This window comes from Engystomops pustulosus, chromosome 3 (genome assembly GCF_040894005.1).
Source record: "Engystomops pustulosus chromosome 3, aEngPut4.maternal, whole genome shotgun sequence".
In the NCBI taxonomy this organism is placed as follows: Eukaryota; Metazoa; Chordata; class Amphibia; order Anura; family Leptodactylidae; genus Engystomops; species Engystomops pustulosus.
Window position 1 is genome coordinate 136,520,882 of NC_092413.1, and position 68,890 is coordinate 136,589,771.

General features: G+C 39.2%; 1 protein-coding gene across 3 annotated transcripts; it reads left to right on the plus strand.

Annotated features, from left to right (window-relative positions):
- The first annotated feature begins 23,538 nt into the window (after positions 1-23,538).
- LOC140121973 (uncharacterized) lies at positions 23,539-60,696 on the plus strand. 3 transcript variants are annotated; one of them, XM_072142256.1, is made up of 28 exons: positions 23,539-23,676; positions 24,541-24,608; positions 24,990-25,087; positions 29,227-29,350; positions 31,436-31,826; positions 33,582-33,659; positions 33,971-34,069; positions 34,152-34,205; positions 35,403-35,456; positions 35,546-35,599; positions 37,829-37,882; positions 38,356-38,409; positions 42,603-42,656; positions 43,552-43,605; positions 45,251-45,304; positions 46,511-46,555; positions 47,089-47,142; positions 47,993-48,046; positions 48,183-48,236; positions 50,636-50,707; positions 50,853-50,888; positions 51,089-51,133; positions 54,205-54,237; positions 54,331-54,477; positions 56,524-56,700; positions 59,119-59,209; positions 59,484-59,561; positions 59,668-60,696. In XM_072142256.1, exons 3-28 carry the CDS (start codon positions 25,015-25,017, stop codon positions 59,823-59,825), a joined length of 2,241 nt encoding a protein of 746 aa, XP_071998357.1. In that variant the 5' UTR covers positions 23,539-23,676; positions 24,541-24,608; positions 24,990-25,014; the 3' UTR covers positions 59,826-60,696. The 3 variants fall into 3 exon arrangements, with proteins under 3 accessions (XP_071998357.1, XP_071998356.1, XP_071998358.1); XM_072142255.1 differs by lacking the exon at positions 24,541-24,608; XM_072142257.1 differs by lacking the exon at positions 24,541-24,608 and having other exon boundaries at positions 23,543-23,667.
- Positions 60,697-68,890: the final 8,194 nt, after the last annotated feature.

Here is a 68,890-nt window from a genome sequence, read left to right on the forward strand (position 1 = left end):
CCGGTAAGACCTTATATGGAAACTATTCAGATTAGAACAGATAGATACGGCAGGAATCTACTGACTCTACAATGGGAAATCCTGGGGGCCAGTCATGGGGCAGCAAAGGGCAATTGGTGTATTTCGTGGCACTGGGGACAGAAATTTAACACTACCAATGTACTGATTCTGCTGTCCCAAGAGTTTGTCACCATAAATCAAAGGGGATAGATCAGCTCAAGGTCTTTCCTATAACTCAGACCACATCAGAATTTCCAAACATATAGGACCAGGGGAGATACAACTGAAACCATGATACACGTGCTATTACATAGTCAACAGTTTACTGGAGGAGCTTCACTATAAATTAACTTCATCACTAGATTCAACATTTTAATGAGTGTCTTCAAATAACAGGTACATACTCACAAATAAAAATGATAAAATGTCTAAAAATTACAAATGTCAGGACAATAGCATGCAGTTTTCTAAGTAAATTTTCTAAGTAAATGTATTTCTAAAGGTCCCATTGATGTGAAATGATCCCCAGATGTTGGTAAAAAAAAACATCCAAACCACCATGGCAAAGAAATCAAGTCCTAGATGTCCATATGTATAATAATGAGCAAGATAAAAAGTATTGGACACATGAAGAAGCAGAGGTGCAAAAAAAAAAACCATAGAAAGTCATGACACCAGTTGAATTTTAAGGGTAATTAGAAAGCAATCCTGACACTTTGTAAAAAAATATATAAGTCATTCAACTGATGGCCTATAAAGAGGTACAACAAAAAGAACATCTTATGATGAGTAAAACCACTGAGCTGTCTCAAGACCTTCTCAGTCTAATTGCAAAAAAGGGCATTGGTTACCAAAGAATTTCTAAACTACTAAAGGTTCCAGTGATCCCTGTCGGGGGCCATAATGCTAAAGTGGAAAGAATATAATTTCACTGTAAAACCGCCACGACCAGATGCTCTGCTCAGGATTGGAGAGAAAAAAATTATTTGAGTTGTTTTCCAAGTTCCAAGAACCACAGAAATACCTAGAATCAACAGGTAGATTTATTTGTAAGAAAAAATAAATAATGCATTCTGCCACCATGACCTGTTTGCATGCTAACCACACAAGACTCAGTCTAAAACATATATAGACAAATGTAGATATAATATATACATTTATTTATTGGGTACAATATATATTATTATGAGGGGATCTCGGTTTCTATTAGGGAAAATATTTATTATCATCATTATAAATTATTGGGTTTTATCTTAGTATGCGGGGAATATATGTTGTAATTCCTTATGGAGTGAATAACTCTACTTTTAATTTATCATGTATATGTGCTATAAAATTATCAATATTGGGGACCACACTTTCATTTCATTTTATTTGCAACTTAAATATGTGGATTCCATGAATTCCTTAGCCTCACCATTGGAGAGACGAGTTCTGACAGCATGGCTTACTATTACCCGCCCTGGCCGGAGCCCCACTGATGGAAAATGGGCCATTACTATATCATTCTAAATAACAATGTTTAACAAGAAATCAAAAACATAATATGATTCTGGATTATGAAGACTTCTATACACTTTCCTATTGTACAAATACTAAATCAGTAACATGTGGCTATATTTTGGCTGCATTACTTACTATGTGGAATACTGTGCATGATTAATATTGTAGGAATGACTGGTGTGTAAGTTTTCCCTTACAAGATGATCTAAACCTGTTCCACAATGTAGTTACCTGCATACATGGCTTTGATTTTCCATTTTCTCTGCTTGAACAATCATACCTACATTCTTTAAGTCAAGTTCTTACTTCTCAGCTAATAGTAGGACGTCTGGGAATCTTCGTTGCAATGATGCCCTCTGGTGTGCAAGCAAGTATACAAGCAAGGTGAATGCATGTACATTTTAGGACTCTTTTCCATGAAAAGAAGGTGTCATCTGCAGACAGAATGTTATAGAGCAGAAGGAGCTGAGCTTATTGTAATATAGTTTATGAGAAAGCATTCAATATAGCTTGTCATTCATGTATTTACTTACATTGTTTTCTAATGTGGGAAGTCAGGGAGGAACTAGAAGTAATAGCCCCCATTTATGACATACAGACAGTCCCTGGGTTACATACAATATAGTTTCCATAGGTTTGTTCTTAAGTTGAATTTGTATGCAAGTCGGAACTGTATATTTTATAATTGTAGATCCAGACAAATTTTTTTGCCCCAGTGACGATTGGAGTTTCACAATTTTTTGCTGTAATTGGACCAAGGATTATCAATAAAGCTTCATTACAGACACCTTACAGATGATCATTGCAGCCTGAGAGTAAAGTAACATCCAGAGAACTTTACCAGAGGTCACAACAACTAGGGGTTGTTTGTAAGTCGGGTGTCCTTAAGTAGGGGACTGCCTGTATAATGATATCTATCATGACTAAAAGACAAGTTATTCTGATGTTTTCCCACAAAACTATATTTACTTCTGCTCATCTCCTCTCCTCTGCTCTATAACTTGCTGCTCACAAAGATTACTGCATTTATTATGTGACCATTTTTAGTTAGCAGGCACCCCTTGGTATAACTAAATTCATTTCATACTTTCAGAGGTTCCTTTGACATTTGCAATTTTTGTTTAGCATTTTTGCAACCCAAAATATTGAACAATAGTTTCTTTCTCATTTCCAATTCTCTAATTTTTACTTTGTTTAGCCGCTTGCTGTGATAAAATAGGGCAGTGTCAGGATCAGAGGTAGTGGATCCTCTGTACCACTGTGGACAATGACTTAAGCCGACACCTGGGACCGGAGTATAAATGGTACCCGGTTTTCACCAGAGCCCGCCGCAAAGCAGGCTGGACTTACTGTGGGGTGGTACCACCAGGTTGTTCCACAGGTGCGACTTTGTCCATGGTGGCAGCCAAGGCGAAGTACATAATCATAAAGCAAACTCATAGGCAGGAGGTCAAGACAGGCAGCACAGGATCAGAGTTGGGGACGTAGCGGAAGGTCAGGACGGGCAGCACAGGAACAAAATCAGGAACAGAATTGAGTTCACAACGGGAAATCAGGATAATCACAAAGGGCATCAGACAAGCTTTAACTAAGGCTACGAGGGAAAGATTTGTTAGGGAACACAGGAAGGGGCTGGGAAATTATCAGGCAAGGTGGCTTGCCGGCGGCAATTGTTTTCGTGCTGGTGCTTTAAATTTTACAAGCCTCGGGAGACACCGCTGAAACCTGGGGAAGTGAGTGCCACAGCGAGAGCAGCTGGTGACACGGAGGTACACGGGTGCGCCTGTGACCCGAGACATGGGTTGCAGGAGCACAGGTGACAGGTAGTACAAAGTGACTTCCCGCATAGCACCATATTATTAAAGAGAGACTATGGCACCAGCAAGAGAGCTGAGCCATTGCTGTGGTTGAAGATAATTAACACTAAGCATGCCAACTTAAAGCAGACATATGGTAAATAGTTAAAAAGTATAACATTAAGAATTCTGAATTCTTATTTCTCACGGAAGTACAATGCACAAGATGTCTTAAAAGAGTCTGAAAATTCTGGTTGCTCATGAGAAACCAACAAGAGCTTAGCCTTCATTTTATAAACTGCAAAACTCTTCTAGTTGCTCATGGCAGCCTATCAGAGCTCATATTACGGCACTGTGCGCCATGTATCTCTATGGAGAGGGGAGGGGTCAGTCCTCCTCCTCTCCAGTGGGCATACGTTAGTGTAAATGTAGCCTAAAGAGAGAGTCAGGAATACAGCTTTTTTGTACCCCCGACAGTTTATAAATAAGGCACAGGCCTTCCAACCACCAACTATGAACCCAAGTCCTGCCAAATAACTGGCATAAAGACAATAATGAATTCCCCAGAAAGCGTCTAGCACTTCGTCTGCCTTTGAGAAATAGATAACACTGATTCCAAGCTTAAATTATGAATCTTATAATGATGCCTTACATACTTCTCTATACAAATCTCTATTGGCCACCAACAAGCTAAATCAAATGTGTTTTCTTCACCAATGCAATCTGACTATGGGTTGATTACATAGAATGGGTAGGAAGCAGAACCCTAGTTGTCTTAGATGCACATCAGAGTATGCTCACTTTTGACATATGGTTTGGACTGGTATGATAATTCATTTCTTTTGGTAGAATGTGGTGTCCACATTATAGGTATTCCCATTCCACTAACTGAGAAATGCTTGCTAGGGGTTCTAGATAAGGAGTCATGGTTATATTACATGCATATTCTCTTTATGGAAGCTCTCTTTCTTGCCAGGAAATCTGTAGCTCTATGCTGGATGGCTTCACTCCATCCTTCTCGATGTGGACGAAACTAGTGAATTCCGTTCTTCCTTTCCATGACTTTATATATAATGGCAGTAGTTCTTCAGATAAATTAAATCAAAATTAATAAATTAAAACAAAATGTGGGAAGTCTAATGTGATTTTTCTGTTAGCCTATATTCTGCTCTTTTGTTTCTCAGCTCACTTCAAATTCAAAATAGCTTTATTGGCAGGACCAAATAGAAGTTAGCATTGCCAAAACATTTACAAAATATGGGAACGTGGGGGATGGTGTGGGCTGTGCAGTAATGGAGAACAGAATAAAGGACATGGGGTGGGGGCGGTTACAATAGTCTCAGTCCATTGTATATCACATGTCTCTTTCAACCTATGGCCGGCAGTGGCATATTGTGCCTCTATGTCCATTGTGGTCTCTTCTTCCCCCAGCAGGGTGGGGATCTTCTCTTTCTCCTCCATTGAATAAATTCCAGGAGGAGATCTGAGTGTCTTATGAAGTGAGTTTCCATTACTGCTGAGTATTTGGAGCAGTGAAGCAAGAAGTGGAACTCATCCTCAGTGGCCTCCTGGACCTGGCACTGCTGGCACAGTCTGCTCACTTTGTACATGTATGTCTGGACTGGATTCCATGGCCAGGTTGTGAGCACTCAGTCTGTAGGGGATTTGCCAGCTTCTGGGGTCTGCTAGTGTCTATAGGCATGGGGCCAGCCTGTAGTTTCTCTGTAGACTCTGGTACTACTCTATGGTAGTACTCCAGTCACTGGGCCTTTGTAGAGATCCTTAAAGTATTGATGTCAGATGTTGCCATTCTGGATAAGGAGGTTGCTTTCCATGTGGTGCTGGGTGAGCTTGGTGGAGATGTGGTCGTATTTCTTTTCGGAGTATGGAGTTGAATTTAGGTTGTATGCTATGGTAGCTTTTACCTCAGGCTGCCTTTGTTGGAGTCTTTGTGATTCTTGTTGTAGGCCGTTTTGAGGACCTTCCATAGAAGTTATGGAGCTTTTCCCTGAGTTCTGGACTTTTTACAGTGTCTTTATACTTGATAGACAATAGGACACATTCACTAAGAGTGATGCAAACTGCACTAAAGTGGGTTTGCCTGTATATAATGCATGATGTGCCAGAAATCATGAATCTGGCCCGACAAAATTCACCAACTTTTTTACGTTGCACCTTTAACATATGGTTTGTGACACACTTGTGCCACTTATGCATAATAAATCTGGTGAACAGTCGGGATGAGCTACGGAATGCCACCTAATTTGTGTTGGAAGATGCATAGGGCAGAGTGCGCCACAATTGTGTCACGTGCGCCAGAACTATGTCTCAGGCACATCGTAAATACATGTGCAAGCAGTTTGCACTGAAAAGGACATGCAAAGTCAGACAGAAAACTGCTGCAAGAAACTTAGTAAATGTGGGCATATTTACTTACAAGGTCACTCGAGCTCACTAAAAGTGCATTATCCGTCTATAATGCTGAGTGCGGTAATTCACTAAGATTGTGCGTCAGAAATCATGAATCTGTGGCTTCTCTGTACTGGTCCAATAGAGTCCACCATCTTTTTTGTGGAGTACCTTTAACATAGGGAGTGCGACACAATTTGAAAGTGAAATACGGTGCTCGGTCTAAATCAGTTGGACTGTCTGACGGTACGCCCCCTAATTTGTGTTGCATGGAAGCCAGTGCAGCTTCACCACAAAAGAGTTGCATGCAACATAATAGGGGCGCAGGTACTTCTTAAATACCTGTGAAAGCCGTATTAGCCTGTATTACACGACCAGGTTTTTCCAAGTTTTGTCTTTCAAGTATAACTGTAAAGTTTTGATGCTTTTACAACATTCTCATATGTGATTCCACCTTTGAAAACAAACAGAACAATATTGTGCTGCTTAGCCTTTCCTTTCCAAAGTTATAGCAATCGATTTCAGGCTCAACCAATGTTTGATCACTAATTCATTTTATTCACAAAGTAATGAACAATGCGTTTCGGGAGCAGATCGCTCCCTTCGTCAGGTTCTTAAATATTCATGATCTAGTGGTATCATCTGCAGTGGGTTGTTTTATTGGCTTGTTTATATGTAGCATTGTGGTGAGTTGTTTGATGCTTTTCTGTGTCCAGTGTTGGTGTCACACACATTCATCAGTTCATATACCCCACATGTACACTCTTATAAATGGGACACCGAGTGATTTCTATTTAGTTGGTTCATAATCAGTTATAATGCTGCTTTAGGGAATGGCTTGGATGGACTGGAAGGCCAGAAAAAGACAGAGGACCCTGAGACTAAGCCTCCTTCCCATCTGTCCCTGCCTAATTTCACAGCCTACCCTAAGAAGTTGGAGACAACTGATTGATACTCTCTTGCTGGGCTATAATCCAAAAACAGAAATAAAGACAAAACAATACAAAGAGAGAAGGATAGTCCCAAGATACAGGTCACTATTCAGAGGACAATGTGCTAGGCAAATGGATATGCAAAGAATCAAAATATGAGGTACAGAAGACAGAAATGTCAGCTAGTTAGAATAAGCCTATACCAAGCAAAGATGAAGCACTGAGCAAAGCTTGTATGAGATCTCATAGTCTCAGCCTAGAGGATGATTGGATCAGATCTTTGACAACCACACCAGTTAGAAATGTGAGTGGAGGTCAAGTGAGAAGACAGACAAGTATGGTGGAAATCAATGAAGGCTGCTAGAAAAGGAGAGGGCCACTTATCAGCGAATCCTCAGCTGATAGACAAATGATGACAAAGCCATGGATGTAACATCCATATATATACAAATATACAAATATATACAAAATATATAAAAAACTACAAATATATATATCCATACAGGTATATATATATATATATATATATATATATATATATATAAATGCTGATTCTTAGAATACTATCCTGTTGAATTTCTTTCTTCCAATGCAGTTTGTGCAATGCCAGACAGTAATTTCCCTATCACATATGACATAGGAGACGAATGTGGAAGATTGATGGGGTTACATTATGCTGATATGCAGAACCTTTTTAGCATTTACACAAGAGCAATGTTATGTTAGCTATGTAAACCAGATTGCCTAAATAGTTTCATGCCTAATGATTGTTTTGGCCTTTCCTCTAATTACTGGTTGCCAAGCATAATAACCCAAGTAACGTGTTTAGTATTCTCCAGAATAATCACAATTAAATTATTTATTTTTCCTGTATTTGCCATTTTCACAATTTTACAATCTTTTGTACTCAGAACAACCTGAATTTTTTTCATAAAATCTGGTCAACCTGTTATACAACATCATGTAATAAGAAAGACCACAACTAAATATGAAGTATAAAAGTGTTCTTTATGTTTGTTGTTCCGGGTGCATGACTTTATTGAAGCCAATATTCTTTAACCCACTAAGGCCTATTTTAGGAGCTGTTTGCGGCTGAGGTGGAAATAACTATTATTTTTTGATTGTTATTCTATTGCAAAAACCAGGAGTGTTTTTGCCAGGTCAGGGGAGGGCTAAGGGTAGTTGGGCCCTGATACTGGGACCTGCTGTCCCTGTCTACTTGATGACTACACTGAATATTGTGAAGACTATAGACTATAGACAAAATAGTCAGCAATTCTATTCAAAACCGACAGTTGAGAGTTGCAAACAGAGATAAGTCAAGGTTAGTAATGAGAGGAACCATTGAAATTCGCCTCTGGCTGCGTTCTGGCTGTTTAAATGCCACTGACAAGGTCACATTTCTTTGGTAAAAATATATTTGCTTTGAAGGTCTTAATAATGAGACTCATGAGTATTTTATTGTTGACAGTTGGCTTGATATGGGTTTATATGATCAGCATCACCACATAAAAAATAGGTTTTGAATTTTATGGATACAGCTAATTAAAACATTATATATATTTTACATACCAGTTAAAAGTTTGGACACACCTTTGTTTTTTTCTTAGTTTATTAATAAATTTGGATTAAAAATATGAAGGAACACAAATGGAATTCAATAGTGAAGAAATGAGAATATATTTTAGATTTGAGCTTCTTGAACACCTTAGAGACAAAAAAATGTTTTGCATTTTGTTTTTTTTAGTCCGCTGCCTTCCGAAATCCCATATTTTTTTATTTTTTTTGTCATTAACAGACCCATATTAGGGCTCGTTTTCTATGGGACAAATTGTACTTCTTTGATCAAATGTGTCTTGTTTTTATGGCTTTTACTGTGTGGTCAAATACATACAATGATTGTCAGGATTCAGGATGTGTGAATCCACTGGACCACCGGGGGAGGTGCTGACACCTGGGACCGGAGTTTAAGTGGCACCTGGTCTTCACCAGAGCCCGCCGCAAATCGGGATGGTACCACCAGGTCGTTCCACAGGTGCAACTTACCCGCGGTGGCAGCCGAGGTCGAGGTACCTTAGCGGAAGTCTTGTGGTCAGGTCCAGGCACAGGGTCACGGCAGGTGGCAGAGATGCAATGTCAAGTCCAATCTGGGGTCAGCAATGGGAGGTCCAGGCTGATGGGAACATGAACACATGCACACAGGCCACAGGAACACAGCCACGCAGAAACACAGCAATACGGAGAAACTCTGAGCACCTGTCCACTGACGGAAGAGATAGCCAGCAGCTTCTCTAGGCAGACCACAGGAAGGTGATACTGGGAGACCAAGGCAGCATCCACGAGCTTTATCCACCTGCACGGGTTCCTCAGCATCAGACCTGGAGGGCGGCAGTGGCGGACTTTGAAAGACAGGAGCCCAACGAGGCAGACGGTGGACCTTGGGTTGCACTTGTTCAAGACGCTTTATCCACCTGCACGGGTTCCTCAGCATCAGACCCGGAGGGCAGCAGTGGCGGACTTTGAAAGACAGGAGCCAAGCAAGGCAGACGGCGGACCTTGGGTTGCACTTGTTCAAGACGCTGCTCCTCAAAACGCTCAGTAAACCAGATGTCGATCTGATTGGCCAGAGAGATGAGATCACTTAACTTAGACTGTGGGTTATGTGCAGACAGTGCTTCTTTAATTTGTCCTGAAAGACCCTTTTTAAAGGTTGCGACCAAGGCGGCTTGATTCGAGGCTAGTTCAGAAGGGAGTAGCCCATGCCAGGGCCTTCCCGGAGAGGAGGCTGATAATGAAAGCCACTTTAGACCGTTCCGTGATGAACTGCGTAGGCATGAGTTCAATGTGCAGGGAGCACTGAGTGATAAAGCCCCTGCACAACTTGGGATCTCCATCTTACTTGCCGGACATTGAGAGTTGTAGCCTGGGTTCAGAGATAGGAAGACAAGCTGGGGTAGCAGGAGTCGCAGGAGCAGCCTCAGGAACCTGTTGCTGTTGCTGGGTAGCTAGCAGCTGTTGCAGCATGGCGGTGATTTGCTCCAGCTGTTCGTGCTGTGCAGCAATCTGCTGGGATTGGTGGTTCACGATGGTGGCAAGATCGGGAAGGCGGATCCTCGATGGGATCCATGGCCGGATCTTACTGTCAGGATTTGGGATGCGTGAATCCACTGGCCTACCACTGGAGGTGGGACTAGCCGACACCTGGGACCAGAGTCTAAGTGGCACCTGGTCTTCACCAGAGCCTGCTGCAAAGTGGGGTGGACTTACTGCACCAGGGAACAACCTGGTCTTTCCACAGGTACGACTATCCTGCGGTGGTAGCCGAGGTCGAGGTATCTTAGCGGAAGACAGTCTCGTGGTCAGGTCCAGGTACAGGGTCAGGGTAAGCGGCAGAGATGCATTGTCAAGTCCAATCCGGGGTCAGCAACGGGAGGTCCATGGAGATGGGAACAGGAACACAGGCATATGGAACACAGCAACGCAGGAACACAGCAACACGGAGGAACTCTGGTAACACAGGAACACGGAGGGACTCTGGTAACATAGGAACACAGCAACACAGGACTCAGGAGCAGGAACACATGGGATCAGGTACACAGGAACACACAGGAACACTGAAGGCACCAGGAACGCAGGAAATACAGGAACGCAGGACACACAGGAATGCAGGATAATCACTAGGGTGCTTTTTCTAAGGCTCTGAGGCACAAAGATTCATCAGGGGATACAGGAAGGGGCTGGGAATTTAATAGGGAAATCGGCGAGCTGGCCCTTTAAATTTTTGCGAGCCGGTGCCCTAGGAGACGGGGACGCACGCTGCATCACAAGGTGCAGGGGCACATGTGACAATGTCATGGAAATGGTTATCATAATGGGGCATGCATACAGTAGTGTTTACATGGTTCGCCTCATCTGCCGGAAGGCAGCAGGATAGTCCTCCTGCCAACGGGTTGTGTGACTTGCTCCATCTGCTGGCAACCGAGGACCTTTACTACAGGAAGTACAATATAGATTTCTCATTAGTAGCCAACCACTTTAAGGCCTGATAGCTACAAAATCCACCCCTTAGTAAAAGTCTGCCAACAAGTCCTGCAGAAAATGTGATGTAATAGGATAGTTATTATGTACTATATACTTTGCATGCTAGTATTTCATGTAGTAGCCAAAAAACTGTTTCACACTGGCTCTAGAAAAATATGAAATTATTGCTACAACCCATATACATTAGTCACTGTTTGCTGTGTGAAAAACATCTGTTTTGCAGTTAGTCCTGAACATTGAACATATCAATATTTTATTATGCAGATGCCAACATTTTTATTTGACATTGATTTCATGGCCAGACACTTTAAATTACAGAATTTAAAAAGAAAAGCATGCACTATATTTTAGAGGATTCATAAAAACCACATGACATTATCAGACCAAATTACCAGATACAATATGAATAGGGATGATTCTAAAAACGAATATTTGGCCAAATATTCATACATATTTTATGTAACTATGAATACATTTTTTACAACAATCAGGGCCAGAGCTATAGGTAGGCAAAGTGGGCAATTGCCTTCTCTTCTTTCAAATGAATCTTGAATTGTGTTTCTAGGTGCCAGGGATCCAGAGATATTCAGGTTTAAAGTGAGAATATCAGGTGCCATTTTTTATTAATAAAAATCACTCCCATTGGCAATTTAACAGTTAATATCTCCATTCTCCTTACACTTAGAAACACAAATTTAGATTCATATAAAAGCGGAAACTCTCTTCTTTCATAGGAAAAAAGAAGTGTTGCTCTATGTGTAACAGAGCCAGAGATACAGCCCCCTGAAGTTCCCCCTCCAGATTCTTAGCCATCAGGCTACAGGGAGAAACATGCTTCACAAGGAGCTGCTGCACCTCACTGATATTGGAAATATTCACTTTATATGTTACTACATTTTGAGAAGGGATAATAAACTAATATTTATATTTTTAACCCTTCTCTATGCAGAACTATCTAAGAACACCCTTTCTCTTTTATTGCCTTTTATTTCGTGATGTTTTTTTTTTGTGAAAATTGACTGATACGATGAGCATTCGATCCTCTTCGCCTAATGTGACTATTATATATTAACACCGGGACCAGAACATGTCCATAAAGTTCTAGAGTTCTGTTCTGGAATAAAGTTTTTATTTCCCACCATCCTCCATTACTTACACCTATGTTATGACGTTCTCACTCTTATTCGTATGAAGAGCGGAGGGTTCTGTAATTGTGCGGATAATACATTGGCGCACATCTAAAAGTGACTTTTATTATCTCATTAGCTTGGTTTATGGATATATAGTTATTTATTTGTTTTACCATTGTGTAAGGGAGAAAACAATGATACATTTGTGTGAAGCGAAAATTGTTTGGTGTCCCCTGTGGATGTAACGTTCCCTTTGCTGCATATTTTGGTGAATATACACATGTGGGGTCTGTATGATCTCCTCACATCTTACTGTTTTAGGAAAGTATGTTTTCTTTATATAAGTATCTGGATTTGTACAAATTTTAGAGCAACTTTTGAATGTTATTTGCTAAATGCATCCCCTGGGTGTCTGCTTTCAAAATTATATAGGTTTTATGGTGCATTTACTTTTTATTCTGTTTTATTGCTATATTTTGCAGGTTGTGTCTTAAAATTGCTAGCTAAAAAAACAGATATCTAGTTACAGTTTTAGCAATATTATGAGGATTTATTTATGTGAACATATCTATATGAGGCATTTGTGAACTGTACACATGTCCATTTATTACATTTAGGAAATCTGAAGGTAAATATTTTCTGATTCGAGCACATTTTTTTGCCCATCAAAGTCAAATTTTCAGTTTGAATCAAAATTGCATGAAGGCGCCTATGTCTATAAACTCTTTAATGCAATTTTGAAAATGGGGCAAGTGTCAGGTTTCAGAAAATAAGTGGTTTGCTCCGGTTTACTTTAATTCTTTTTGCTGTAATTTCGACTTTATTTTTAATGCCGGGCGGTGAAAGATTTAATACCCCTTGGTTGAATTCCCGGGTGAAGAAGCTTATCATCCATCTCCTGTTTATATATCTATCATCTATTGGTCTAGTTATCTATCTCCTATAATCTGACCATTTATATATGTCTCTTTTTCTCACAAGAAGGAGTGGTGAGGGCGGCACAGTAAAGCAATCGGATTAGGATCCAGGTGGCTGCAAGCTCTATGGGCCCGACTCAAGGCTCCAGGCAAATCCAAAGAAGACAACAGGAGAGCAGCACTCCGTGGTGATTAGTGTTTATTCATACACCAGTGGTAGTACAATGCAACGTTTCGGCTAACTCCATGTAGCCATTTTCAAGCCATTTTCAGGCTTGAAAATGTCTACATGGAGTTAGCCGAAACGTTGCATTGTACTACCACTGGTGTATGAATAAACACTAATCACCACGGAGTGCTGCTCTCCTGTTGTCTTCTTTGTCTCTTTTTCTCTATTTATTTATTTATCAATCAATCTTCTATTTCTCTTCTACTGTATTTTATCTCTCATATCTATCTACTGTATATCATCTACTTTATAGTTCTGCATCTAGAAATCTTTATCATCATTGATATTTATCTTCTATCATGATAATTATAATTAATAATTCTTTATTAAGATAGTGCACACAGATTTCACAGAGTTTGCCAGATCAGTCCAGTGGGGCTCACAATCTATTCAACCTACCAGTAATTTTTTGGAGTGTGAAGGAAACCGGAGGACCCGGAGGAAACCCACGCAAACACAGAGAGAACATACAAACTCTTTGCAGATGTTGACCAGCGCTGCAAGGCTGTAATGCTAACCACTGAGACACAGTGTTGCCCATCAATCTACCTATCATCTATCTCCTATAAAATTTGCCCATATTACAGTTTGTTTTACCATAGTAAAGGAGCCTCTTACTGACTGTGACTGGTCATAAAATAGTTTTATTTTGGGGCCCCCCTTTTAGTTCTGCCCACGGCCCCACTTTGTCTAGAGCCAGCCCTGACAACAATGAAAAATTGGAGCATTGTAACTATAGTTCTGTTTGGAATATTTGTAAAATGAAAATTAATATAATTAAGGACATTAAAAATACAGAAATGGACTTTAAAAGTAGAACTGCATTCACTAAATTAATGGATATTCAGGCAGATCTCCTTAATTAATTATAAGACATACAGTACACTGTCTTAATTAGAACCCTCTCCCCACAGAATAAATCATATTAAATTATATTGTCAGATATAATTAGAAACTGCTGTGCCCCATAGCATATTTTGTTTCAGGGCACCTCTTTACCTAGTAGGGGGTATAAACTAGCAGGGCTCGTTAGTGAGAAACCACTAATTGTTTGTGTTGAGTGTTGCAAGTCCCTTATGCCTCTCTTTCTGCAGCCTGTCACCTTATATCCCATTCCTGCAACCCCTCACCCTAAGCCCAGTTTTTTAAAATTTTATTTTTAAATATTATCCATACAAAAATGGAACTACCATTCAACATATATAAAAACAAATAAAATACTTATCATAGCATGCCTAATTTTTCACGATATTGATTGAGTTATAACCTTACTCAACATCAAATAGAAAAGCATCAAGAATGAATAATAAAAAGCAGGAAATGAAAGAGAAACCAAGACAGAAACCCTGATAAAAGAGAGATCAGATGACACTTTCCATAAAAACCAACCCCTTTGTCTAAATACACAATGAGATTATACTAAATTATAAGATACGGACCCCAAATGACAACCAATTGAATGGTTTAGACCATCAGAGTTCACAGAAGGCCAGTGTTTTGTCCCAAGAAATAACATGACCTTTCCAGGGACCAAATCACTTATCATAATACAGAAAGTTATATATAAGTTATAGCCATCAAGCTATATTATATATAATAACCCTCAAACAGCTCAGAATGCTTGAATTCCCAGCAAACTGAGAAGGCAGGTATATTACGTTTTCTTTAGAATGGTAGCCCTGCTTATGAAGACGCTCACCTTATGTGCCCTTTCTGTAGCCCCATCATTGTATGTCTCCTTTTCAGTAGCCCCCCCCCCCACATTATGCCTCCCTTTCTGTAGCGCCCTCACCCTATATCCTGTTCCTGCAGACTGTCACCTTATGCACCCATACTGTGCCCCCCTCATGTTATGCCTCCAGTTCTGTAGCTCCCTACTTTATGCCTCTCTTTCTGTAGCCCCCACCTTTTTCCCCATTTCTATAACCTGTATCTTATGCCTATCTGTAGACCGATTGCATGCCTCTCTTTATTAAACCCCCCTCCACACATATACCATATTCCTCCATTTTTGTATCCCTCCCCCTTTATGCACCTTTTTTGGTAGCTGCCCCCTTTTCTGTAGTCCAGACAGATTTTATATATGTCTGATAGATATGGGTTCCTCTTCTGTTATCTCCAGAACAAAAAACAGAAGAAATCCAGCTCACAGTACGATCCAAGGTTTTCATAAAAACATGCCGATTTTATTGTGATCTTTTAAAAGTCCATAGTATACAAAACAAAGGAAACGCACAACCACAGCTCATGGTCTACGTGTTTCAGAAAGATTCCTTAAAGGGGTATTCCCATCTGGGCATTCACATTTTATTTAATTCATTTCCCTTGTGTAAACATTTCTTTAATTGGATGTTATTCAAAAAATGTTCCTGTGTGAAGATAATTTCTCATAAATGCGGCCATGTTGTCCCTTAGAAACAAGATAGTTTCCTCGGATACGACCACCTCGCACTATGGCAGCAGTGGCCAGACATGCACTATTGACCCCTGCCTGGCCAGCTGGATTCAGTGTTCATTACCACAGGTTGACCATGGGACATGCAGAATCTACCAGACATTACATATATAAAAAAAGCTTTTGTTTCTTTGTGCAGTCACTCCAGCATAGTTGGCAATATCCAGGGACACAGTCTTGCTTCTAAGGGACCATATCACTACATTTATGAGAAATTATCTTCACCCAGGTACATTTATGAGAAATTATCTTCACACAGGTAAAAAAAAAAATTATAACAACTTATTGAAGAAATGTTTATATATGGCAGATTAATAGAAATAGAATGTGAATGGCTGAATGCGAATACCCCTTTAATCATGACCTGGTCAAGTCATGAGTCAAGTCAAACCCACACTGGACTTGGGATTCGCTCATTAGATGCCCCGGATGAAGCTAATGAGCGAAACCCCGGGTTAAGTTACTACAATGTTTTAAACTGGGAATTGTAAGTAGACTACCATAAAGAATAGGGATTTTACACTACAGGCTTTGCCGGTGGCATTAAAGAGCCGGCGGCGCGTGGGCGCCGCCATCTTGGCTCCGATCGTCACTCCCCGTGACGTCACAGGGGAGCGGCGATCCATTGTCATGACAGCCTCGGATCAGACAAAGATCCGAGGCTGTCATGATCGAGGCTATTTATTACAATATGCGATCTGCACATTGTAATAGATGGTATGTAAAATCCCCATATACTGCCATACTGTAGTATGGCAGTGTATGGTAGGATCAATCAGACAACCTAGGGTTAAAGTACCCTAGGGAGTCTGAAAAACAGTAAAAAAAAAAAATAAAAAAAATTATATTAAAAAAACTATAAAAATTCAAATCACCCCCCTTTCCCTAGAACTGATACAAATATAAATAAACAGTAAAAGTCCTAAACACATTAGTTGTCGCCGCGTCCGAAAATTCCCGATCTATCAAAATATAATAACCGTTTTTCACTGCGTTTTACCCTGTAGCGGAAAATAGCGCCCAAAGTCGCAAATTGCATTTTTTAGCCATTTTGAAAAATAGAAAAAATTCAATAAAAAGTGATCAAAAGGTCGCACAGTCCTAAAAATAAAAGCATTGAAAACGTCATCAGAAGTCGCAAAAAATGACACCACCCACAGATCTGTACACTAAAGTATGAAAAAGTTATTAGCGCAAGAACACTGTAAAATGAAGAATTTTTTTTCTGTACAGGAGGTTTTAATTTTGTAAATTTATGAAAACATTATAAAACCTATACAAATTTGGTATCCCTGTGATCGTATTGACCCAATGAATGAAGTAGATCTGTCATTTGGGGCGCACAGTGAAAGCTGTAAAAACCAAGTCCACAAGAAATGGCGCAAATGTGTTTTTTCATCAGTTTCACTGCATTTAGAAATGTTTCCCGCTTCCCAGTACACGACATGGGATATTTAATACCATCACTATGAAGTGCAATTTGTTATGCAGAAAATAAGACATCACACAGCTCTGTACATGGAAAAATAAAAAAGTTATAGATTTTTGAAGGTGGGGAGTGAAAAATAAAAACGCAAAAACGAAAAAGGGTCTGGTCCTTAAGGGGTTAAAGAAGAGAAGACTGACACAGGCTCACACAGCTGCAGATGCTGCTCCTCCATGTGGGAATCATGACATGTTGCTGGCAGGGAGTTAGGTCATTTTAAACTTTGTGGCAGGGTAGCTGCCACTACAGTAGATTTTGGGTATAGAATGAGTATGTTGCTGGATGGATGTGGGAAAGCTGGGTGTTTTTGCCACTAATGAGGATTCATTTGCATCCAGCTGGGAGTCCTGCATAACTACCTGGTGCAGACTTCCCACAATGGCTCCACCCTGGGGAAGAGACAGGCTACGTCAAAGGCCTGTTGAGCTGTGGCAGTGAACTGACACTGAGTTTTTGGGGGTGCGTGGCAGTAGGCCAGCACCTGGTGAGGTAGGGAACCTTGATGTATAGTTAGTGCTGGAGAGGCATACGCTTTATTTTGGCTTTTTTTTGTTTATTTTGTTTTTACAGCCAAATAAAACTGGCTGCGGTCAGTTATACCCAAGTCACACAGTGTGGACAGTGAAGTTACTTGTGTGCTGGTAATTTGTGCCCGCCTACCCCAGGAGATGACGATCCCGGACCTAATCCCTTACAACTTATATAAAATAATGTTTCGGAATGTTAACAAAGGCATTTTTATAATCAGCATAGCATAGGCTATTGGAACCTGTCACCAGCTGAAAATCACATTCCAGGTTTACTGTATATACTCGTGTATAAGCCGAGTTTTTCAGCACAAAAAATGTGCTGAAAAACGTCCCCTCGGCTTATACACGAGTCTATTACCAAAAAAAAATTACCCACTTAAAAAAATAAACTTAAATACTCACCCTCCGATGTCAGCGTGGCTCCCCAATGTGGGCACGGCTTACCGATGTCCCCGATGTCAGCGCGTCCCGTCTTCTTTCATCTCCGCGGCTCCTCTTCTCTCTTCTTTCTTCTGTCATGGACGCGGCCATGTTTTCTTCGTGGCCGCGCATACTATGACGTCAGCAGCGTCCATGCCGGAAGAGTGAAGAGGAGCCGCGGAGAAGAAAGAAGACGGGACGCACTGACATCGGGGACATCGGTAAGCCGCGCTGACGTTGGAGGGTGAGTATTTAAGTTTTTTTTTTTTTAATGGCCGTGGGGGCAGGCTGTATACTACTAGGGGCAGGCTGTATACTACTAGGGGCAGGCTGTATACTACTAGGGGCTGGCTGTATACTACTAGGGGCTGCTGTATACTACTAGGGGCTGGCTGTATACTACTAGGGGCTGCTGTATACTACTAGGGGCTGCTGTATACTAGTAGGGGCTTGCTGTATACTATATGGGGGCTGCTATATACTACAGGGGGGCTACTGTATACTACTGGGGGTTGCTGTATACTACTAGGGGCTGCTGTATACTACTAGGGGCTTGCTGTATACTACATGGGGGCTGCTGTATACTACTAGGGGCTTGCTGTATACTACATGGGGGCTGCTGTATACTACTGGGGGCTGCTGTATACTACTAGGGGCTTGCTGTATTCTTCTGGGGGCTGGCAGGCTGTATACTACTGGGGTTGGCAGGCTGTACACTACTGGGGGGGGTTTGACCAATGCATTTCCCACCCTCGGCTTATACTGGAGTCAGTAGTTTTTCCCAGTTTTTGGTGGTAAAATTAGGGGTCTCGACTTATACTCGGGTCGGCTTATACTCGAGTATATACAGTACTTTAAAGAATTTTCTCTCTTTCCCATTATTCTGGCATCTGGCAAAAATAGATAATTTTGGTATTCCTAGTTGACCTAAAAAGGGAAAGGTTTTTCTGATTTCAGATGCTTGGCTTTTTATATGGTGTATGTAAAATTCTGGTTTCAAATGTATATTAAGAGTATTAATTTTTTTTTAGTGATCCAATCATTAAGCTATCAACGATGCGTATGACATATGCCTGAACGTATGACTACTAATACCCCTGGAAATAATATGCTTTTAAAACAATCATATGCTTTTGGTCATGTGTACAATGTATACAGTAACATGAGATTCAGGGGATTATCATTTTCTATAACAATGTATCTGGCAGCACATTATTAGCAGGATGATATATTTTTTTTATTAATGAATTCTTCTTCCTGAAAGAACCTCCTTGCTTTCAATGCTTACATTATAAGTGTGCTCTTCTGAATCCATTCCTTTCACAGACAAATTGTTTGCTTTGAGTCTGGCAGATTCTTGCAGGGTAATGTATGGTATTTCTACAGAACATGTAAAAATACTTAAGATACATATATACCTTCTGCAACTCTACTTGTTCTTCTAATGAATTTGGAAAGCTTTCCACATCCCTCCACACACTTTCACCCAATACCCTTCATTAGCATTTTTTTTTAGATTTAATAGAATTTAATTTAAATGTCCTTGTGCTATAACACTTGAAATTATTGTGTCTGTGTGTGGGGGGATGGGGGGGTGGGAGGTGGAATTCAGTTTCTGTTATTTGGCTTGCTTTGGTAAGATACAGTACAGAGAATTTATTAAGACTGGCGTATTGAACGCCAGATATACTTAGAGGCTCTGGCTTCTTACTGTATGCTGTCGTGTGCTCTGCTGCCGAAATGTAATCTTATAAACCAGAAAACAGGAAACGACTATAGTGGACAGAGGAGTTCACATCCCCACCTGCCGCATCCCAGCTTTCTCCCTTTGGCATGCATGGGGGAAAACAAACAAAAGTGTCAGAATTGGGGATTTTTGCATGAGGGCATTTTAAATGCTCCCCAGTATGCAAGCTCTTACAGCTGTCATGGAAGCACAAATAGTAAAAGAAAATTGAATAAAATATGTGCTACACTGAAAGTTCTTAAGAAGGCAGTGGCCTCCATTATTTTCAAATGAAGAAGTTTGGAACAATCAGAACACTTCAAAGATAAATGGAAGTAAGGGCCCTATGTAATAGAGCTGACCAAGAACCACATGGTCACATTGGCTGAGCTTTAAAGATCCTGCAAGCAGATTGAAGAAACTTCCAAAAGGTCAAGCATCACTGCAGCACACCATGTCCTGGTGGTTATGGCAGTCAGCACTCTGCTGTCTCCTTCTCCACCCATTACTCTTGCTGTTGTCGTTTCAACACTGCTGCTGGCTCCAGGGTCCACGAAATTCTGTAATTTGAAGGTTCGATGTGCCCAATAAGAGTCCCCCTTCAATCAGTGCATTTCCCTGATGGACTGATCTGCGACTCTGAGGAGTACGCATATGACTCCTATTGCTTTCTTTTTTTTTGTGCAACGTTTTGTGTGACTTTTCACAGTCCAGATGTTTGTTCAACTTTTGAGACTTTTGGGCTCTGAAATAGTCCCATTCTTGCACCTAATAAGTCCCATAACAGAGCATGCTATACTGAGACTTATTTTTGGGAGCTACTATGTGGGACTAAAAAGTTGCACACCACAAAAAGTTTTTTTGAACTTACTCAACCTCTTTACTTTGGATTGTGGCCATCTGTTGCCTTCCAAGACTTAAAGCTTGTATTCTGCAATCTATCTTACTACCTGCCCTGAACATGGAATGCCTCTGTTCTTACTTCTATACACTCATGTGCACACATATAGAGCATATACACAGACATCAGTGCCATATACAAACATACAGCATATATACACACATGTAGTATATATAGACACTATACACATATAGCACATCACAGATATGTCATATACATATTATTCTGTGCAATGTACAGCATAATATGTATATGGTGCACATCCTCCATTCTTTAGTCTGGGAGGTTGGATGACAGAGCATCCTGACACTGCAGGCCCCATAGCAGCTGCTATGGCTGCTACCACTGTAGTTACGCGCCTGATTCAAGGGTATTATCAGACCTACAATTACATCAGCTAAGTGGTAGTGGCCTTGTTTCATGGTTGCTCATGAATTTGCAGAGAAGAATGCAAATGATGTTGCTATATATAGCATTTATATGAAGACACAATACATATTACAAGCCAAAAAAAGTAACAGGGGCTAAGCCTGATGCCTCCCACATCAGCATTTACCAAAACAAAATAATACATACACTTTTATTAACCAAGTCAGAATCATCATTAAAATTTAATAAAGGTGTATGTTTTATTTATACAAAATGAACCATTGTATACTCCCTTTCTTTGGTTTGGTATAGCATATATGTGTTGCTATAGGACATTGAAGAATATTCCTTCTTTTGCTTTGTCTATTCATGAAAAAAGGAAGAGAATCCTGTTTTGGAGAAATGACCCTAGAATAACTAAAACCCCTGGAGCTGGTCTCTACTCACTTTTGGTGGCCTACTCTGTGTAAAGACCTTAGAGATTTTATTTTCATCTGCCCCAGAAGAAGACTATGGGACAAAAACCTGCTGGTCTTCTCCTACCGTTCCCAGTTCAAAACCATCCTTGGCAGCATATTGCAAAGCACTTTATTATTGATCTTCCTTTGTCTGATGACTGCAATTCTATGTGGGTAGCGGTGGACTGCTTCTCCATGATGTCCCATTTTGTTCCCTTGACTGGACTTGCTACTGCCAATGTGTTTCTACAGCAAATTCTCCGTCTTCAGGGGCTTCCACTTCACATTGTTTCTTGCCAAGGAATTTAATACAGTTCAAAGGGCTTGACGATGCCCAGCAACCTGCTACATAAGTGTTGAAGGACTACTTAAAACATGTCATTTTTTCTCATCAGGCAGCTGGGTGCATTTTTTTTTCCATAACAATCATTCTGGTTTCCATAATCATTCTCATAACAATCTTTCCGGCCTTCTCAATTTTTTTATTCAGTATGGAAAGCATGCCTTTCCTTTGTCTGCCTCTTCTGAGATTCTGTGTACAGGAACTTTGACTTTGGTTTCTTTGAGGATTTGATTGAATTGTAGCCTAGTGCTTTTTAGAAATGTTGTATTTTACTGGACTGATACAGATTTGTAATACATAGCTTGTTTCAACAAGGATGGGAATAATTCATCCATGTGCTATTAATAAATAGAAAGAGTTGATGGTGTCAACTTGTAATCAGTTAAGTTACATGAGACTTGGCTATAAGACCAGACATTTCACATGGCCCAGTTGAATTATCTAGTCCCAAGGACCCCTGTAATAAAGATGTAGCCAAAACTGAAAGCTAACAAGGCAAACAGTTGCAAACATCCTTAACTTAATAGTTTTCAATTGATCGCAATTGCTTTGATTGCATAATGTCATGGGGCACTGTGTTTTCAAATTTTACTTAGGGTGGCTGCATCTGCGGCATAGCCATTTTATCAACTCCCATCTTACAAATGTCGACATAACATAACCAGACTCGAATTATATCAATATAGTTTGTACTGTTGAAATAGACATATGTCCATCAGGTTCAACCAACGAAGAAAAGGAAAGGGATTTAAGGGAACACAATTTTATATTATAACACAGCCATCAATGTTATTTTTGTACAAAGGCATCTAGACCCTTCTTGAAGCTCCCTGCTATCCATACTGTTCTGAGTTAGCCTATTTCACAGATTTACAGTTCTCACAGTAAAGAAGCCTTGTTGCCTCTGGTGATTAAACCTTGTTTTCTTCAGAAGGAGAAAGCATTATAAACCTCTTTTTGTGAAATATTATTTTTATTTTGTTTTTAAGTTTTGAGATATAAAATATACATAAAAGAAGAAAACATAAACAGGATCATGAGGTAAATTTAAAGTTGCATTTGTCTACGCAGAGGCAGTTACAAATAGGTTGAGGGGATGAAAGGGTTAATAGCCGCGATCGGTGCAAGCACTGACCGCGGTTATTAGCGGTGGGGGTTTGCTGCAATATGCAACAACCCCCACCTCTGTATGAAGAGGACTCGTGAGCCCTCTTCATACACCCCCTGCACCTCTGCGCAGTAGAGCTACTGCCCAGAGCGTTAAGGGGTTAAGGACAGTTTGCTTATCAGGGCAAGGTTTAAACTGTATAAGTAGAAAAGACAACTCATGGTACAGCATGACAAACACAAAATTTTCACTGAGATATTACTTTTCTAACTCTTAGAATATCTTCACAAATACCAAGGGAAGGCATCAATCTCATTACATCTAAAGCAAGATTGTGCTGCTCCAGATTATTCTCCAGAACTACTGACATGATCCTGTGATGGAACAAAATCATTAACAGAAAAACAACCCCATAATAATAGTAGAATTTTATGTGATAATTGTAAAATATTTAACCATACTGATATAATAATATATGATAGGAATTATGTAAGCATTATCATGTGCCACAAGTGCAGGGAAACAAAGAGATAGCGGATAACATTTCCTTTAATATTCATTGTGAAGCATTGTATATATCTATCTTCATTATTATAAATGTATGGTGTAACTTTATTAACATTGTATTTGTATGGCACAATCTACAATATACAGTCATCAATCCTGAATTTTATGAGAATGGTACTGGGAAAGCTTAGGACTGGTAGAGGTAAAATACCCACGTGTTCTTCCTTTTAGTTAAGAGCAGGGTTCTCAAATGTAAAACTTGTAGTAGTAGTGTGACTTTTGAAGACTGAGCAAGAAATGCTAGGTATATGATACTTGCCCAGCCCCAAGGACTGTCTCTCTCTCTTTTCCCAGAAGGTTTCTAAAGTGACGGATCTCATCTGTCTGGCTGTGTATTCACCTACAAAGTATGAAAGGTTAGTGATAATATCTTATTTTTATTTGAATATAGTCTATAATCAGCTGCTTGAATTTTCTTCTTCTTTTTTTATATTTTCATTGGGTAATATTTGTAAATGTACCGTAGTAGAATACTGAAGATGAGGACATGATCCAGGGATTTATTCAGTTTAACATATTTAGAGACTATATTTTCTCAAAATACAAAACAAGTATAATAAAAGTCCATGTAGTAAATAAAGTCCTCTAGTATTTTATTCTGAACATGATAAATTGATTTTTTTCCACCATTTTAAGTCATTTAATGATTTAATTTAACAGCTCACAATCTAAAGGGTAATAATAAACTATAGAATTTGAAATTGTATGGCAGTGATGGCGAACCTTTTAAAGGCCGAGCGCCCAAACTACAACAAAGACCCTCTTATTTATCGCAAAGTGCCAACACAGAAATTTAATTTGTGATTTATACTCCCTGCTCTGTCACAGTTTTCATTGATACCAGCACCCTGAAGACACCAATAAAGCAAGAATAGTCCCAGGTTGAGCTGTCACTCTAATATAGCTCTGTGCACAGCAAGTCCTGGGCTGTCTGGGACTGCAGGAAGATACCTGGAGTCCTCTCTGGTGATGGCCTGAGTGCCCACAGAAAGGGCTCTGAGTGCCACCTCTGGCACCAGTGCCATAGGTTAGCCATCACTGTTGTATGGTAATCATTCACTGATTTAAATTTTTTATGTTTTACTATCTTGGACAGAATTTTATGGTTTGCATTGACTTTTAATTGTGAAATGATCAGTTTTAATATGTAATAAATGTCTCATATAAAGACAGTTATGCAATATAGTGCTAAATAGTGCTAACAATGTGGTCTTTCCCAGTCATTTAGAAGCAGTGAATTTCACAGAAGGCTGCAAGTGTGAAATCCAATATTTGCACTACGTTAAAAGTCAGTGAATCCTTATAATAGCTGTCTCTGTGTTTTTCTGAGGACTGTCTGTTAACCCCAAAGCAAATTAATTGAAACCAATTAGCTTTTGTGTTTTAGAACCTCCATTTTAAGAAAAACTTTACTAGCTGGTACAGAAAACATAAAAACGTTACTAAACTAGAAAGCATAAGCAAAATGCGAATAATTTAGTGATTATTGCTGCAAGTGTACTGCATATTTACTTGCTTATTATAGTCAAAACAGACTTTGTGCCTTTTATTAAAAAATCCCTCGGGTCCTTCCAAGATATCTGTCCGAAGTTATCATTATCTTTAATCTATGGTTTATTATTATTATTATTGTTAATTGGATCATTCATGTAATATTTCTGCTTTTTAGATACATGTCATTGGAAAAATAGAAGATGACATTTCCAAGATTTTTTTGTTTTCTGACCTTATTGAGCATCGTAAAATGCCAGGAATCTGCTAGTTCTGGTAAGTTTACTGAAGTTACTACTACCTTACAGTATGTGTAAGATGAAAACAACAAATAAAATAGAAATAAAAAATTAAAAAAAAAAAAAAAAAAGAACCACAGGGTCATGTCAGAAGTTCTGATGAACAACTTAGGGTAGCAACTTTGATAGGAGGTTTTACAGTATTAATTGTTATACTATACTGAAGCTTTATTTTAGAACAGATTGTTCTTATCTGCTTTTTATCAGCTATTTGGTCTTGTATAAAACACAGCAGAGAGTGGTAAACAGATGATTCTGCATGGTGGCCAGGACAGGAACTTGATTGTAGGATTGTCTCCCATTCACTTCAATGGAATTTGAGTCTGTGGTAAAGGTGAATGGCCACTACGTGCAGCACTACACATAGAGTCAACTGCTCCATGAACTGTGTGACTAGGGCCCAATCAGCTGTTTTGTGCTGACTCTGCTATTGACATGTTGTCATTCAAATATTGATTGTCTAGTCTGAAGAAAGGCCATCAATACAAAATAATGTATTACGTGTCAGGGTCGGTGGTGTTGGACCCACTGAATCACTGTGAGTGATGGTGTAAGCTGACACCTGGGAGAGGAGTCTAAGTGGGACTCCCACAGGTGCGACTTTGCTCGTAGTAGTGGCAAAGGCGAAGGACAGAATCGGCAGGCGGAATCAGAGTTGTGGTCAGGCAGGAGGTCAGGAGAGGCAGTACAGGATCAGATTCGGGGACGTTGCGGAAGGTTAAGACAGGAGGCAGAGAATCAAGATCAGGAACAAAAACAGAGGTCACAAATGATAAACACAGGAGTCACAATGGGAAGCTTTCTCTAAGGCTATGAAGCACAAAGATCCACCAGAGGTTACAGGAAGAGGTTGGCTATTTATCAGGGCAGTGGTCGGCCCCCACCAAATTTCACAGAGCCGGCCTGCGTGTGCCCCAAGAAAGTCAGCCTGCTGCAGCCACGATGGGGGGCACAGGGGTAAATGGGTGTGCCTGGGACCCAGGACATGTGTCGCAGGAGCACCGTTGACATAACCCCATTAATGATACTGAACCAGAGTGAATTTGCCTCTGGCTTTGGAAGTTTCATATGTAACACAGAAGTAGATCCAATGAGGAATGTTAGTTATTATAAGGACAGATAATGAATAGCTATTATCACATATCCAGGACAGCAATACATGACTGCAAGAGCAGAAAGCTTATTGGTTTGTTTTCATTCTGTAACCATGGTTTTACAGCTAGATCAATCATATAGGTTTAAGAGAAATATGTACAATATTGTAGAATATTTATCTGCTTGGCTCCATACGCTACCTCCTCACAACCAGTTACTATTATTATATGATGATTCTCCTAAGCAGAGAATATAAACCAGGAAGCAAAAGCAGTGATCCAACAGGCCCACTCACAGCTCAGTTTACATCAAGCCTAGAATTGTCCATAAAATAGAGGCACATACAGTATCTAAGATACAAACACAAAACTGTCACTGGCACAATCCCTATTCCTGTGGCAGTGTGCTCTCTATCTTCTCTGGTCACTTATATCTGGGTCTAAGCCCCTCTGGCTTCTCTATGATCTTTTGTAGTGTAGGTCTTTGCCTCTTTACTGGGACATTCAACTAGCTGCTCCAGGAGACAATGTGACATGGGGATCCTTAGTCTCTCACCTTGGTGATGTGGTTGCCTTTCTCCTCCTAATGGGATTTTACCTGTGTTCAGTTTCTGCTGCCGTGTAAGGCTGACTCTGTCTCAGTACACACTCACTGACTTGGCTATACTAACTGAGCATGTCTTTATATATTCAGCTCTGTCAGTCTTAATATTACTTAAACTCCTACATGTACAGGTTCTACCTCTCAACCTAGCAGGGCTTGAACCTTAAAGTGGCACAACCAATTTACATAGCAAAATGGATAATGCCATTGGAACAGTGTTAACAGATTATAAACAGTGCATTTCAGTACAAAACATTAATCCCTTCAGCCTATTTTGGCCTCAAGGACACAGCCCCATTTTTCAAATCTACCCGGTGTCACTAAAAGTGGTTGGAATGCTTTATCATATCCATGGGTTTTTGAAATAGTTTTCTCGTGACACATTGTACATCAAAATTTGGATGATATGTTTTGTGTATAGTTATGAAAAAACTGAAATTCGGCTAAAATTTCAAAAGATTCTCCATTTTCCAAGTTATAAATTCTCTACTTTTGAAACAGATAGTCAAAGCACCCAAATTAATGTCTGTATGGCATGCAGACGCATGTGCAGACAGTTTACAGTCAGACCCAGAAGGGGTCTGACTGCAAAAGACATCGAGCAGCCCCTTGGCACATGGCAGACCTCGGGGCTGCCCTGAAGAGGATCAGATTCCTGGTAAGTGACATCGGAGGACGGATCCTTAGGGGGAAGGACCTTACAAGTATAACCCATCTACCCGATGGGTATAAAATATGCCCTTTCTTTATGCACTAAAACAGTTCCAATGAATGCATAGAGAAAAGAGCATGTAATGTGAAACTGGTGGTTGATGTCCTTTAACATAGAACGTGCAACACAATTATCTCAGACTGCATGATAAATGTGGCGCACGGTCCAACGTTGGGCCTGCTCTAGTTTTGGCTGTACGCTTTTAGCTTTTGATAAAATCTGCGGCAACATTTAATAGAATAATTAGTTACATAAAAGAAATGAAAACTGTAATACAAAAAGATAAGAAAAATAGTCAGCTCACCTGGACATATGTGGACTTGATGCAAATTACATCTTGCCGTTTGTTAAGACCTCCCGGGACTCTGTTTAGGAGTTTCCTTCTGTGATCCCTGCCTCTCTTTGGACATTTAACTCTTTCGATCGCAACAGCTGACAGGTAGGTGCAATCACCATTATGCACACTGAGAAAATGACGGGAAACCATGGATATGTTTACTGCATCTTTTTTACCCGCATCTAGAACATGCCGACGTATACTCAAGGTGAGGATACGTCTGCAAAGTGAGGATGTTTATGTTTTAAGTACTCACTTGTTTTAATGTTATATGCTAGTGAAATAGGATATATGCTTCTTACCAACAGTGTGTAGCCATGAATAAGGAAAGTATATTCAAAAACACTTAGGCGATTGTGGTCTCCACGCCACCGTGTACTCATATTTTTTGTATGATTTATGCAATATGAGCTGTTTTTAGCTGGTACTAATAAAGCATTGATTTTATTTTAAGTGGATTCCGCTAGAAAATGAAAATTGTCTTATATTTTTTTTTACTGGCTAGAAGCAAATAAGAATTGTCCAGTGGGATAGATATTTCCATCTGTGCCATGTATTTGATGAAAGACAGAATCCTTATGACAAATTATTGGCCCATATTAATCATGAATCTGGTGCAAGGTGCAGTTTGCCTGTGTGCAGCCGCGATACAAATGTGTCACAGACACTTTATAAATACCTGTGCAAGAAAATAATGGGGCAGATTTACTTACCCGGTCCATTCGTGATCAAACGGCGCGTTCTCCGACGCTGATTCGGGTTCTGCCGGGATTCACTTAGGTTTTTTTTTTAAATTCCGCGGTTTTTCCCAACCTGTCAGGTTTTCCAATGCCCCCCCCCCCCCGCGCCAATGCGCCACAATCCAATCGCGTGCGCCAAAATCCCGGGGCAATTCAGCGCAAATCGGAAATGTTCGGAAAACCCCACGTAAGTGCGGCGTTCGGACCCTTAGTAAATGAGCCCCAATGTGCAAAGACAAAAAACTGGTGCTTTAATAAATGTGGGCCAGTGTGTCTGCAAAGCAGTAAAGTAAGAATTTTCTTAGGATTTTAAAACTTTTTCCAGATTCCTGATTTTTCAAAATAAATAAAGAAAAACATATTTTGGTTTACATTTCAGCATTATTTTGTTCATTTAAATAGATTTATCATTTTTCAAAATGCTACTAACTATTTCTAAATTGTTTTCCCTATGGATTTCTAATGACTAGAAACAGCCCGCTAGGCTTTTTCCTTAAAATATTAAAAGTAATTTGTTTTGAACCCTTTTTTTAATGGTGCCTTTAGCTACAGGTCTGGTCTTTAGCATTATGAGGATATATAATGTACAATGTATCAAATTAAAATCTTGATCTTCTTACATTTTACAGTATATGATCTTATTGATGAACTTCGATATTCAACAACTTCAGATGCAAGAATAGTCAATGGTTCAAAGCCAAATTTATCGGCTATCCGCATCAGCTCTGTGGCTCACCTGAAAAATGAAAAAAGGTACTCACAAAATTCTCTTTCTATAAGTATTTTATTTGATGAAGGAACCTAAGGTATAAGGGCAATTTTTATTTCCAACTTACATTTTATTGAATAGTTTAAAGTTTCACAAAAATAACAGATAGTACAAAAAAGTAATTATAATCATGAAAAGTGTACATTGTATTCACAATAGGTTCTTGTAGAACCTTCACAATAGGTAGCAGAACATATAAATATCAGCATTTAGGAATGAAAGAAAAATAAACATAAACATTCCCGGAGGAAGGTATTAGGACTAATTTTAAGGGTGTGGTCACTTTACATCCGCAGAGGAGGTTTCCCTTAAGATATTAACCCCTTTATTGCCTGAACTGATGTAATTCCCTTCTCTAGAGCACCATAATATTGGAATAAATTTATTGATACATTAACAAATTATTTGCTAATATTATGAGTCTGTATTAGACTATGCTCTGGCATAGATCTCATAGCTCTCAGATCTTAATATGACAGCTATAGGAGAACAACCCCCCTCAGCATGCCCTAATCATTGGATAAGCACATCCAATTCGGTGCTTTGCCTGTGCAGCCAGTATGTACGTTCTGCAGTTGTATTTGGTTGTGGCACTTAAAACCTTAGTAACAGTGGGTATATAATACAGCAGTACCCTGGCATGTGTTGAGAGGGCTCAACCTGTGAATCTGTGAAATTCATTATGTTAAATCAGATGGATGTGGTAAAGGCTTCTTTTAAGGGGTTAAAATACATGTAGTTCTAGTTTATTTGAAGGGGAATTCTCACCATTTAATTTATTGAATTGGTCACATAAATACACTTCTTCAATTAGATGTTATTAAAAAAATGTACCAGTGTGAAGATAATTTCCCCTAAATGTAGTCCACTCTCTACATTTTGGCTTGGTCGGTGGGTGGGACCAGGCTTAAATGAAGAGAGTTGGGGCCGATTATATCTTATCATACAGTGGAGCCAACAGGTCCCCCAGTGACATAAACTCGCCTCTGACTGGTTTCCAAATTTTCATAAAGTGGTTTTTAGAAGTATCTGCCCATCAAATAAGGCAACACAGCTGTATAAATGAATGGAGCTCTGTTGCAATACCAGACACTACCCATTGTCAGGAGAGGAGCTGTTTATGGAAGAAAACAGCCATGTTTTCAACTTCTAACCAACCCCCTTAATGACTCATTTAATTCAACAAATAGTTTTTAGTCCATAGTGTATTTAAACTAATTAAAAGAAGCAAAAAACTTGCAAGGGACTGATGAATCTACAATATTGCTTAACCACTTCAGGACCACTCCAAGTAAATATACAGAAGCTCTTACTGTGACAGATTGCAGAAAGGACATTTTTTTACGTCATTACAGTGGCAAACTACAAATGTGTCCTGAACCCTGGCATCTAGAAACACAATTCTGGTGTCAAATTAAACAGGGTATCTGATATCTCTGGTTCTGTTGAGCATCTATACACAATCGATATATCATATGGGGGCAACCCCCCCCCCCCCATTTTGTTTCTAGGTGCAAGAGTTCAGGAGATATAGGTGTTTGAAGTGTGCCACCCCCCTCCCCCCTCCAGACGGTCAGCTAAAGGCAGAATGTAGAAGGATCTGTAGGAAACACTTTCACCCTCACTTTTTATTATTGCAGAAGTACATGCACCCTCGACATCTGTAACTGATCCTGAGAAAGGGTGATGTAATAATGCTGTACATATTTATAATAGAGTTTTGTAAAAGTCACACTTTAATTGAAAAAAATGACAAAAAAATCTTATATTTTCACATTTGTAGTCAATTATTGGCAAATTTTAAATAGGTAATTATTAAAACTATTGTATCAAGATAAAGATATAAAAAGATATATAATAATTATAAAAATACAATCTTGAAAAATCAAAGTTGAAAAAACAAAGTTAAATTTGTTATGATATGCAAAGCTATTCCAGAGATATCATCAATTAAAGAAGTGCATAGCAGAATATCAAAAATTGACCTGGTCTTTCTGGCACCATTAGTACTGAAAGGTTTATAACATAAATCTCCTATTGACTTTGTTATATCTGCTTCTCTATTTTAGTGCTTTCCCCCCAAATGGATTGCCAGAAGAATACTCAATCTTGGCAACATTTAAAATTTCATCAAATATGCCTCAAGATGTCTGGAATTTATGGCAAATTATTGATATTAATAAAAAACAGAATGTTGGACTTTATTTAAATAAAGATACACAAACTGTAAGCTTATTATATTCCTCTCTAAGCAAGACTCTTAACTTCCATACGTCTAATAATGTTTCAACGCTTTTTGATGGAAAATGGCATAAGTTATCATTCAGTGTGACAAGTGATGATGCCAAGATGATCTTAGATTGCGTTGAAGTGAGTTCAGTTACAATAGCTGAACAGAGACCTCATGAGAACAAATTGCCGACTTCACATATGCAAGGAGAATCCCACTCTGTCCCTTTGGTAAGTAATATAAGCATTGTTTAAGAAACTGAATTGCGTCCATCATTAAATTAGCTTAACTTTTGTTAAGCCTAATTGTCATTTGATATAACATTCAATATAATATTAATATTTAATATTATGTTGGGGAAAGTGATGTGAGCAATTTCTAATACACAGGCCGGGAAACTCTTCTGTTAGAAACTAGTCAGAACTGTATAAAAACTACATTTGTGTGTTTAACATAGGGCACTGGCCACAATACAAATTCTTGCATTATATCAAAGTCGTATACAGTCTTTACTCACATATGTTTAAAAACACATGGAGATCAGACACATACCATATTAATCCTCCCATAGATACATACTTTATTGGCTTGAATTAAGGATCCTATTATTAACAAAGATCTAATGCAGAAATAATGGTGGGCATGGCTACCTGTTTTATTGATTAAAATAAGCAGAATTTCTGATAAAGTACAGGTGGACCCCTAGTTACAAACAGACCTCTGGATAATGTTAAATTACTGTACTTTATCCTTAGGCTACAATAAACAGCTATAACAGTTATTAAATGTCTCTGCAATGAAGCTTTATTATTAATCCTGGTTCTTATGACAACCCAACATTTTTAAAATCCAATTGTCACAGAGACCAAAAAAAATTCTGGCTGAGGTTACAATTATAAAATATACAGTTCCGACTTACATACAAATTCAACTTAAAAACAAACCTACAGAACCTATCTTGTATGTAACCCGGGGACTGCCTGTATAATAGAAAAATGTGCACATAATAATCACAAGAACAATTGACTGAAAAATTGAAATACATTGGAAAACAGTGGGATTTTAAAATAAAAAAGGAAACATTTATATTCAAAAACAACCAATTCCTGCTTACATTTTCTATACATGTGTAAAAGTAGTATAGACAGTTGCCTACAGTGTGGATCATTTATTTAATTTACTAGCGTGGATATAAATACAACATAAAGTAAAAGACTGAATGCTGAAATACATGTAAAACTTCAGTCAAGGACCGATCACCAAGTAAAAAATGTTGAAAAACATATTGAAGATTTCATTACTGGTGTGCCTATTTTAGAAATCCATTTAAATTCCAGAATTCATCTGATAACTGCAAACCATTAAGACCTTAAAAACATATTAAAAACAAACAATATAACTGTAAATTAATTAACAATAAATATTCAATCATCAAAAAATCCACAAAAATCTAGATCAATCCTAAAAAAACACTGGTAACAAAAGCAGTGCCTTATCTATAAATACAATATAAAGTAATGAACACTACACCTACACATTACACTTCCTATTCTATATTAATCGTCATTAATATAGAGTTGGTCCTCCCAAGGCAAATCATTGTGCACAGTCAAGTTATTGTACCTAAATTCATCCAACCATGCCATTATGGAATTTTCTTTGTGCACAATGATGCTGCCACAGAAAAGGGCTGTCCCCATTTGGGGAGCACACAACTGTACACCATATTTTGTACTGTGAAGAATTAAAATTTCCCTTCTAAGGCCTGTCAGAAAGGTAACATTGTGCTGAGATTCCTCAACCTTGACTCTTCTCTAAATTACAAAATGTCCAGTGTTGGTACAACATCTTAAACTTGAGTGGATCCCCTGATTTATTTATGAAAATGGAGGGAAAATCATGTATGAAATAAGATACCAGACAAAATAGAAAAATAGGACATAAATGCAAATGTATATTTAACATAACAGTTTATTGCCATACAGGTTGACATTCAACAGCTAGAAATCCACTGTGATCCAGAGAAAGCCTTGAAAGAACAATGCTGTGAGCTGTATGATCAGGTGAGCAGTTCACTTAATAACTTTATAACAATAAACTATTAATAAATGGGTTCAATTGGATTTTAAATGTAGGTTTTGAGAAATTTGCATCAGTGGCCTTTGTTAAATTTGGCTCCAGTACCCCTTAATAAATGTATAGTTTATTGAATATCAAAATTGCTTTTAATAAACTTCACATTTTCATTCTCAGTAGCAGAGGTAATGCTTGGAAGGATTAAGCGTCATTGGTTGACAGTGGTTTTGATAAAACAATGAAAAGTTACACTTTACTACATTGGCAATTTACCATTCCTGTGTTTTCTCCTTTACAGTGTGCTGGGGCTGCAGAGCTGAGCCTCGGAGCTAATTCTCCTCGCTGTTCTAAATGCAAACATGGAGCTTTCGGTCTTCAGGGATCTGCAGGAACAAGGGTAAAGGGCAAATATTAAAAATAAAATTGAGAAAATCACCGAAATAAATGCTTTGTTCAAACAATTTATGTTCAATTTCTAGGGCCAGAAAGGACATGAAGGAGAAAGGGGAGAGTCAGGGCGCACAGGAAATCTGGTAATTATTTCATAACAACTTATTTAGCAGGGTTACTTATTCTACTTTTACTAAAGATCCACTTTTGTGGGTTAACGAGTGAACGTCCACTTTACAAACCAGTGATGGCTAAATGGGGCATGTGAGGTTCCATATAAGGCACACTAATTTTTGTTGATATATAATGTACTGTAATTAAAAACATTGACAATTTACATGAGCAACATGGTATGGTAAGCCATAAACTCACTGAATTTTACCCTAAAAGCACCAGGCAAATCCATTAATTAAAAATCATTACAAATCATAGATATATCTCATTTGACCAGCATTTTGTGTTGATAATGAAGAAAAGTGCTATTGACATTTCTTAGGCCGAAAATCCTCACTTTATCAACAGGTTAGCTTTTGGCTTACTTAGGGTCCTGCATTAAAATTTTTCCTAAGACAATTTACGTAAATGATCTGTTATATTTGTAGACATCTCAGGAACAGAGACAGTGCTAATAGGAGACCATTCCTGGTTTCAGATGGGAAGTGGGGCATTTTTTATCCACCTTTTTTGTGTGAGGGGACTAGTATATTTTGTGACCATCGGTTTTGTGTCGGAGAGGGCATTTCTGTTAACAAGTCATTTGCAAAAATTATTCTTTTCCCCGTACAATACCCCAAGAAAAATGTCTTTTTACCATTAACTCAATTAAGCACCAAAAAAATGTACAGTGCAGCTGATAGAATGATAAGTACAGAAGTTGAGAAATTCTAGCCCCGCCGAGCATCTGATGCAGTCGGGTACATCAGGAAGCTTTGGCCGGCAGAGCATTTATTTCTATTTCAGGCCCTATCTCACATGTTAAAATTCACCAGCTCCCCAGGAACAGGACCGTCCCACACTTGCCCACTACCTGCAGGCCGGCTCACCCCTTGGTCGGCCGCGCCCCACCTTCACACCTTTCCGCGCTTCCCTGTCGTGGAAATGGCGGAAAGGGGAAAATAGTTGCAAGTGCTAGCAATAACCAAGCATTTGCGATTATTTCATGACTTCCGATGTCACTGGTGTGCCGCAGAAGCCCTGATAAATACCCCCAAAGTCTGTAAAGTAAGAATCATCCATTTGTGTTATTGAATATTGAACGGGTAATTGCTATGTATTTTCCTTTGCTAGATGTATAATATGTACTCACACATGTTTTCTTTCCCTTATCTCTCTTGGACTAGGGAGTCCGTGGCAATCCTGGAATTTATGGAAGAGCTGGGGACCCAGGGATCAGAGTACATTTTTCAATTTCAATATATTTTGGATTAAATAGTACTCTTCCTATATATTAAAAAGCAACAATTATGTTTACATTGTATTTAAGGGCGAACCAGGCATAAAGGGAGAGAAGGGAGAAAGAGGTATACCTGGTGGAAGGGTATGTATAATCTGCATTATTATAATCTATTCATCTGTAAATTTGTTCACAAAGAGGGTTAAGGAAAGAGTTCCCATATATACATGCAAGATGTGAAAGGGACTCATTTTTACTGTAGTGCAGATAGTGTTAGCAGACCTGGAGATCTATATGCAGTAACTATACCTGTGTGTGTGTTGTTACTAGCAGTAGAACTGTGAATATATTTACAGTAAAATCTCTTTGAGCATAGGGGGGCTGCTTCTATGGCAGTGGTGGCGAACCTATGGCACGGGTGCCAGAGGTGGCACTCAGAGCCTTTTCTGTGGGCACTCAGGCCATCACCAGAGAGGACTCCAGGTATCTTCCTACAGTCCCAGACAGCCCAGGACTTGCTGTGCACAGAGGTATTTTAAAGTGACAGGGCTACGTGGGACTACTAGAGGAGCGGGATGGTGTGGACAGATCTGGATTATCATTGTAGCTCCTGCTCCGGCCCTGACAATTCTTCCTGTTTATTGGACCCTGGAGGGAAGTTACAATGATCATCCAAATTTCTTCTATTTTCTGATTTATTGGGGTCCTCTGGGCGCTGGTATCAATGAAACCTGTGACAGAGAAGGGAGAATAAATCACAAATTTCTGTGTTGGCACTTTGCGATAAATAAGTGGGTCTTGGTTGTAGTTTGGGCACTCGGTCTCTAAAAGGTTCGCCATCACTGTTCTATGGAGTAAAATGGTAAAAAAAATCTCTTTTAAGGAGTGGCTTTTCTCAAAGCGATCATCTTTTGAAGAGCTTTTACTAGATATCCTGGATATTCCAGAGCTTGGATCACTCTGGACACTCCTGTGTGAGAGCTCTTCAATGATCCCAGCACAACTCCTCCCCTCTGATATGAGTCACTGCTGTAGGAGGCTTCTATTTGGTACTACTACAGTTACTCAGTGAGAGGTGGGGCCCAGCCCAGAAATGAGAGATTCCAGTCCTGTCGTTCTGCTTTACCCATCCTTTCCTGCAACAGTTCTTATCTGGACAAATACACATATAAGGCCCCATTCACATTTTAGGCCATGTCCTTAATGTGTTCAGCAGATAAAAGTAAACATAAGTTTAAAAGGACTGAGAGGTTTAAATGAAGCTTAAAGTAGACATTATTGGTTCAGTAGTGCGGTTGCCAGTCAGTTTCATGGTTTTTCACTTTTAATTCAGGTTACAGCCATACAGTATCATTCAGTACAGGTTACATATACTGAAGGCAAAGTTCTGGGAAATATAAAGAAGCTGACAGTGGAACTGAGTGTATGGTAGGAAGATGACCAAACAAACCATCAATGTTTAACAGCATGTTACAGAAGGCTAAAACCAAAATACTTGGTTACAGGAGATAGGATACACCCCATAAATAGATTCAGACTTCTCACTGAATTGGATACCCTGGTAGAGGATTAGGTTTTAGATAATTAACATTGATTTCTGAGACACAAATATAATTGTATTAATTATTAATTATTGAAACATATGTACAGTAGTTGATGAATGGAAAAGTTAATAAGAAAACTGACAACGTTATCAATTATGTGTCAATAAACAGTAAGTAATTAATTTAGAATATGCAAATGAGATGTTAAGCTAAATATATCTTAACTTGTCTTTGGCAAGGGGACGCCTTCATCTAGTCATGCAGAAGGAGCTTGCAGTGTTTAAGGGCTGTACAGTTAATCAGGCAAATTAACTCCCCTAGCAACTATCCATGGCTATGATTGGCCAAGGGAACACCCCTGGCTAATCAAAGCCATAGCTATTGCTAGGGACGTTAATATGCCTACTCTAAGGCAGATAATCTCCAAGTCACGCAAGGTGCACCGGAACCCTGTACCGGATCAGGAAGCTCAATTCCACTCAACTCTAATAATTAGTTGAGTATGTAAGGTAAATTTGCAACTTGATGTTTCAGAAACAGCTTAGTGAAAGAATCATAGACAAAGTAATTACTTGATGCTGCAAATGCTGAAACCTGTTTTGGCCCACATGACAGGTTCCTTTAAAGCCAATGTCAAGCAGTATTTCAATGTTCTGTACTGCATAATAACGTGTTAGTAGCTACGCAGAAGCCTTGTGGAATTTGTGTGATGCATTGCTGATCTTATTATACACTGGTTATTCTCTTAAGAAGATGTAAAAGCACTATTCACATAAAGGGCTGCTTATTAGAGTAGATCATAAGTAACCACAGATACTGTTCTCTCAAGGGTGATCGTGGTGATCCTGGTTTCAAGGGACTACCAGGGGCAGATGGTTTCAAAGTAAGTAAATTATCACTTATTTTTTTATTATTATATTATTTTTATATTATTTTAATTAATGTTTGCCACCCTTAAACCTATTGTTTATATGTTACTTAGGTACAGCAATATAACATAAAGCAGCAAACCTATAACAAGTAAATTATTGCTGCCTTGCAATAAAAGAAAATATTTTTAGAATGGGTTCCATTCATGACACTCATGGCCTGTAAAATAGGACAATGATTTTTCTTTTGTGCTAAAAACATAGCTAGCAGGCACTGGTCTTTAGTTTCAAGAGTCTTGAAACACAGGAAATACCTGGAGATGCTTACCCACCAATCACAAACATCAGCAAGGGACCATGCCACATATATATAAGGTTTTTTCGTTCACCTGTTATATGGGCTACTTAAATAAAACATAGGATATGATAAAATAATATATTAAATCTTCACTGTACTAATGTATGGTTTATTAATTATTTTTTGCAGGGTGTCGCTGGTCCACCTGGAATCAGAGGTCTTCCTGGTCCAAAAGGAGAAAAGGTGAAAACACATTCAATAAGATCTAGCTTACATATAATGTTCTGGTCAGGCATGTTTATTTTATCCTTTATGGTATAACATCTTAAAATTATTAATCAAAAAGTTGAATTTATCTGTAACTTAATAAATTTAAACTATTTAAACTATTTTCTAAATGAGATGAACCAACTCTATATTATTTATTATTACTTACGTTATCTCCCCTACATTGTATGACAACTGCAGTATGTCAGGCCATGTATGACATATGATCAAACATTAATAAATATGCATGTACTTTGCCTTTTTATATGTTTTGCATTAACAGGTTATAGATTAACATATTTCGTCTATAACAGTCAAAAAGCGTTGGTTTTGTCACTACATTTGTGTGTTTCAGTTTTAAAAGATAAAAACAAAATACTGGATCTTTTTTTGCACTATTAGAGGCAATTTGTAAGAGTGTTTTAAATTATATAGAGGTAAAAGAGGATGTGAGGGAAACATTTAAATGTGTTGTGTTATTCCTTAGGGAATAAGCTATTTCCTTTTTTTTTGTTTCCATTTTTCACTTCCCATCTTTCAAAATCCATAACTTTTTTATATTTTTCTGTTAACAGAACTGTAGTAGGGCTTGTTTTCTGTTTACAAACAATACTTCCTAATCCTAGTGACAGCATTTCATATTCCATGCCGGTTACTGGGAAGCTAGAAAGACAAATTCCAAATGTAATGAAATGGTACTTTATGCTACCATTTTGATATAACATTTTGATCACTTTTTATTACATTATTTATGTGTTGCAAAATGCTTAGAAAGTGGCATTTCAGATATTTTGACGCTATTTTATATTAAAATGTTCACTGACCAGGATTATCTGATTTTAAATTTGGATCGATCAGGCATTTTGGTTGACAGCGATACATATGACATGTTTATGATTTTATTCGTTTATTTTGATATCACCTCTAGGAAAAAGAGGGTGATTTGAACCTTCAGTTTTAATTTATTTTCATTTAACTTTTTTTCTCGCAACTTATAAGATCCCCAAGGGTACTTTAAATTTTGGGCCTCTGGGCCTTATTCCAACCATGTACTACAGTATTGCAGTATATGGAGAATTTTCTGTGGATTGCTATGAAAATTGCTGTGCCTCTGCCACAGTGTTATAGATCCTACCCAGGTCATGGAGTCAGACTCTAGGCTGCCATGGGAAAAGATCCAAGATGATGGCGGCTTTGCTGGCAGCTGGTAATTTTTTAACACATGCGCTCTGTGCAAGCAACAATGGCAGGTGTGAGTGTAGGGTGTTGGCTGCAATTTGCTGGGGGCTTAGCCTGTGAGCTATTGTCAAACACCCTTAATCCTACATGTAAGTCATAATGCATTAAGGGGTTAAAAAAGTTTTCTTTAAAGGGAACCTGTCACATTTTCAAAAATTCAGCAAGTTACAGGTTCCCATAAAGCTCTATTAACTAAATTCCACCCTACTTTTAGCTAAAAATGGTTTCCCTCAAATCTGCATAAAAATCAACTTTGTTCTCTTACCTGGTCTAAAGCTGAGAGTCATAAAGGGCGTGGCCTTCTAAGTCGACCCCAGTGGCTCTTCTCAATGTCCCATGTCTTTTCTCACCATTCAGCACTTGATGTCATGTGACCAGGGTAATGTTATCTAAAGTCCTTTAGCCCTTGCAAAATCTACTCCATGTGTCTAATCACATGAAATCATGAAAATGTCTTCATGGACTCCTCCCCATCCTCCATAGAGGCATGCTGTGATTTTATGTGATCAGATACAAACATGGGGTATATTTTATAAATGTTAGGGGGTAAAGGACCTTAGATGACATTACCCTGGTCACATGATATGAAGTGCTAAATGATGTTACAGAGCTTTCTCCAAAATGCCAGCAAGGAACTGTGTAAAACATATGACAGTATTTCCTATAAAGCTTTTTATGTCTGTAGTTGGTAGACAGTCCTCAAAGGGGTATTCTCATCTGGGCACTCACATTCAGTTTGATTAATCTGCCATTAATAAACATTTTTTCAATTAGATGTTATTAAAAAAAATGTTCCTGTGTGAAGATAATTTTCCATAGATGTAGTGATATGGTCCCATAGAAACGAGATAGCTTCCTCGGATACGGCCACCTCTGCTGGATGGATTTCACAAATAAACAAAAAGTTTTTGTATATGAAATATCTGAGAATAATACATGTCTTGCAGCCGTCCTGTGGTAATGATTGCTGAATCCAGGAGGTCAGGCAGGGCTCAATAGCGCATGTCTGGCCCCTGCTGCAAAATGTGACGTGGTCGTAACTGAGGAAGCCATCTCGTTTCTAAGGGACAACATGGCTATGTTTATGGGAAATTATCTTCACACAGAAACATTTTTTTTAATAACATCCAATTGAAGAAATGTTTATATATGGAAGATTAATGAAACTGAATGTGAATGCCGAGACGAGAATACCCCTTTAAGTACTGGTAGCAGTGAGTCCTGTCAATAAGGACTAATAATAATTGAACTTTATTGGTCCCCAAAGAGAGATTCAAATCTCTTGATCAGTGCAAACATACAACATAAAAAACATTAAAACATTAAAAACTGCACATTATTTACAAGGCTTATGACCATGAAAATAAAGGTTCCTCTCTTCAACAAATATGTGCAAAGGGTGGTCAACATTTCCTACTATTTTCCTGAAACTGGCAGTTACCATATTTTCCAACATGTCATCCCAGTTGCCCTGATCTAGTCCCATTGTTGAACCTCTATTTCTAATGAATTTATTTAATCCATCTCTCTGCTGTGTTATGTTTGACCCCTAGGCCACTGCTGCAAAAATAAAACACTCTCCACAACACTCCTACAAACATTAAAAGACTTTAATTTTCTTAAAAAATGTAATCTACTTGCACCCTGCTCATCTACATGATGATGCCCGTTTAATTTCTTATCCATGTGGATAATCACATGTTCAACAGTAGCCTGTTAACCTCACTCCATTTCACATAATGATCTATGATCTCCCTGTATTCACCTCCGACCACAACCGTATCGTCCAAAAACTTTTGTATAAAACATGAAGGGCTGTTATATCGAGTGTCAGCCATGTACACACTAAAAAGGACATGGGGATAACACCGTGCCTTGTGGGACACCCGTGCTACACATAAGCTCATCTAATTCCCCCTAATCTCACTCTTTGCGTCCTAAGGGTTAAGTAGTCCACTACCCATCTTACAATTCTAGTATCCACGTGCATTGATGCTAACTTTTGACCCAATGAGCTGGGAGATATGGTATTAAATGTGCTACTTAGGCCGAAAAACATAACCAGACAAAAGAATTTGTTTCCTTCAAGTTAGAAAAAACTCTGTGGAGCATATAGATTAATGTATCCTCTACACCCATATCTTTCCTATACGCAAACTACAAGTTGTTTTGTTTTGTTGTTTTTTATTATGTCAACCAGAAAATTCAATACAGATCACTCAAAAGACTTCATGACCAAGGAAGTCATTGCGATCAGGGGGAAGTCATTGATTAACATAGGTTGACTCTTTTTTGCCAAGGGGAACAGCAGAACACACACTCAATGTTCTGGCTTGGATGCCATCTGAACCCTTTTTGTTTTGATTGCCTGAAATTCCGTCGCTCCTCTGCAGCAGGAATTATCAATGGAAAATCCCTCTGTTCTGTTGACAGCTTGGGGGCAGTTTCCTCCCTGTCTGATCCCGATTAAAAAAGAAATCAAATTCCTTAGATTTATCTAAATCACCACTACTCGTACCGGCCTTCATACCGGTGATTCTTTCCCCACACCTTTCTCGTATTCTGCCCCTTCAACTTACCCTCAATTCTGTTTTCATATGATTCCTTGAACTCTTTTATCCTAATCGTTAAATTCTTCGGGACTGATCTCTGTGTCTCTTTGTTACCTTGTATGAAAGGCAGTTTCTTCTTACTTCAATTCCGGAGTTACCCAAGGTTTATTGTTGGAAAATATGCAATTCTTTTTTGTTGGTACTACACTAGACACACAGAAATTAATATAATCCGTTATGGTTTCCACAACTAAGTGCAAGCTCTCATCAAGTTTACTACAAAGTAAAAAAGGTACTATATGGCCCCATGTATTTCTACATGACATTGCACATGTCCATAATTCTATATGGTAAATGTACTTTATGTTTCTATTTTAGGGTGAAGAAGGGGAAACTGGATATGAAGGGATTCCAGGATTCACAGGAGTGAAGGTGCATTCATATTATAGACAATCATTGCATAGACAACCAATACTGTAAATTAACCAGTGCAAATTTTTTTTGTTACTCCAAATTTTACTCTTCATCCTTTATGTTCCACATTGATGTAGCACTGATTATGGCCAGTTCCCTGTATTGACTCACACTACAGACTGAGTTCTTACATCTGGTTAACTGATTAAAACAAATCTATATCAATCTATTTCAAATTTATATCAAGCCTGATAAACCAGGGACACTTACTCATACATCCAGGCACTGTGACTGTGATAATCTTCATTTATTTGTTATCCATAACCTCCTTCCTTCTAAAATAAAGTTTAGAAATTACGCAAATAAGCCAGCAGGGCACAGTGGGGGTGGGTGTGTTACCAGAGCCACTTATTGCTGCGAATTACAATGAGTAGCACATGTTTCACCCAACCCCGTGCATTCTCCCTCCTCCCTAATCTAACAGCAGGTGGTGCGGGTGGAGGGGAAACCTGTTGTGATCATTGTAACAGCCTATAAAGCTACAGCAATGATTGGCTCTGGTAACATCCCCCAGAGCCGTACTGGATCATTAGCATAATTTTAAAAGTTGATTTTAAAAGGAAAGATTTCATGGATAACAAATATAAGAAAATTATCACAGTCGCAGTGCCTGGATCTATGAGTAAATGTCCCTGGTTTATTATGCTTTATTCAGATCATTGAACATTGAATGTACAAATTACTGAATGTACTTGGTTCTAGTAAGACAGATGCATGTATTCTTAACTGAATTCAAATTAATTTCCCAATTAAGTCAATTCATATCATAACAGTCATGAGAAAAGGTATGTAATGATGCATCTATAGCAATAGCAAAACATCATTCAGCAATTTTCAATTTTTCCATTTGTAGGGTGATGATGGTTTTCCTGGAGCTGAAGGTTCTCTAGGCAGACAAGGACAAAAGGTATGTAAACTTTATTGATAGTAGTGACACAGCGGGGCACATGTATCATAGTTTGGTCTCTCTGAGGTGAATTTTAGAGACTTTTGGCGACTAGTTTTTGCACCTTATGTATGATCCTGTCTTTTTACTTATGCAAATTTTGGCTTCTTTTTGAGACTTTTTGTTGTAAATGTCTCAAATCCACATGGACACAAATCACGTGAGGGGTTATATACAGAAGTGGACACTACTATTAATTTGGGATTTAACGTGTTTCATTTTTAATGCATTTTGAAACCAATTACAACAGCTGTGGAGAGGTGATTTGCCTTATTTCATTACTTTTAACATTTGAATTTACAAAACTCATAGTAAACGCAATGTTACTACATGCATTAACGTGGTGTTTATATTGCATTTTGTAAACACAAATGTTAACAGTAATGAAATAAGGCAAATCACCTCTCCTAAGCTGTTGTAATTAGTTTCAAAATGCATTAAAAACGCAATTAAACTGCTATGTGTGAAATAATTCCAATTTACATGTTAATATCGGGTCCATGAAAAAAAAAACTTCCTTTGCACCTGCCCTGGACCAGGTGCAGATTTACACCTAAAAAGTCGCAAAAAAAGCGCAAAAAAGTGAAAAGTCGCCAGAACATCTGGAAAGTTAAGATACACAAGGTGCAGACCAAGGTGCACTTGAAGAGTGCCAACAAAAGTCGGAAAAAAAGTTGCTAAAAGTTTGCCTAGCTGAAACTGATACATGTGCCCCAAAGTGTTGCATATCAGATCAGAGTTAGAGTGGACAGTCCGCTGCTCATTGTCCCAGATTTCTCATTGGGGCAGATTTACTTACCCGGTCCATTCACGATCCCGCGGTGCGTTCTCTGACTCTGATTCGGGCTCTGTTGGGATTCACTAAGTTTGTGTGGCCTATGTCCACTAGGTGTCATTGCTGCGCTGAAGTCCGCCGGAATTCACTTCCTCTGTCTCAGTGTATATGAGTGCTATTTTTGCGACACAATTTTTTTTAAAATTCTGCAGTTTTTCCAAATCTGACGGTTTTCCTACGGCCACACCCCCCGATTTCTGTTGCATGAAAACCGGCGCCAATGCCCCACAATTTGATCGCGTGTGCCAAAATCCCGGAGCAATTCGGAGGAAAATCGGAAAAATTCAGGAAATGGCGGACCCTTACCAAATGTGCCCCATTGTGTCAGATGCTTGATGATAAATCTGGTGAAATATAAGATGGTTGAGCTGTACTTTGCATCCTCTATTAGCTGTCTAGTTTACACTGCCAAATTTTGGAGCTCCTATTTAATTATTCTGCACACAGACTATTAAACTATATAAAAAGTTTCCAGTTACATAATTTCAGCAAATTCTTGCAGATCAAAATGGATATAAATTGTAAAAATACCAGGTTATGTCAGTTCAAAAACAGTTATTTGGCTTACTTGTACTATACTTGTTTCTTCATCATACGTAACAGCACCTAGATATGTTCTCTAACAGGTAAAGTGAGGTTGATGTATTGTGACAATCATTGTGGATGTAGTAAAATCCAATAATATCTATGTTTGCGGTACTGTATGTTGATTTTGTAAATATAACAAATACAGCTAAGTTTTCAAAAATACCTATTATCTTACCTTTTTAGGGTATTGTTGGTGATCCAGGAGAACCAGGAGCTGAAGGAAGTAAAGGCGAGCCAGTGAGTAGCACATTACATTGAAAACATAAATTCACATTTTTTTTAGTAATAATAGTAAAAATAGTAATATATTTCATTATGTCAGCTGATCTGTGCCATTTTTTCTGATCCATTTTTCTCCTTAAGTCCTATACACAGAACAGGGATACAGCAAAATCAAGCAAGATAAACCAGGGTCACTTACTCATAGATACAGGCACTGTGACCAGGGAGTCGTCTTATATTTTTAATCCATGGCCTTCCTTCTTCTATAATAAACGTTTATGAATATGCTAATGAGTCTGAAGTGCTCTGGGTGTTTCACCAGAGCCCCTCCATGCTGTAGATTCACCAGCTGTTACAGGAGCACCTCCTCCCTCTCAGTGTGTGAGATTATAGCAGGTATAAAGGGAAGTGCCAACAGAGCAAAGGAAAGGGGGAGATAAAAGGTTCTGGAGGCATTACCAGAGCCCCTCCATGCTCCACAAGCTCTTACAATAACTGATTAGCATATTCTTCCAAGTTGATTTTAATGGTAGGTATCCTTTAAATAAGGAAGAAAAGCAGGCGGAAATGAACACATAATTTATTAAAGAAATGTTTGCCTATTATAAAGTTTACTATTATCATCTGCACTATTAATTTATGCAATTTTGCTTTAAGTTTAGTTACACTTTCATTTACATTAGAGAATCCTTTCATTTTCGAGCTTCATTTGACCTACAATAATTTACAAGCATAGCTAAACAGATCCAATAATTGTGGATATTATTTAACAGGTGTATCTAAATTATTGTGAAAATATTAGCACAAGTATAGACCAACAATTATTTAAATAATAGGAAGCATGAGCGATATAATGTATACCACTTAGAATTTTCATGGAGACCTATCATGGCTATAGGTCTTTCAAAGTTATCGCCAAGTGATTTGGTCTGAAAGAGATATGGTTTTAATTCTACTTTGAAGTCCTAGTTGTGATATGACAATATCCCAGATTTTACCAGGTTGTGTGTTTTTGCAAAGTGTTTTTGCATCAGCCAACATCTAAGGAGCCACATGCAGATGGCCCACTGGCAACCTGTAGTGGTATAGTGTCATTCATAAACACCTTTTGTAAAGATGTATTACAAGCTTGTATTTTAGAAACAAGATTTGGAGTTTATGCTGTGTTAAAAGTGTTAAAAGTCAACTGGATTAACTGATTAACATTTGGGAATTTTTTAGGGCATACCAGGGCCAAAAGGTCTAAAAGGATCACAGGGCCCACAGGTAAGTTGGCTTATCTTTTACTTTACTTTATGGGGAGATTTAGCATACGTTGGTGCACCAGTGAATGATAAAATCACGCCCCTCCCACTGCGCCAGATATATCTTTTGGGAGGCTTTATAGGAGTACAATTCTGCGCCAGGTCCTACTTGGCCTAGAATTGTTCTATAGATCCCTGGAACAGGCGCAGGCCAGGAATACCCCAAGCAGGCCCGCTCCGCTGACATGCAGGAGGGCCACTCCTTCATGCCTCTCTACAAACACTTGGCATAAAGAGGAGAAAGGGGGTTAATAGTTGCAATTCCTGCTATTTCAGAAAGCTGGTGTACAAGGCTAGATAAATCCAACCCAATATATTTATTTGATTGCGAATACTGTATACCTGACCACAGTGAAAACAAATGAACCTGCCTTAAGATTACCTTATAGTTATTATATAGATTTGTTTTGAGGGCTCATATGTTATCTAGACAATACATTCCAATGTATAATATCATTTGATTCTAATTTTGTTCTTTTGCTTTGTGACTTACAGGGCATATTAGGTGACCCAGGCCAGTTTGGACGGGATGGTGATGATGGAATTGAAGTAAGACAAAACTAGGCATTTCATAATTTGCTCATCATTTCATTCATTGAAGTATTATTACATTTGTAATGTTCACTTGTTGTACTGTGTGGGTTCTCTTTGATTTTTGATTACTGCTTTGCATCGTCAAGAGAAAATGTATGGCTGTTGGAAGGCCAGAACTTCTGTGGTTTCAGTCACTAGTTGACTAGTTCCTTTTATTTTTTCATAGGGCACTATTTTATGTGCTTGTATAGTATACAGCAATACATGGTCACAAATATTTGTAGTTATCTCGCCATAATAAGAAAGGCTGCCATGATACTGGGAGGGACAGAGCCACATGGGGGACACAGCATATTATATAAGCCCTGACCCTCTCCCATGTCGGATATCAGGAGGCTCTTGGCTTATATTTTATCTGGAAGCTGACTGCACTGAGCTATTACTGGTGAACAGTCCTGAACAGTCACAATCAATAGTGAGTACACAGATCCTGGGCAGGAAGCCCTACCCAGGCCTACTCCGCCAACAGGCATGTCCCCCATTCTCTCCCCTACATGGCCACTCAAAGTGTAAATAATAGCAATTCCTGGGGGCTTGCACGGAATTGCAATTAATTCAGAGCTTGTACACCAGAAATCAGCTGTACAAGCCCTGATTAATGTCCCCTAATTATTACATTTGTGATTAAATTTTATTTTATTGGAAAAAGTCCACTAAGGTTCATGTCATTTATCTAACTCTAATTTCATTTTGCCTCAAGCCTAGAAAATAAAATACATGGAAACATTGAGCATTATTAAGACAATTAAGAGAGTAATTAACCATTAAAGGAAATTAGTTAGATTTTGTATTTTTGTATTAACAGGCATTTCAAGGTCCTCAGGGTAATGAAGGACGTCATGGAACTTTGGGACTCAAGGTAAAAAACTATTTGTAAATAAAGGTATTAATCTATTATATTCTGTATATGTCTGCATGATTATTAAATTACATAATTAACTTTACTCTGAGATATGATAATCTAATATATGACATTTTAAATATTTATCTTAAAGGGAGAAAAGGGATTTGTGGGAATACAAGGTCCTGAAGGTCCCCGAGGAAGACCTGTGAGTAAAAAGAAATATATCATATGCAAGTTTTTTTTTTATATTTTCAAACTGTTACATAGAATTACCATATATACTCGAGTATAAGCCTAGTTTTTCAGCACAAAAAATGTGCTGAAACCCCAAACTCGGCTTATACTCGAGTAAAAATATATAGGTTTTATCAGGTTTTTGTGGTAAAATTAGGGGTCTCGGCTTATACTTGGGTCGGCTTATACTTGAGTATATACGGTAATTGATTTTATGGAAATAAGGTAAATAAGGAAAATAAGATTTAGGGAGGTGACGTAGTAGTAGTAGGTTTTTACACTGGTATAGGTGGACAGGGCCGATTCTAGGGTTTTTGCTGCCTGAGGCGAAAATTAAAATGCTGCCCCCCCCCCCCTGATGCCCCAACACCGTAATGCTGACATTACTTAAAATTAGTAATTGGCCCTCTGTGACATCACACGTGGTACCACTAGCCGGTCAGTGACACAGACAATAGTGGCATCTAGTACCTCACAGGTGACGATCTGCTCCATCAGTAAGACGACATCATTACATCTTCTCCCACCCAGGACTGTTGAATTTGCTGGCAGATGTCTTCAGCTCCCGGCACCACATCTCCGCACTGCACCAATAATATACCAGTCACTTACAGTATATATTCACCTAAATAATAGTGTTCCTAAATCATATACTGTACACCTCTCATGACACAATGAACAACTCTACCCCCCACCACCATACACACAGAGTGGATCAAGAATCCCTTCTTCATTTATTTAAAAATGTATAATAAAAGCTCCTCTCCCCCAATTAAATTAAATACAGCTCCTATGGTTTAATTAAAATCTGACCCCTATATCCAGATTCTCCCACATTTAACTATATACAGATTTACCGCCCCAAATTTTTATTTAAATCATGCCCCCACTCACTTAAATTACATACAGTACCCCATATAAACCACCCTCCCTTTTAAATACAGCCCCCTCCTATATTTATATAAGATACAGCCCCCTCCCATATAATGCTTCACCCACAAGTTATATTATATACAGCCCACCTTGATTATATAATGTGTAGTTAAAATATGGTTAAAAGCCACCCCCAGGTTATATAATATACAGCCCCTTATTATAAAATAAGCAGCTCCTGTATTCTATTATATACAATCCCCTTGAATAATATGTAGCACCTTATATACACAGTCCCCCTCTTCTTATATACACAGTCCCCCTCTTCTTATATATACAGTCCCCCTCTTATATATACAGTCCCCCTCTTCTTATATACACAGTCCCCCTCTTCTTATATACACAGTGCCCCTCTTCTTATATACACAGTCCCCCTCTTCTTATATATACACAATCCCCCTCTTCTTATATATACACAATCCCCCTCTTCTTATATATACAGTCCCCCTCTTCTTATATATATACAGTCCCCCTCCTCTTATATATACAGTCCCCCTCTTCTTATATATACAATCCCCCTCTTATATATACAGTCCCCCTCTTCTTATATACACAATCCCCCTCTTATATATACAGTCCCCCTCTTCTTATATATACAATCCCCCTCTTCTTATATATACAATCCCCCTCTTATACATACAATCCCCCTCTTATATATACAGTCCCCCTCTTCTTATATACACAATCCCCCTCTTCTTATATACACAATCCCCCTCTTCTCATATATACAGTCCCCCTTTTCTAATATAAACAGACCCCCGGTTTCTATTATATACATTATAAAAAATAATAAAGCAATCAACTCACCTCGACTCCTGTCACAATCCCGGCGGCGCTCGCGTCCTTTTCCCGGGTTTTCGGCTGCCCTGTGCTCTGTGAGGGGACGCGGCACGGACAGAAGGATCTGTGCCGCCGCCGCTCTGTACATCATTCGCGTCTGTCTCTTAAAGAGACAGGCGCGATTGATTTTTCATGTGGGCGATTCGGGCGGCAATTGCCACCCGAATCGCCCACAATATGGCCCGCAGGGCCTGGCGTAGAAAAAAACGTAGCTGGCGACTTTTCACGTATGAAAAGTCGCCGGCAGCAGCGAGTGCGCAGGCGCGGGGACAGTAACGCCCCGCGCCAGCCCACTCCCGTCCGGCCGCGCCCCCCCCCTTCACGCCCCTTCACACCCCACTGGCGTGAAGGTGGCGGATTGGGGAAAATAATCGCAAAAGCTAGCAATAAGCTAGCATTTGCGATTATTTCAGGGCCTCTGCGCCACTGGCGGTGCGCTGAGGTCCTGATAAATATGCCCCATGCTCTCTATGTCAAATATTTATGAAATAAAATCAAAGTGGGGTTACATTAGAAGGATACTAAAGACCACACAAGGTGTTCTTAAGAATTTAATTTACTGTTAACTCCTTAATTTATTTCTTACATTGTTAAAAGGGACCTCCAGGGCCAAAAGGGGAAAATGGCCGCCCAGGAAGGCCTGGATTTATTGGACCACCTGGAGCAGCTGTGAGTAGTGTTCATTTTGTTTCATTCTGATGTTGCCATTTTTGATTTTTTTACCCATTGAGGGAATATAATTGTCATCTATGACATATTCAATGGAATCTTTAGATGGAGGTTAAAACTTACAGATCATTATTATTATTTACAGGGTCATGTTGGAAATTCTGGTGCACCTGGTCCAAAGGTAATTGTATAACTAAACATCTATTTGTTTCAATGGAACATTAGGAGTAGTGCCAGGTGAGGGGCATATACTTGTTTTAAGATTAAAAACAATAAATAAGAACTAAATAAATAATGACATGTACTGTACTTTTAAACTGAGTGTTTTGTGTGGTACTTAGTACTTATATGGTGAAGTAATTGGAAATATGTTTTTTACAGGGTAGTACTGGAATTCAAGGACCTAAGGGTATAGAGGGACAGAAGGTATGATTAGTAACATTTGAATATGTAAATATGTTATTGTAATATAACTCCTCCATTTATAAATGCATTTTTTAAAATAAAAAAACAAGGTCTGCTTTTCACTCCACCATAGTCTACTTTGCTAACTTTAATGGTAGCAGTCTGTGCACCTGCTGTAGCCGCCATCTTGTATCTGTTTTTTAAAAATATATAATTGTGTTTTTATTGAAAATTTTCAATGTTTTAACATGAATTGTTGAAATAAGATGTAATGTATAAAGTGTCAAGGTCAAACATCCCGTTCATAGGCAATAGTGAAGGCTCAACACAACGATCAATTGCTAGACAATTCAAACACAAATATCATATATACTGGATTCAGCTCATCCAGCTCACTCTCCTTCCCTCCCCAACTCCTCTATCCAGAGACTGATACCTCAGCATTCTCTGACCTCCTTACACCATAATGCTTCTGGACGCCAGATCCTGTTTCGTCAGATTTGAGTCATCATTTGAGATTTACTCCACTCCACTTAAGGGGTTTTCCGGACCTAAATCTATTGAAGACCTATCTATAATGGATAATCTGTTATCAACTGCAGAAGGTTCTAGAAGAAGATATCTTGGTCCCCATTTTAAAGGGAACCTGTCACCTCTGATCAGTTAAATAAACCCTGGACAGTACCTTCGAGAACACTGTAGAGTGATCTCAATGCTTCTAATCCACTCTGAGTTGCTGCTGTGTGATAAAACAACTTTTATTCTAATTGTCATCTTTCATTTATCCAGTCAAGGTGGGAGAGCTTTCCGATCCACTCAAGCTTTGCCCACCTAAAAGCGGCTGCTCTGGCTTGGACCCACAGACCAAAACACTGTCCCCAGCTCTACGTCACTACTTCCCCAGTTTCAAACTTCTCCGTATGTGCAGTTCACCTGTTAGCTTGGCACCGACGTGCGCATCTATGGCCGGCCCTACAGGTGCCCCGTGGATTCCCCATTGCGTGGCCATCTTGCTCTCAATCACACCACTACCATGCACATTACTGAAGCAAGCACACAGATGTGCATGTTGGTGCCAGACTAACAGGCGGACTGTGCAGGCGGGGAAGTTTGAAACAGGAGTGTAGTGACATAGAGCTGGGGGGAATGTTTTGCGGCGTGGGTCCAAGCCACATCAGCCGTGGGGAGGCAGGAAGAGCTTCACTGGATCGGAAAGCTCTCCCACCTTCTTGACTGGATAAATGAACTATAACAACAAGAATAAAAGTTGTTTTTATCACACAGCAGCAATGAAGAGTAACAGGATTAGAAGAATTGTGATGACTCTACAGTGTTTTCTTAGGTACTGTCTGGTGTTTATTTAGCCGATTCCCTTTGATTCCCTGTAGCTGGTTCCCTTTAACTTTAACACTTTCTGGAAAGTATAGATAAAAACTATTCCATCAATGTAATTTTGCACTTAAAAATTTTCATCATTAAATTTGCCTGTTAAAAATCAAGGTATGATTACAGTAACACCACACTTGTGCAACCCAGGAACCCCTATTTCACAAACCTACTATGTGGTAAGTTCAGCCACTGCAACAGACTACATATATACAGTAACAGAAACCAGCTTAGTGAGCAGATACAGCATCATAATTAATATTACTTCACAGGTATGGTACCTTCACAAAGTTTACTATAGTTATAGCCCCATTGATATGTAGAAATATTAAGAGAACCATCCTTTCTACATCTTTTGCTGTAGCAGGTGCAATCTTACTACAACAACAAAAAACATTTATAATGCATTTTAATCACAGTGGAGTCAAAGCGAAGACATCTTACCACACAGACACAGGTCAGGGAGTAATAGTTCTCCATACAGAGAGTTTACCTTGCAGGCGTGTAGAGACTTATAGCCATTGATGCTCCACTCGGGGATTCTGGGAAATATGCAAATACATTTTCCCAGATGGGACAAGAAACTTACCATCGAGCATGACTTTTAGGATGCCTAATGACATAATGTGGGATTAAAGCCAAACCACTATATATATTCCAGAAGGAACAGATTCCTAACTGTAGACAGTGTTTGACAATTAAGGCCACCTGTTCCTTCTGGTTCCATAGGTTTGGCTTTAATCCCACATCATGTCATTAAACTTCCTAAAAGTCATACCTAATGCTAAGGGGGTTGCCTTACAAGGTATCAAAAGTGGCATGGTTTTCCTTGTCCCATCTAGTAAAACTTATTTGCATATTCCCCAGAATCCCCTAGTAGAACATCAAAAGCTGTTAGTCTCCACATGCCTGCAAAGTGGCCTTAATTGTCAAACTAAATAGGGAGACCTCTTACACCCTGAACCTGGTCAAAAGCCGCTAAGCTAGCTAGACCAGTTGCCTATACTGCACTGAAGAGACACAGCCACATTGAAACTGTGCTGTCTACAGCTGGGAATCTGTTCCTTCTGGAGTAATTATACAAGTTTGTCTTTAGTACCGCATCATGTCTTTACACTTTCTAAAAGTCATGCTTAATGGTAAGGGGGCTACCTTACAAGGTAGCAAAAGAGGCATAGTTTTTCTTGTTCCATCTAGGATAACCTATTTGCATATATACTAAGACAGAGTAGCACAATAATGCTTACTTGCATTACTGCAATGCTTTTTAAGAAAACATCATAATCAAGGCATTTTATGTCAAATAATGGGACTCTTCCACTGAATATGCCATTCACTCTATACTTTAGATTTGTTTATATATCTCTGGTGCTTTTGTGTGCTCTTTTTTTGTTGTACACTCCAAAATTGGGAAAAGAGCTTATAAAACTGCATGTGCTATGTGTATTATATTCTGCAATGCATCATCCACAGAAACATTGTCAAGAATATTTCCTACAACTACCATAGAAAGAAAGAAACAAAGCACATTCTTTCCAGCTTGGCAGATTATTTATGGCTTGTCGTTCTGACTGATCTTTAGAATTTATAGAATATAGAATTTAGAGTTAATATTATAGTCTCAGAAGTTTAGTAGCCAATGTTTGAGTAAATACTACTGTTCTCTGGCTTAATTATCATTTTTCCATTAATTAAAACTTTTTCAGGGAGAAAAAGGAGTAAAGGGACCCAAAGGAAAGGTAATGTTATTATATTGGATGTTGATATTAGTGGATGTGGATATTATACTTGTTTTGTGTAAGTACAACAGTTAACATAAAGTTATAATTTAGGTTGGAGACATTGGTTCAGTAGGCCCGGAAGGACTTCTTGGTAGAAGAGGGTCTCCTGGAGAACTTGGTGCTCGTGGACAACCAGGAGAGCAAGGTCTTCCTGGTGATCCTGGGATCCCTGGAGATATTGGGCCTACAGGATCCAGGGTAAGTAGAAGCTACTATACCATCTACATTTCTGCCTACATGAAAGTAATCGAATATTTTAATTTATTGCATATTATAATAATCATTATTATTACATGTCAAGACTTAAGGACACTAAATTGTAAGTAAATGTGAGTGAGCCCTTGAAGGTCCAAAATTTATGCATTGATTAGGGTAATATTAAAATGTTGTGTAAATGTTATTTAAGTCACAATAATGCACAAACACGATCTAACTACAGTAAAAACACACAAGGTTGTATTGTTCATGTTTTTTATTGAACGCATCAAGTGAAAATCCACAGTGCAGTAAACAAACTTAATCCTCTTAATAAATTTGCCTAACGCTAATTTACAAAAAGTGTTTTAGTTATGAAATGAGACTTGAATTGTGAGTGTTACGCGTGCTTTTTTTAATATAATAATTTTATCATAATTTTTTGTATATAAAACAAATAAAACAGACATACAAACTTAACAACTGTGTGGATATGATGTACCGGTAATCTGTTTTCTGAATTACAATAGTCCTTCTCCATTAAATATTCCTCAGACTTTTGAAGAATATCTGTGTTTTATTTGTATGATTTTCATTTCAGCCGTTAAATGTTATGCTTGTTACCAGTTTCCTCTTAGTATCAGTGCCATTTCAGACACTTTTTCTCTATTTCATATTGTTGTTCTGTAGGAATGAAATCTGTGATTTAGGATCTCAGAACAAACAATAACTTAAAATACAGACACCAGACGATACAAAAGTTTATATTTAGCTATTATATAGCTATTGTGAGTCTGTATTAATATGTTTCATGTGTATTATTACCCTTAGTTTAGTACAGGCATTCCCAGGATTATGTACATGATAAGTTCTTTAGATTTGTACTTAAAGGGGTATTCCCAATAAAAAAAATATTCTTATATATACTCAGGATAATAAAATAACACATTCTCTAATTCAATGTTATTAACAAAGATACAACATTTTACAGATATAATTCCAACCTGTCTCTATCATTCCTGGTGCACACAATTTCAGTTGCCATGGTTTCTCACCTTAAATCTTCTGACTATGGTCAGGCAGATTCTTCTCATGAATAGCCTCTTCTGTCTGCACACTTACACCCCTCTCAATTACAAGACCAGCTCACACACAGACACTTTCTGCTGACAAGCAGCATGCAGAGTTTACTAAAGGTTTAGTAAAGATTTTCATTCAGGGGAGGGAAGCACTGTGTGTTATTGTGTGTTATATCCATCTCATAGATCTCATCATCTCTCATCTGTCTCATCTCTCTTTTTCTATGTGTCAGATACTAGTATAATGTTCAGAAGCTAAATAAAAGTGTAGATAAACCTGTAGCCTGGTAATCTAAACACATTGTCAGCACACAGCATCTCACAGCACTAGAGGGATCATAATGTGCCTGCTTAGAGAGTCCCGGCTCACTTAATTCCAGGCAGAGCTGATCACTGCAGCCCGGGACTAAAATAGAGCATTCAGAGAGCTTCACCAGAAGTCACAGTGGGCAGAGAGGTTTGTCTGTAACTAGGGTTCATCTGATATGTCGGGTGTCCTTAAATCAAAGACCACTGTATAGGGTCTTTATTAATTATTATATACTGTTGGGCCTTTTATATTACTCATTATCTGTTTCGGGGGTTGTATTTTATAATTACGGCCTGGAGTTTGTATTTGGTACTTCAGTGGTGGTAGATAGAAGTTGGCCCCTTGACGCATGCGTATATCAAGAATTGCCTTAAAAAACAATCAGATATTTTATTGTTAATCAGAAGTGCAGGTCATTCCAAAGGGTTCACTTTCTTTTTTTTGCAATTGCATGAACTCAGGCAATCAGACTATTTTGTTCTGATCCCCTGTATATGAATTATATCACAAAATTAAATAATGTTAAATAAGGGCTTCACCACAATAAGTTAAAAAAGCATTTTAATTTCAAGTTTTTCAGGAATAACAATATTTGAAAATAAATATTTTTGGCTTCAGACATGTTTTATTAAACCTAATATCTATATTTTCTCTCAAAAGGGACCAACTTTTCCAGCATCTCATGTAATAGAAGTTTGTCAGAAAGTTGTTCTTGAACAAATGTCATCGTATGCACAGTCTGTAAGACGACAATGTGCCAGCGCTTGCCCACTGTTTGGTGAAGTACCAATGGGAGCACCTGGACCAGTAGGATCCCCAGGACCACCTGGACCACAAGTAAGTATAACACTAAGAAAGACATTTCAATAGGAAAGCAGATCTAAAATTACCGCCACAAATGTGTCTATCCATACCTTTCTATGATTTTGTTTAGAGTTGTCCTGGATTATGGTTTTAGGACCCAGGTGAACATAAAATCTGTGCACCAGAGAGATGAATATAGTTAGTTTCTTATTTTCGTACCGCGGTATTAAAAAAAAACTTTAAAGGAACCAGTCATCTTGAAGGTCATTTATACATGATGACAGGTTCCAATAACCTCTGACATAGTAATTTCAAATAAGTCTTTGCCGGGCATCCGAATAATTCCAATGATTTGTAATCCTTTCTTTAACATTACCTGCTCCATTCCAGCAATCTATAGTGAGTCCCAAGGGAAATGCAGTATAAGTGGCACCATTCATTCTCACCATATGCTGCTGACAGGGAGCAGGTAATGTTAAAGGAACAATTAAAAAATCAGTGGAACAATTCAGATCCAAATCAACCTTCCAGAGCTTATTGGAGCCTATCATCGTGTAATAATGACTTTCCTGGTAGCAGGTTCCGTTTAATCCCAGACAACCGCTTTAACTCCTTGATGCTGAACATATTTTTCACCATAATGATCAAGCAATGCTTTATATGTTTTCATTGTGACCATCTTAAACCCATGTTTCTTCTTTCTGGTGTCACTGTTGGCTATTGTGGTACATAAAGCGGATTGACTGACTTTTATTAAAACTTTTAGTGGGATCAGGACAAAAAATGTAAATGTTGTGCCATTTACCATGTGCATTAAATAACATTTTACTGTTATTCTTTATGTCACTGTGATTATAGGGACACCAAATATGTTACACTTTTTCATATGGTTTATGACATTTGGAAAATAACTAGGGAAGAAGGAACTTCTTACACCATATATGAATATAAATGCATACAGCAGACAATGGGGCAGATTTATCAAGTGTCTGAAAGTCAGAATATTTCTAGTTGCCCATGGCAACCAATCACAGCCCTCCTTTACACTGGTAAAATGAAAGCTGAGCTATGATTGGTTGCCAAGGGCAAATAGAAATATTCTGACTTTCAGACACTTGATTAATCTGCCCCTATGATGCCATTCCAGCCATGAACAGCTGGATTCTGACACCGCTATAAGACCTGATGTACCCACAGCGAGTGGAATAGGGTTCATCATGAACCGCAATGACTGTTAAACTCCACAATCTGCAGACAAAAATCAATTTATGTAGCAATTTATTATCTTTTTTTTTATTGCAAACTTTATTTATTTTTTTGACTTTACAAATATAGAAAATGTCCACTCATAATACTTAATATATTTATATATTACTACATAAATATGCACATCCAGTTGCAATTGATTTTCATTACAGAATGTTGATAAAACATCTGTTTTTCTTTTTTTTTTCACATCCACAATAAAAAAATGGATGGTTTAATGCTAGTTATGGCATAAAACCTGGTTACTCACCATTATCAGTGAAAAAAACTGCACATCAGTTTTTATTGTAGATTAAAAAGCCTCGGGTCTTCAGAAGACCCAAGGTTGTCATAGCAATGGATTAACGCTCCCGGATGACGTCACGGGGAGCGACGATCTTTGGCAAGATGGTGGCGCCCATGCTAGCATCGATCGCTGGTGTTACTGGTAAGTTTTTGCTGCAATATGCAGCAAAGACTTACCGGCTATGGAAAGGGCTCAGCCAATGAGGTTTAGGTATGCTTTAAAGTAGTTTTTACAGAATTTAAAGGGAACCTGTCATCAAGAACAGGAACTATAACTGTGCCTTTGTTGAAAGGTGCAGTGCAGAGGTCCAGCTTAAATCTCTCTCCTCTCACCAGTAAAATCATGTCCCAAACTTTTTTGCCTTTGTCTACATTGCCCCCGCCCATTGACGCTAGGCACCACCCAACATAGGGGCCAAGAATTGGAGAGAAGATCTGCAGTTTCTCACACAGTGCTTGCTGCTAAATTCATCATGCAGTGAGAGGGACAGCAGTCTGGTAAACACAGTAAGTGGACAGGGAGAGGACTGCCTGCCTGCTCAGGCCGAAATCTGTAGAGACACAGAAATGTCAATCAAAAGAAGCAGGTGGGTTTAATTGGTAGCCTAGAGAAAGCATGACTCTTATTTTCAGAATTTGACTTTTTGTATACTCATTTGCATATTAGAAAAACATCTATAATTAAGGTGCAGAGCCTGAGTGGCAGAATTTAAGGTGATATGGGGGAGGACCTTTACCCCTTTGCTGGCAGGTATTACTGGTATGAGGGGCAACATTCTGGTATTCCCACTGGCCAACTGGTTCTATGAAACAGGCACATTTTTGTACTAATAAGTATTTCAACATAAATATCAAAGCATCATTCGCAGAAGCAAATTTAATCACAAAACATTTATTTAGGGTAAGCCTGGATTAAATGGAATTGATGGTGAAGATGGTCCAGAAGGATTTTATGGCGAATCTGGAGATCCTGGAAAACAAGGACAGCAAGGTAGTTTTATAGAAACTCTGGTTTGTTGGTTACCCAAATATTTTTATAAGCTAAATGTATTTACAGTATGCCTTATTAAGGTAAAAAAACCCTATATACTAATCATTGAATCATTGCAAAGTCAATGAAACATGTACAACAATGTAGTACATTAAAGTTGCATTTACCCTTTCTTTGGTATGTCTAATTCATACAGTGGTATGCAATTTTATTTTATAGTTTCTGTGTAAAGGATTTATTAAAAGTATTTTTCTTTTTTTTGATAATTGTCTAGGAGAACCTGGAGAAAAAGGAGACAAAGGACCAAAAGGATATGGCCTTGTAGGTTTTCCAGGAGATGTGGGACCTAGAGGTAAAAAAAATATATATTCACCAAGGATTTTAGGTTAAACCAAAATCATTTTGCAGAAAAAGTTATGGTTTCTGACCTAAATAAAAAACTGTGGTTTATTCTTTAGGTGAAAGAGGTAAAATGGGTCCTGCTTTTGATGGAGAACCTGGTTTAATGGGTCCCCGTGGACACAGAGGGCAACCTGGACACATAGGTTATACAGGAGTAAGGGGACCTCCGGGACCATGCTTAGCTGCTGTCTGTGAACAAACTGAAACATCATGAGAACCTACAGAAGAATCCTAAACAGAAGGCATTGATCACTGGAGATCCAATGATGATTAAAAATATTAGATTTTACATGTTTGTAAATACAATTTATTCATATGTTTTGAAAGGATTGATTTAGTGTTAAAAAGTCATGAACATTTTATGACTTATCAGTCAGCTATTTATTGTAGAAAAAAATTCAAATATTTCTTTTATTAAAAACCAGTGCCCATGGTATAAATGCAGGATATTCTGTTGACCCATTTTGATTAACATATACTGTACTGTAGCAGTTCTGCACACTATACATAGAGAGTGGTGTAAGGAATCAGCTCTGAACATGAGTTTTCTATCATTACGGTATATCCAGTATTTTAATAGAGAAACTTTTTTACATGCTGCCATAAATCATAGAGAGAATTCACTTACTTAGTGGGGGAATCGATCTGGATATAAACTCATACAGGCTTATTCACATGGCCGTCTGCAGGGACGTACATGCAGCCGCAAATTTGCGGCCACATGTTCGTCCCCATAGACGGCAATAGCGGCGCAGATGCGGTGCCACACATGTGTGGCACCGATCCGGCCCGCACACCGCAAAAAGATAGAGCATGCTCTATCTTTTGGCGTGTGTGCGGCCGTGCGCCGCTATTCTCTATGGAGGGAGGAGGGGCCGCCTCCTCCTCCTCTCCAGCACACGGTGGTATGACCGCTGTGTGAATGTACCCTAAATGTCTGTCAGTTCTTACGATATTAAAGTAGATCTATGTCTAACCTTCTAATCCCTTGTGGATCTGCCCTAATAAATAACTGCACAGGTACTCTATATTTTTATTTTCATTGCTGAATATTGAAACATTAAACAAACAAAATTTCCCTTGTGCACCTTTTTGATATTTCATGTTTCAGTCTCTTGCATGTTTTTTTGTTTATATCTCTATCACTATGTTTCGATTTTTATCATGATTGTTATAATTGCTTAGCAGCAGGATTAGGCTACATCTCGCATTCTGGATACATCCAGTGTATATGCCAGGAAAGCTCCTAGTGTACATGCTGAACACAAGGCTGGATTATGGGGAGGGCTTCTGGGGCACATACTCCAAGGCCCCACACAACAATGGTGGATTATAGAGTGACCCAGAGGCTGACTCTGATCTCCCTCACATAATTTTTTCTATGGAGTGAGGAAACAATACACTTCCTCCTCTGCCAATAGACAGAGGAGTGGGCAGGACATCAGCATCGTGGCACAAGCCTTGTAGTGACATAACATACTGCGATACCTTTGCCACACTTCTAACTGTTAGAAGGAGGAGGAGGTCAATTTGAGCATCAGGTGGGGTGGGAGAAGGTCAGTAAAGTTTTATTATTTTGTTATTTTACTTGGAGCCGTATATATGTATAACTGTTTGTATATATGTATTACTGCAGGGGATATATATATATATATATCCTACAGGGCCTGGGTAAGGCATTTTGGTGCCCTAGGTGGATAAAACCACGGCACTCCCCCTCCTCAAAAAAAATGAACACCATGACAATGCCACCATAGCTTGCCCCTAGGAATATTGCATAAATAATAGTTACAACCAGACTAATTTTATTTTTATAAGGCCTCCTGCACATGAACTTTGTTTATGTGCCCCATGTATTTGCATGGGCTTATGCACACAGGCCTGATTTCTATGTGCCTGCCTCAGCTGCCTGCTTGAACTGCAAAATTCAGAGCAGGACCTTTACCTCCCTGAGTTTTTGGCTCAGGCAGTATCTTCTAATGTACACATTTATGTGCAGGAAACCTTAAGCATATATCAAGCATAACACATACACTAAGGAACAACCATAACACTTCTTAAAAGTGGTATGTACTTAAAGGGGTTGCCTGGGCTGTAATTATTTTTAATATATGTATGGCACTGGAAAGAAATGGCAAGAAAATAATAAAATGATCCAGTCACCACTGACCGCTGTTCGTATATACACACTATAAACATCAATAGCTATGCATGTTCTACAACCTGAGCAATGTAGAGGGTAAGGATCTGTTATTTATTAGCCATCCAAGTCAAATACAAAAAAAAAAAAGTTAATTCCAGAAATCCCCACTGACAATGCATAAGCTCCCCACTCTCTTCTGATACTATACCACCCCACAATTTTCCCCTTCCCTACTAACACACACAAACCCTCCTACACTGACAACACACACAACCTCCCCCACTGACAACACACGAGCAACATCCCACTGACAACATACACAACATCCAAGTTCCCCATTACTGACAACACACCCCAACCCCATCGGCAACATCCAAGCATTTCCTCTCCCAATAACAACACACACACCTCCCCACTGACAACACACTCTTCCCCTTGCCACTGACAATGCAGAAATTCTCTCCTCTCCCCCACTGTAACACACACAACCCCCCCCACTGACAATGCACACACTCCCACCTGCCCCACTGTAACACACACAAACCCCTTCCCCACTGACAACACAAAACACCGTCTCCGACTTACAACCCACAAGCTCCATCTCACTGACAACACACAAGCTCCAGTCCCTTTCAATGACAGCACACACTCCCCCACTGACACACACAATCTCCTTCCCCCACTGACAACACACAAGTTTCTCCTCACTGACAACACACCTTTCCAAAACTGAAAACACACACCTCCCCCTCCCTCACTGTAACACACAATCCCCTTACCTCAATGACAACACAAACACACCCTCCCCCAAGCTCCCCCTCTTTGACAGCAGATACTCCCAACACAACTCCCCTGACAACATCTAAGCTCCCCCTTACTGACTGTACACAATTCCCCTCCCCCACAAACAGCACACACTCACCCCTCCCTCGCTTACAACACACACTCCCACAGTTCCCTACTGACTACACAAATGCCACATACATCCTGTTTCTCTCCATGCTGTTTCTCCAGTAAGCATCACATGCTAACGTTGGGTCTCTTGTAGCTGGGTGAGGAGTGGTCACCTCTCCAGCTCTATACCAAGCTACAGGCACATGAAGAGAGGGGCACGACTAACAGCACCAGACAGAGCAAAGGAGAATCTCAAGCCCCAGCTATCTGCCCTGCAGATTCATCTTGCATTCCCCCCCCCCTACCCCACAGGCAGAGCAGAGTACTCCATGCAGCATCTCCACCTGGTGTCCCTAAAAATACCACAGTCACTTACAGTACATAGTCTCCTGGATAACAACACTTGCTCCTAAATAATATATACCCCTCACAACACAACTGACCACACACTCTACACATATAAAACATCCCTTCATTACACATACGGTATATATACAAATATATATATTGTACTAGAATGATAGCATGCACAGCACACCAATCAATATACAACACCCCTAATGTTTAATACAGTACAGACCCCCCCCAACATTTGGTTTACATGATGTAAAGTAATCTATTGTATCCTATAGCTAATATATAGGATACAATAATAGTATGTTACATATGATTTTATATACAGTGCTCTTCTGACCAATGTTTATATATAGCACCCCTAATGAATATATATTGTATATACGTTATAATTTATTAATTTTTATAAAACCCTAATCTCATATATTTAAAGGCCTTGTTATTCACCCCGTAATTAAATTATATACAGCTCCCATATACAGATCCCCTCCAGTTGAAATAAAATCTTGCCCCACATATACAGCCCTCCCAGCTCGGTAATATACTCTATCCAATATACAGCCCCCCCAGCTTAGTAATATACTGTATCCCATATACAGCCCCCCCAACTTAGTAATATAATGTATCCCATATACAGCCCTCCCAGCTTAGTAATATACTGTATCCCATATACAGCCTCCCAGCTTAGTAATATACTGTATCCCATATAAAGCCCCCTCTCAGCTTAGTAATATACTGTATCCCACATACACCACCCCCAGCTTAGTAATATACTGTATCCCATACACAGCCCCAGCTTAGTAATATACTGTATCCCATATACATCCCCCCAGCTTAGTAATATACTGTATCCCATACACAGCCCCAGCTTAGTAATATACGTTATCCCATATACAGCCCCCAGCTTAGTAATATACTTTATCCCATATACAGCCCCCAGCTTAGTAATATGCTGTATCCCATACACAGCCCCAGCTTAGTAATATACTGTATCCCATATACAGCCCCCCAGCTTAGTAATATACTGTATCCCATATACAGCCCCCCAGCTTAGTAATATACTGTATCCCATGTACAGCCCCCCAGCTTAGTAATATACTGTATCCCATATATAGCCCCCCAGCTTAGTAATATACTGTATCCCATATACAGCCCCCAGCTTAGTAATATACTTTATCCCATATACAGCCCCCAGCTTAGTAATATACTTTATCCCATACACAGCCCCAGCTTAGTAATATACTGTATCCCATATACAGCCCCCCAGCTTAGTAATATACTGTATCCCATATACAGCCCCCAGCTTAGTAATATACTTTATCCCATATACAGCCCCCAGCTTAGTAATATGCTGTATCCCATACACAGCCCCAGCTTAGTAATATACTGTATCCCATATACAGCCCCCCAGCTTAGTAATATACTGTATCCCATATACAGCCCCCCAGCTTAGTAATATACTGTATCCCATGTACAGCCCCCCAGCTTAGTAATATACTGTATCCCATATATAGCCCCCTCCCAGCTTAGTAATATACTGTATCCCATATAAATCCCCCAGCTTAGTAATATACTGTATCCCATATACAGCCCTCCCAGCTTTGTAATATACTGAATCCCATATACAGCCTCCCAGCTTAGTAATATGCTGTATCCCATATACAGCCTCCCAAATTAGTAATATACTTTATCCCATATACAGCCCCCGCAGTTTAGTAATATACTGTATCCCATATACAGTCCTCCCAGCTTAGTGATAAACTATATCCCATATACAGCCTCCCAGCTTAGTAATATACTGTATCCCATATACGGCCCCCCCAGCTTAGTAATATAATGTATCCCATATACAGCCCCCCAGCTTAGTAATATACTGTATCCTATATACAGCCCCCTCTAAGCTTAGTTATATACTGTATCCCATATAAAGCCCCCAGCTTAGTAATATACTGTATCCCATATAAAGCGCCCAACTTAGTAATATCCTGTATCCCATATACAGTCCTCCCAGCTTAGTAATATACTGTATCCGATATACAGCCTCCCAGCTTAGTAATATACTGTATCCGATATACAGCCCCCCAGCTTAGTAATATACTGTAGCCCATATACCGCCCTCCTATCTTAGCAATATACTATATCCTATATACAGTCCTCCCAGCTTAGTAATATACTGTATCCCATATACCGCCCTCCCATCTTAGCAATATACTATATCCTATATACAGCCCTCCCAGCTTAGTAATATACTGTATCCCATATGCATCCCTCCCAGCTTAGTATACTGTATACCCCCAGATGAAATCTGGCCCCATTTAAATATATACCGCCTTCCCCCCAGTATAAAAATATTCTGTCCCCATATAATATATACAGCAACCCCCCCCCCCCAGTATAAAACGATTCTGGCCCCATATAATATATACAGCACCCCCATCAGTAAAAAACTACCCCTCACAACACAACTGACCACACTATATATATATATATATATATATATATATATATATATATTATATATTCTACTAGAATGATAGCATGCACAGCACACCAATCAATATACAACACCCCTATTGTTTTAATATAGTACAGACCCCCCAACATTTGGTTTACATGATGTAAAGTAATCTATTGTATCCTATAGCTAATATATAGGATACAATAATATTATGTTACATATGATTTTATATGCAGTGCTCTTCTGACCAATGTAAATATATAGCACCCCTAATGAATATATACTGTATATAAGTTATAATTTATTAATTTTTATAAAGCCCTGCTCTCATATATTTAAAGGCCTTGTTATTCACCCCGTAATTAAATTATATACAGCTCCCATATACAGATCCCCTCCAGTTAAATAAAATCTTGCCCCACATATACAGCCCTCCCAGCTTGGTGATATACTCTATCCCATATAAAGCCCCCCCAGCTTAGTAATATAATGTATCCCATATACAGCCCCCCAGCTTAACAATATAATGTATCCCATATACAGCCCTCCAGCTTAGTAATATACTGTATCCCATATACAGCCCTCCCAGCTTAGTAATATACTGTATCCCATATGCAGCCCCCTCCCAGCTTCGTAATATACTGTATCCCATATAAAGCCCGCAGCTTAGTAATATACTGTATCCCATATACAGCGCCCCCAGCTTAGTAATATCCTGTATCCATGGCCGGATTAAAGGGGGGCGCACGGGGCGCGCGGCACGGGGCCTCCACCACTTCGCCCCTTTAATGGGCCGCCACCAAGTGTGGCGATTCGCCCACTATGCGTTGCGTTATTGAGACAGTGCAACAACCCCCACCGGGGCCTAGCCTTTTCTTGGGGCCTGGAGTCAGCCGGGGCCCGAAGTACCTGAGTGGCTGGCGGTTGCGGCCTAGGCACGCTAGTGTCACGGTGCTTGGTATGGGGAACCGGAGGGCTGTCCTACAGCCTGGCAGGTCTCCAGCAGGGTGGTGTTGGCAAGAAATGATGAGGGAGAGGCTGCTATAGCGGTTCTCCCTGGGGCAACCCTTTGGTGTCTAGAGTATGAGTCTCTGTGTGGTGGACAGGGTGCCCGTGATGGTGACAGCCGTAGTAGCAGGGACCAGACAGAGGCAGACGTTCAACAAAAACAACTTACAGTTCTTTATTGGAACCGACAGGAACTGTAGCAACGTGCCTTAACAGAATGGTAGAATGCTGGAGATGTAGTTGGAGGGAGCCACAGGATGGAGATCATCAGCCTGGATGCAAAGGTCAGGCTGGGAGATAGCTGTGTCCTAGTAGGATGCTTCAGCTTTATCCTGGATTGCTTCAGGTATCACCCTTGAAGGTAGGATGATACCCCTTTCCTCACTCACTAACTCACTACACTCAGGCAGGGAGCTGGGCTTACCTGCTCTTGTCTGGTGTGCTGGCTGCACAGACTTGCTTAGCTAAACTGAGCTGTGTCAGCTCTAGCCTAAGACTAAGTGAACTCTCCTCTGAGAGAGAACTGACTTCTAGAAGTTTCCTGACCAGGGGTTTTGTTACTCCCACTGGTCAGGTGGTGGCTACTCCTCCAATTACATCTCAGCTCACAGAAACAGAGTATAACACATGTGATTGGTTGCTGGAATTACATCACAGGAAGCAATTAACTCCTGCCTTGCCAGGCAGATTCTACCACTGCAGTGCTCATCTGTGTTATCTAATGTTATGTAGTGACATGCTGTGGGGCTGATCAGACCCTACACAGGCTGCAAGCTACATGGTGGGACGTATTCGCAACCACTCCTCTGCCTTGCATTGGCGAGGGTGTTGCAACAGCTTGCCGCGCCACCCTAGCGGTAGCGGCGGCTGCCAGTACATTTGTATCTATGGCAGAGCCATATAACACAGCGCACGGGATGTCGGCTTCGTTGTGCAGACGGCACGGAATGTGACGTCACTCTCCGTGCCGCCTGCAGGAGGATGCCAATATCCTATGCGCTGTGTTTTATGGCTCTGCCATAGATACAAAATGTACCAGCGGCATCCCGAAAGAGGAGAAGGAGGTCGCCGCGCATCGTGGGAATGGGAGGTGAGTACAGAATTATTATTTTACTGGGGACTTGTTATGAATTATGGGGGGCTGTATGTATAACTGGTTGGCTGTATATGCATGCGGGGCTGTATATGTATGGGGGGCTGCTTTATATTATTGGGGGGCTGTATATTCATGGGAGGCGGGGGCTATATGTAGCACAGGGGGCCTGTATATTCATATATAGTCATGGGGGCTGCTGTATAGTCATGGGGGGCTACTATATATTATTGGGGGGGCTGTATGTATAACTAGGGAGCTGTATATTCATGGTAGGCTATATGTATAACTGGGGGCCTGTATATTCATGGGGTGGGGTGCTGTTTATTATTGGGGGGCTGTATGTATAACTGGGGGCTGTATATTCATGGGGGGCTGCTGTATATTCATAGGAGGCTGCTATATATTATTGGGGTGGCTGTATGTATAACTGGAGGGCGGAATATTCATGGGAGGCTACTGTTTATTCATAGGGGGCTGCTGTATACTATTGGGGGCTGTATGTATAACTGGGGGGCTGTTTATTCATGGGGGATGCTGTATATTCATGGAAGGCTACTGTATGTTCATGGGGGCTATGTGTATAACTGGGGGGCTGTATACACATGGGGGCTGCTGTATATTATTGGGGGTGTATGTATAACTGGTGGGCTATATATTTATGGGGGGCTGCTGTATATTACTGGGGGGCTGTATGTATAACTGGGGTTTGTATATTCATGGGGGGCTGCTATATAGTCATGGGAGGCTACTGTAATTCATAGGGGGCTGCTGTATACTATTGGGGTGCTGTATGTTCAAGGGGGGCTGCTGCATGTTATTGGGTGGGGGTATGTATAAATGGGGGGCTGTACATTACTGGGGGGCTGCTGTATATTACTGGGGGGCTGTATATACATATGGGAGTTTGGGGACTGTATATATAACTGGGTGGCTGTATAAATAACAAGGGGCTGTATATATAACTAGAGGGCTGTAATTATGACTGTGGGGGCTTTATATATATATCTATATCTATCTATATCTATATCTATATCTATATCTATATCTATATATATATATATATATATATATATCAATCACCAGAGGGCTGTATAAATAACAGCGGGCTATATATATATATATATATATATATATATATATATATATATATATATATATATATAACTGGGGGGCTGCATATAAAACTGGGGGACTGTATCTATTAATTACTGAGTGATGTACACTTATGAATTACTCTGGGTTGTATGTATTAATTACTGGCAGCTTTATATCTATATCTGGGGGCTGTATCTATTAATTACTGATTAATTACTGGGGGCTTTATAA

Coding starts and splice junctions, on each gene's coding strand:
- LOC140121973 (XM_072142256.1), top strand. CDS start 25,015: ATGACATTTCCAAGATTTTTTTGTTTTCTGACCTTATTGAGCATCGTA. Junction 34,206..35,402: donor CAGGGCGCACAGGAAATCTG/GTAATTATTTCA, acceptor CTCTTGGACTAG/GGAGTCCGTGGCAATCCTGG. Junction 37,883..38,355: donor CAGGGGCAGATGGTTTCAAA/GTAAGTAAATTA, acceptor TATTTTTTGCAG/GGTGTCGCTGGTCCACCTGG.